Consider the following 72089-nt stretch of genomic DNA (forward strand, 5'->3'; position numbering starts at 1 on the left):
CTGCATAATGTGGGATTCCTCTAATGGGTAACCTTTCCCTGAGAACTCCCAATAGCTGTTGGCTGAGACCGACAGAGCTGTAGAGTAGGCTGGGACTTTCCCTGCTCAAACCTGCTGCTTCTCCCTTTTATCTTCCATGGGCCTTACCCTCCCAACAAACTTCTTGCCTTCCTAATACCATCTTACTGTTTTCCTGCAGGACCTGACACATAGCCAGAAGACAGAGCCCGTGGAGGTGGAGTCTCCAGAGCCAACAGTGGGAAACACTGATGGTGAGCACCAAACCCAGAGGTCCTGTTAGTAAACTCTCATGAGACCATAAAGCAGATTTTTTTGGATATACCGGAACTGTCAAGTGCATCTCCCATGGCCATTAAGGATCAGTTACCTTTTTTTTTAAATCCTGAGTATCTGGATTTCTACATTTCACGTGACCTTAATTTTCTACCGTGGAAGAATGTCTGAGGGGAATTTGCATAAATAAGGGAAAATAGGGTTTCCAAATTGGAGGTCCCCATCATTTCATTTTTTTAAAGGAAGCTCCTTAACTCCAGACATCATCCTACATCAGTCACATAAAATCATTTCCCTAACACCCAGTGAATGTTCCCAGTGCATAGTGTAAAACCCAGACCACCATCTCACAAGCATAACCTTTGCCATCTTTACAGCATCAAAGTTCTTTCCCTTTTGATGAAATTTCTTCAAAAATGCTGGGAGAATTAAAAGATTGTCCACTCATAATTTCAAATGTTCTCAAAACTACATTTGCTGATATCCTATAACCCATTGGTTGAAAAGTCCAAGGTGATATGTGAAGAAGGAAAGTAAAATGAGGAGGCTTATCTTGTAAGATCTCTCCCAAATATTTCTACAGCCTTGCCCACTAGCAGGCTGCCTTTGATGCCTGTGACACCAGAGGGATGGCAAACTTACATCAAACATATTCATATTTTCCCACCAATTCCAACCTCACAAGCCTGAATCACTTCAAGGTTCCAAGGAGAGAGAGAGATTCACCTCCAGTTGAGAAAATGTCTGGGTTGAATAGTTCATCTCACTGAAAGGCACTGCTCTCCAGGTATTAACTAAAAAGGGACCATTAAACACACAAACCAGCCATACTTCTTACTTTGTACATTTCCTTAGCCCACTATTTCTTACTGCAAATTAATTTTTAATGCAACTTCTTTAGCTAGCCCAAGTTCCAGGTGCATGCCTATGTTTAAATGCGTCTTTTCCGGTTTGCTAATGCCACTGTTTTGCAAAACACCAGAAATGGATTGGCTTTTATAAAGGGGGTTTATTTGGTTACACAATTACAGTCTTAAGCCATAAAGTGTCCAAGGTAAGGCATCAACAATTGGGTACCTTCACTGGAGGATGGCCAATGGTGTCCAGAAAACCTCTTAGCTGGGAAGGCATGGAGCTGGCATGCTCCAGATTCTGATTTCAAAATGGCTTTCTCCCAGGGTGTTCCTCTCTAGGCTTCAGCTCCTCAAAAATGTCACTCTTAGTTGCTCTTGGGGCATTTGTCCTCTCTTAGCTTCTCCAGAGGAAAAGTTCACTTTCAAAGGCCATCTCCAAAATGTCTCTGTAATTTGCAGCTCCTCTCTCAGCTCTTGTGTGTGCTTCAAAGTGTCCCTCCTGGCTGTAGCAAGTTCGTGCCTTCTGTCTGAGCTTATACAGTGCTCTAGTAAACTAATCAAGACCCAACCTGAATGGGCAGGGCCACACCTTCAAGGAAATTATCTAATCAGAGTTATCACTTACAGTTGGGTGGGTTGCATCTCTGTGGAAACACTCAAAGACTTACAATCTAATCAACACTAACAACGTCTGCCCCCGCAAGATTACATCAAAAAACATGGCATTTTGAGGGACATAATACTTCCGAACTGGCACAATGTCCTTCACCCAGCTACTCCCCCACCCCCGCACCATTAGTAGCATCTCAAAAAGAGCAGCCTAAGTATACTTTTAAAATACTGCCTTCCACCCAAGATCATTATTTGTTGCTCCATCTGGCTCTCAAAGAGACACTTCTTGGTCAGAATAGACACAGGCTTAGATAGTAACTGTATATTATCTCTTACTGTCAAAGACAATTTAGAATTAGGTCCATTTTCTTTGCCTCCAGGCTTCTATAGAACCTTGGGACCCAGAAAGTGGTTACGCAAGCTCCTGGTTCATTACAACCTATAATCAGGGCCACACTTAAACCTTCCTGACAGAAGAGAATCTATGCTTAAAAATAATTCTCAAGATACCAAATGTATAGAAAAGTTCATTTTGTTAATTATACGTTGAGTAATAGACATTTCTGCACATAAATGACATTGCTATTGGCTGTGACACCTGTAGAAATCTAGCCTGCCCAGAAGTGCTACATTTAGGAGCATAATCTTATCTGGGACACATTATCAGGAGATAAGAATATAACGGGGCAGAAATTACAGCACATCTTCCAGTTTAATAAATGAACCATATTGACATTCCAAAGTCCTCAGGGAACATGTGTAGAAACCTGGGAAAGGAACATCCTTCTCTGAGCAACTCTGATTAACTCTCAGGGTATTTCCTGGGTATTCACAGCCAGCCGCTCACTGACCCAATTGTGCATGTCATGCCATTAACCCAAAATTAGACACTCATTTCCAGGAAATCTATTGAGCTTCAATCACTGTCACTGAAATAAGCAGAAAAGAAATTGGTGTAAAAGTTTCTCTTGGGTGAAGCATTTTTGTCTAGTTCAAGAGAATTTTTTGCTGGGTATTAGCCTAGGATAATTTTTCCAGTTTCCAGGACTCTTCTCAAAAGAAGTTAAAGATTCATTACAGACTGCACTGGAGATAAACAGACAGTCTTGGAGGCTCTGTAAAAGACAGAAATCCAGGTCAATCATTTACTAAATGTGCATCTATGGGAAAGCCCTTTAACCTCTCTGAAACTTGTTTTTTTTTAATCTGGAAAATTAAAGAAATACTATCTGCTTTGTGTGTGGTTGTAAGGATTGAAGGAAATTCAGCACAGCAGTAGGATTAAAAGCCACTCTTGGGTACCAGACTCTCTCCATCCAGAATTGCTGCTTACCAGTGGTATGACTTTTAACATCTTACTTATCCTCTCTGTGCCTCAATTTCTTCACAATAATAATACCTCCTTAGGGTAGTACAATGAGAATGAAATAAGTTAGCACAGGTAAAACACTGAGAGCAGCACCTGACACATAGTAGGCCCTCAAAAAGTATTAGCTATTATTATTACTCTTGTTTGTAGCGAACCAAGCACAATGCCTGCACATTATAGACACTCAACATGAGTTCTCTCTCTCTCTCTCTGTTATTCTTTTGACCAATTTAGACTCCAGGGGAAACATAAGGTGTCATTATTCAGTACCTGTTATTTGCCAGGCCTCTATGTATGGTACTGGAATCCCCATAAATCAGGATCAGAGAGAAGGATTGTCTCCTTGTCTTCATGGCCACAGACCTTCTTTGCTTCATTTCAGGCAGACATGGTGCTGTCCCCAAGCCCAACAAAAGGGATCTATAAAGCCCTCCTTATTAAAAAAAAAAAAAAAAAAAAAAAAAAAAAATGCTTATCCCTCTAACCCATCTGGCCCCAACCAAAAATTGCATACATAACCACCTCACCTACCCACCCAGGTGCTTCAAATACCCATGATTCCATAATCCAGTATGCATTTGCAAAGTGCCTTCCATAGGTAAAACAATAAGTGCATGCAGTGGTTTGAAAATTATGTTCTTAAATTTAATCCATTCCTGAGGGTGTGAATCCATTCTAAGTAGGACCTTTTGATGAGGCTACTTCAGTTAAGGTATGACCTACCTCAATCAGGATGCATCTTAATCCTATTACTGGAATCATTTATAAGTGAGGTGAAATGCAGAGAGGGAGAAAAAGCCACAGGAAGCAAGAAGCTGAAATGGAATACAGAAGAGAAGGGAGAGACCAGGAGACACCACCATATGCCTTGCCATGTGACAGAGGAGCCAAGGATTGCCGGCAGCAAGCCCCAGAATGCCACAGTCTTCAGAAGAAAGCATCATCTTGATGATGCCTTGATTTGGACTTTCTTTTAGCCTCAAATCCATAAGCTAATAAATTCTGATTATTTAAGCCAACACATGTATTAGTATTGCTTGAGCAGCCTAGGGAACTAAAACTAAAAGATGAGTTCACGGACTCTGCCTCAAGGACCTGGTAACTAGTAGTGTCAAATGGTGATAACTACCATGAAAGAGAAACAAAGTGCTAAAAGAGAAATTCTGCCCAGTTAGGGAGTGAGAAAAGACTTCAGGAAGGAAGTGGAATTTGGACTTCATCTTAATTAATGTGTTCAATGTCAGAGATGTGAAGGGGGATTCCAAAAGGAAGGAAGATTGGGAGCAAAGGCTAGAAAACATGGAACAGATACCAGGAAAGGTATGTCATCCCCTCAGGCAGGAGCTTAGGATAAATAAAGGGTAAGTGATGGAGATAAAATTTTAAAGGTATATTTAGGGCAGAGCTTGGAGAGCTTGGGATATATGTAAAATGAGGAGCCCAGGGAGGTTTTTGAAAGGCAAGGAAGTAGCATGATCAAAGCTGGTTCTTAGACAATCAGTCTAACAATACTGTAGAGGATGAATTTGAAAAAAGAGAGATCAGAGTTAGGAGATCATTAAATACTTTGGTGAGATATTAGGCTATTAGTGGGGGGTGAGATGGAAAATGAGAAAGACTTGACATGTAGGGTCCATAGATCTTGACAAATGATTAGATATGGAGGCAAAAAGAGAAAGTGATCAGGGATGAGCCTCAGATCTTGAACGCAGCTGCCCAATGAAACAACGGAATCCTCCACAGAAGGAGGGGAAAAGAAGATCTTGGTTCTGGCAGGAAAAGATGACTTGGATTTATACCTCCAAGTAAGTTAGCACTGTCCTTTCTGGGCATCCTTTTATGAAACTGCAAATAACGGGGATTATTTTCTCATCTCTTTATTTGTAGGAGGGTTTCCTCTGAAAATCGTGGAACCCTGGAGCACATGAATAGAGAGGAAAGGATGAGAAAAGCAGAGGCAGAGATGAGAATAAATCTCTGTCTTTCTCAGGTCTCTCTGACAAGCTTGCGCCTTGCTCATAAGAGAGAAAGAAATGCACGACAGGAGGAACTTTCTCAACTAGAATATAAGTTCCATGAGGGGTAGGTTTTTTGTTCTCTTTTTTTCTGTTTTTCTCACTGATATATCTATAGGGCCCATAAGAGCCCTGGCATTAGTGAGAGCTCAATCAGCATTTGTTGAATGAATGAATGGTCCTTGTCTCTAGGCATAAGAAGAAATAAAGAATAAAAGGTCCTTTGCAGCTATCTCAGGATCTTCCTCCCACCCCAGTCATCCAACCTGTTCATTCTTTTATTTTTTTATCCTTGTCCAAGAAACACCTAGAAATAATTCTCTGCTTTGTATTCTCACCCCTTGCAAAGTCATCAGGAATTGACAGTTGGAGCCAGATATAACTAAGGAAGTGAGAGCTCTTTGATGAGCAGGAAGCTGGTTATTTACAATGTCAAGCAAACTTGGTCCCAGGCTGTGAAGGGAGGCTAACTTTGGAAATATGCAAGTATTGACTTCTTTCTTGACTTTATTTTCTATTGAAAGTCTCACTTGGCCTCTTAGAACATGATTGGGCAGAAATGTGCCATTTGGACACCAGAATGCCATCCGGAATGGTGTGAATCTCTTTCTGATGCTATGAGAGGGCATCTTACAACAAGTTTTGGGAAAATTGAGGAATAGAGTCTTCTATAGACCCTCACTAAACATCACAAGGTCCAGGAGTTTATGTGGGAGAAAGGACATCAAGGTAAAATAATTTTAAGCAGATAAAGATTGGGAAGTAAAAGGATGTTATTCAAAAGAGTAGTTTATGAGTCAGGTTGGTCTTGACATCAGAAGCTTTTTACGCCAGGTCCACCCATCCGGACTCATTAAGTCAAATTGTGTCTTATCTTCCTTTTCTGTTTCCTGAGACTTAATCATGGTTTCCCCAGTGAGTGTCATCAGCTGCCTAAAACTTTACAAGATAAAAGGTTGTTTTCTTTTTCAGAAGGTGCTGCTCAAGGGCTGAAACTGATTTCCAAAACTACAACTTTGAACTATGTAATGCTTGACATGAGCAACTCATCCTACTTTTTCAGCTTATACTCCAGAATCCTTTATTATATGCCTACCGTAGGAAAGGCATGCTGGGAATACAGATACAGAGATGAATAAGATTTAGTCTCTGCCCTTCAGTAAACCACATAGAGAAGGGCACACAACCAACTCTTCTAAAACAGATCATGACAAGTACTGGGACATGGAGACATTTGAAGGTTTTTGAGCAGCAAGTAGCATGGTCATTCAGGCTTAGTCTTTTTTAAATATATTTTACAATTATTTTAGATGTATTTTACTTCCAAGTAAGTGCATTTGTTCACGTTACAAATATTTATTGCTGAATTCACTCTGAGTGCACACAGGTGCACACTTGCAGTTAAAAACTAAAGCAGCTACTCATAGTTGAGAGCAGCACAACAGAGCTAGAGCCAAAGGTGAGAAAAGTGGTCATTTCAGGGGGAAAATGTTAACTGGGTGAAGAAAACAGGAAGGAAAGAAGAAAACAGGGCAGAGGGGATGTGGAAATGTGGAATCTAGGAGAAAGATAAGAGAATCTAACTTGGAAGCATGAAAACACTAAGACACATCAAGATACACGTGAGAAGTGTCATGTCTGAATTATCCCCAGGACTTAAGACAGTTTTTCACGTAGGGTATTGAGTAAACATTTGTTGATGAATGTACCAAGAAGCAATTAATTTGGTGCATTTCTTTAAAATCCTTATAATTATGAATCATACTTTCTCTCTTTGAAATGCAAAGCTTGAATTCTCTCTACCATCACTGTTTAATTTCTCAGGTCATTTTACTGTATAGTTTGTAACCATATCAAAATACCCTTAGGCACTCTTGTTGTAAATAACCTACATCTTAGGGGACTTGCAATATTAGATGTCAATATTTTAAATATCTATAGGAAAGGCAAGAAAATATCTCAGCACTGCATGAGGAAGCTCAAAAAAATAAATAAAGGTTGCTCACTGTTTTGGAATTCAAGAGCAATCCTGTGACCTGCTCACTGTTGGTTCCCCCTCTGGTGACCCCGCCATTTTCAACAGCAAGCTTCTCTCTCCCCCTGCTTCTTTTCCTCTGTTACTCCTGCTATATCTGTCGCTACCTTCTGTCTGACATCGGGATTTCCTCTTGGAAGAGAATACTGAATGGGTGGACAACTACCCAATGAGGGCTGCTCCCACTAGGCAGAGTTCTTGGACCCAGGAATCTCACAGATAAAAATTCACAGGATGCTGATGATTGAGAGGCCAATTCCCACTCCATTGTGTCCATGGCAACATGGCGGGGGGGGACTCCCCAAGGCTGCCTAAAGGGCTTGGGATGTGGCAAGCACTCAGAATTTCATGGATGGTCACCAAGTTTACATGAATATAGGATGACCAAGTAGTCATGGAGCTATCTAAACTTGGGAGAACATTGAACATTGAAAACATCCTATGTCCAAATCTAAATTCTTGAAATTTCAACCCACCTCCAGCAAACCTGCTCTTCCCACCATCTTCGCCATCTCGATTGAAGACAAGTCCATCCTCCCAGTTACTCAGTCCATGCAGTTGGATTCATCTTGATTCCTGTCTTTTTCTCAAATCTCATATCTGCTCTGACAGGAAATCCTATTGACTTCACCTATAAAATATACCCAGAAACTTCCAACTTCTCACAATCTCCACTGCCATTGCTGCCAGCTTGGATTTATTGCAGCAGCCTCCTAATTGGTCTCCATTGCATCCACTCTCCCACACTCACCCCACCGCCAGTCTATTCTCAACACAACAGCCAGGAATTTCCTTTTAAAACATCAGATCTGTCACCTGTGGGTTCAAAACTCTCCAGTAGTTCCCCATGCCTCTTAGAATAAACCCCAAATCCTCCCCACCTCCTGTCCTTCCACTCACTCTTGCTCACTCTGTGCCAGTCACATGATCTCTTTGATGCTTCTGGAACACACCAAAGATGTTCTCACCTCAACTGTTGCATTGGCTTTTCCCTCATTCTACAAGGCCCTTCCCCCAGATAACCACAGGGCTAATTCCCGAAGCTCCTTGGTCTGTGCTCCCATGTCATCTTCTCAATGATACCTAACAAACCACTCACTTAAAATCCTCCTAGCAATCCCAGTGGCTTACCTGCCCTAGGTGGTATTTCATAACAGACCATATAATTTACTTATTTGTTATGGGTTTGGGGTTTGGTTTTTGCATGTTTGTTTGGTTGGTTGGTTTGGGCATTTTATTTTTGGTTTTGGTCTCTTTTCTCCTGCTGTAATGAAAGCCCCATGAGGGAACATACAGAAGTCTCTAGAACTTAGTAGTTATTCCATAAATATTTATTGGTGAATGAAGGTAATACCTGATTTACATGACAATTGAAGCAGTATCCTGAACTTACTAATTTAGAAGAGATCAAGTATTGTGAAAATTCAACTGTGGTTTGGGGTTTGGCATGAAGGGCTTAAAAAAAAGTCCCCTACAATTAGAAAAGTGCACTCCTTTTTCCTACTATCTAACTTCTAATCACCAGTCTGCTCTGATGTGATCCATAAGGAATGCTGATATGCTAGCTCCCATAGATAGGTGTAAGGTAGGAAGTCAGTCCATCAGCTTACATGCAAATCACCATGGGCCAGGGAGAATAAAAAGGTATGTTTCTCACCCTTAAATAATTTACATGTAGCATGCATGGATTATTCCACTAGACTCCAATGCAAGAAATGTCACATTGCTGATGTTTTGTTTTGTTTTTTTCTATCTCTAAATCAAATTAAATCTGCTCTACCCCTCTGAACCAAGCATAAGTTGAGATCTTCTGCTGTGGACCCCAAGGTCACCATCTTAATTATTTGGCCACCAGTTGCTTCCACACCCTCCCATTGGCAGTTCTACTAACTTTTGAGGTGCTGTGTGTGAGGGACTTGCAACACAGGTCCATGACATTCTCAGACACACAAAAAATAAGAATTTAATTCATCTCTTTACCTGCTATAACATATCTGACAAGACAAAAGAGCTTCAGAACAATTACAACAAAAGAAATTGCAAAATAAAGCCTCTTAATTGAATGTATAAATTATCAAGAGAATGTAAAATTAAGAATTGATCCAATAAGCTAGAATTTATCAGAGAAGTGTTAAAAACAGAAAAAGAAGTCGATTTTGAAGCAAGACAGGGGTTGAGAAGTAGAAATTTTCCAATAAAGGAGGAATGATTTTCTTTTGGGTATATCATGGGGGAGTGGGATGAGGGGAGGACCAAGTTAGGAAATAGCAAGTCATATATTAGGGATAAGAGTTAGAGGGTCATGACATGGGACCCCGCAGTCACCAAGAGATTCTTCACCATGGCAGAAAGACAAGTCTATGGTGTACGAGACAGCTGGAAATCCAGTAACACACAACAGGCATGACTCAGAGCCAGTCTAGATTCTGGGAAGAAAAAATGGGGAATGAAATGCTTCCATGAAGCATTAGAAAAAGGAGACCCACAAAAACAGAAAAGAAGACCAAATACCACAAGGAAAAATCCCAAGTGTGGTGTTGGGTACTCCATTCCAACTGAAGCCTAAAATTTCAGCCGTATTGCATTTCCCAGAGCTGTTTCAATTGCTGAGTTCTTCAAAGCCAATTCCTCCTTTCGGTGGTCAAGAATTTGAAGCCACAGAGACTCTCTAGCATTCAGAAGCTTGAGGCCATCTGTGCTAATTTTCTGAGACGGTGCTAGACTTTGTAATGTTGTCTTCTACCTCGGGAGCTCAGAACCCTTTTAAAAAGACACAGATTATTGATAACACAGCGGGCGCACCTCTAGCAACAGAAGGGACTTTTTAACAAACACAGACAAATTCATCCAAGGCAGCTCTGCTGCCATCAAAGCAGTTTCACTGGGAGGTTATATACTTTGTTCCAGCCACCAGCACACAGACATCCATCTTTTTATTATGCCTAAAACTTGTCAAATCTTTATCCTTTGAGGCAGATGATTATATGAAACAGCTAAAAGTCTTTCACTTCTAGCTTTGGTGATTAAGATATGTGATCAGACAGAGTATAATGCCATTTTTGTTATAATAAAGTTACTGGATTGATTTTCTCCTGTGGTTCCTTATGGAAGTTCTTTATAGAGAGCTATTGATCCCTCACCCTGTGACAGGTACTGCAGAGGAAAATGGGTGGGTTCCATAGTCCCTGCCACCAAGGTTACATTTTAGGGCAGTACTTATCCAAACAAAGATGTTTAATGTCAGAAAAAGTGAAATACTACGATGTGTGAGGAGAGAGCAAGCCATCATTTTGATTTGGGGAACACTTGAGGAAAGCCTTCATAGAAAAAGTACATTTTTAGCTGGTCTTGGAGGAAAAATAGATTTTCACAAGCAAAGAAATGGATTTTTAAAAAAAGCATTCCAAATTGCATGAGAATAACGAAGGCACAGAGATGTGAAAGTGCAGGGTGAGTTCAAGACACAGCAAATATTTCTGTGGTTGGAGCAATAGGCATTTGGGAGATGGTGGTGGGAGATAAAGCCAGATCATGGAGGAGCGCAAATACCAGGCTCAGATTTCAGCAGATCCAGGAGAACGCTCCCAATCATGTTTTGAGCAATGAGGTCCTATTACAAGTGGGTAGACTCCCCAGATGACAATTTTGAAAGGCAGCACTCATTGGGATTCTTAGGTTCCAGGACTGCTTAAAACAAAATCAGTTCCCATTTCTTGAAAATGACATCTGATACTCTTGCTTCTAAGTTGAGGAAAATTCAGCACCAATTAGGTAAGAAATCAGGCTTCAGAGCACAAAAGAGTCATCAGCAGACCCACAAAGGAGGAAGGCAAAGTTCTGCTGGACTGCCTGTCATATGAAGTTACTGAGCATAGATATAAACTCTTCCTGGAAGCCCCCTTGGAAAAATCTGTTTCTGGCTCCAGGAATTGGAGAGACCTTCCTGGGGATAGGAGTCCCAAGGCACATGGGGACAGGAGTGAATGTGCATAGACTGAGTTTGGGAAGAACACAGCATAGTGGGGTACTAAGATACAAGAAGGGAGACCAGCTTAATCTCAAGCACCAAGATAGGATGGAAGTGATAGGGGTGTCAGGGGAAGGCTGCAGTTTGCTGGTCCTATGGGTGTCCAAGACACGTGCCAAGGGTTCAAGATAGAGCAACCATAGTGGCATAATTATTTCTGAATGCTCCCAGCTGGTGGTCCAAAGCTACCAATGTAATTCTCTGTCCTGGTCTGAGTTGGCCCTAAAACAGTGACTCTCAAGCTTTAGGATGCACCAGAATGATCTGGAGGGCTTGTTAAAACACAGATTTTTTTGGCCCCACTCCCACAGTTTCTGATTCAGTAGGTCTGGGGTGGGCTGAAGAATTCGTTCGTTTGTTTTCTTTTAAGGACTTCCCAGGTGATGCGGTGATGCTGGTCTGGGAATTACACTGTGCGAACCACTGGCCTTGTATTTGATGGGCCTAAGTGCTCAGGTGAAGTCTTCGGTAGCTGAATCCAAAAGGAACTAAAAATGATAAGAGTTATACTTTCTAGCCCAGATTACCCGAAGGGGGTTTTATATTCTTAGGAGTCAGGTAAGCATCAAAACAGGCCACAACCTGCTGGAGACAGTGATAACGCAATAGAAAGAGGGGAAGAGGAGAAGGCTGGATTAAAGGAAGGCATCAGGGAAGGAATCTGGCCATCAACCCAGAAGACAACTATCTGGTGGAGGAGGAAGGAACTGTATCACTGTCATCGAGAATCTACAGCCCTGTTCTCATCCAGTGGCCTTCTAGAATCATCTGGGGAACTTTCAGGCTGGGACCCCAGGAAAGAAAGGAGAAGATATCACCATATGATGGGAAAACCATGGAATCCTAAAGACTGCCAGCAGCCAGCATCAGGCTACAGATTTTCAGGAGAAAGGAAGCCTTGAGAGTATCTTGATTTTAGACTTCCTGCAGCCTCAAAAACATGAGCCAATATATTTCCATTGCTTAAGCCAACCCATTGTGTGATATGTGTCATAGCAGCCTGTCAAACTAAGATACTCTCCACACAAAGTGCTCTTTGGTTTTGTTTGTTTTTGACTTTCTTTAAAGTAGTATTTTTTAACAGTATTTAGTTACAAGACACTTGTTTTTTCACTCTGCATTATGCTTATGATTCATACTTGCTATTTCAGGTGACCAGTTCACTCATTTTCACTTTTGCATGTTCTGCCATTGTCTGATTATACTGCAGTTCATCATTTTTCTGACAATAGGCATTTGGATAATTTCCACATTTTTGTTATTATAAACAGCCTGGCTATGGGTGTTCTTAGGCATATCTCTCTGTTTATCCATCAATTTTTCTCCCAAGTATTTTCAAACCATATTTTTAGGTGCATGTAAGTTTAAAACAAGTTTAATACAAATTTTTTCTTTAAGTTGGTCAAGTTAGTACTTACTGGGTCTATTGTTTTTATCCTTTTATTTTCAACTTGTATAACTATGTTTGAAATATGTCTCTTTTAAACAGCAGAGAATTAGATTTTTAAAAAATCAATTCTGCAAATTTCTGTCTTTTTACCCAATAAACTTAATGCTTTAAAAAAAAATACTAGGCCCTGGATCCTACGCCCAGAAAAATTAAATCATAATCTTTGGAGATGGGACTCTGACATTAGTAGCCTCTGAAAGCTCCCAGATCATTCCATGTTGAAGCTCAGATTGAGAACCACTAGCCTAAGGGAAATCTAATCCTTTTACAATGAGGAAAATAAAATCTAAAAAGGATTTATATGTTACTACAATTAAAAAAAAATTAATAGGGGATCTATGGAATAAGAAATCCATCTCCAGTTAACTTAAAGCTTAACAAAGTTTCTAAAATGACCAATCTTCACCCTTTTGCTCTGCCTTCCCAGTCCTTCAAATTCATGTTTATGCTGGACCAATGGCTACCCAAAAAAGGAAAAATCCAAAGGAAACACTCATGGCTACCATCGATACATCCAGCATTGTGCCCAAGCAGATTATTTGCTGTGCTTTCCCCATGCTTTGCTAACTGTGGGTCACTGTCATAGCAGCCAAACAAGTGTGCTGAAAACTTGAAACAGGCCCTCTCCTGGACCTCAATTTCCTCCAATCTTTCATAGGCCTGACACCAAGGACAGGCTCAAACGATTTTTATATTTGCATAGCCACAAGTCTATGGATCACTCATTTAATATCAAATAAAAAATGTGGATTTAAGAGTCATCAAATGTCCTAGCAAAAAAGATTTCTAGATCAGCATATGTGTACATGTGCATACACATATGTATGGATATGTGTGTGTGTATAAAATCTCAGTATAAAACTTTTAAGTCCAACTTTAAATCCTATCTTTAAAACAAGTAAAAGAGAGAGGCGGGGCAAGATGGCAGACTGGTGAGCTGTATGTTTTAGTTACTCCTCCAGGAAAGTAGGTAGAAAGCCAGGAACTGCGTGGACTGGACACCACAGAGCAATCTGACTTTGGGCATACTTCATACAACACTCATGAAAACGTGGAACTGCTGAGATCAGCGAAATCTGTAAGTTTTTGCGGCCAGGGGACCTGCGCCCCTCCCTGCCAGGCTCAGTCCCGTGGGAGGAGGGGCTGTCAGCTCCGGGGAGGAGAAGGGAGAACTGCAGTGGCAGCCCTTATCGGAAACTCATTCTGCTGATCCAAACTCCAACCATAGATAGACAGAGACCAGACACCAGAGAATCTGAGAGCAGCCAGCCCAGCAGAGAGGAGACAAGCATAGAAAAAAAACAACACAAAAAACTCCAAAATAAAAGCGGAGGATTTTTGGAGTTCTGGTGAACATAGAAAGGGGAAGGGCAGAGCTCAGGCCCAAGCTCAGGCCCTGAGGTGCATATGCAAATCCCGAAGAAAAGCTGATCTCTCTGCCCTGTGGACCTTTCCTTAATGGCCCTGGTAGCTTTGTCTCTTAGCATTTCAATAACACATTAGACCTCTGAGGAGGGCCCTTTTTTTTTTTTTTTTTTAATCCTTTTTTCTTTTTCTAAAACAATTACTCTAAGAAGCCCAATACAGAAAGCTTCAAAGACTTGCAATTTGGGTAGGTCAAGTCAAGAGCAGAACTAGGAGAGCTCTGAGACAAAACACAATAATCCAGTGGCTGAGAAAATTCACTAAACACCACAACTTCCCAAGAAAAGGGGGGTGTCCGCTCACAGCCATCATCCTGGTGGACAGGAAACACTCCTGCCCATCGCCAGCCCCATAGCCCAGAACTGCCCCAGACAACCCAGTGTGACGGAAGTGCTTCAAATAACAGGCACACACCACAAAACTGGGCGTGGACATTAGCCTTCCCTGCAACCTCGGCTGATGGGATGGTAGAGCAGTGTGAATTAACAAAGCCCCATTCAGCCATCATTTGAGCAGACTGGGAGCCTCCCTACACAGCCCAGCAGCCCAGAACTGCCTTGGGGGGACGGCACTCACCTGTGACATAGCACAGTCATCCCTCAACAGAGGACCCAGGGTGCACGGCCTGGAAGAGGGGCCCACTTGCAAGTCTCAGGAGCCATACACCAATACCAAGGACTTGTGGGTCAGTGGCAGAGACAAACTGTGGCAGGACTGAACTGAAGGATTAGACTATTGCAGCAGCTTTAAAACTCTAGGATCACCAGGGAGATTTGATTGTTAGAGCCACTCCCCCCTCCCTGACTGCCCAGAAACACGCCCCATATACAGTGCAGGCAACACCAACTACACACGCAAGCTTGGTACAACAATTGGACCCCACAAGACTCACTCCGCCACTCACCAAAAAGGATAAGCAAGGGAGAACTGGCTTGTGGAGAACAGGTGGCTCGTGGACGCCACCTGCTGGTTAGTTAGAGAAAGTGTACTCCACAAAGCTGTAGATCTGATAAATTAGAGATAAGGACTTCAATAGGTCTACAAACCCTAAAAGAACCCTATCAAGTTCAGCAAATGCCACGAGGCCAAAAACAACAGAAAATTATAAAGCATATGAAAAAACCAGACGATATGGATAACCCAAGCCCAAGCACCCAAATCAAAAGATCAGAAGAGACACAGCACCTAGAGCAGCTACTCAAAGAACTAAAGATGAACAATGAGACCATAGTACGGGAGACAAAGGAAATCAAGAAGACCCTAGAAGAGCATAAAGAAGACATTGCAAGACTAAATAAAAAAATGGATGATCTTATGGAAATTAAAGAAACTGTTGACCAAATTAAACAGATTCTGGACACTCATAGTACAAGACTAGAGGAAGTTGAACAACGAATCAGTGACCTGGAAGATGACAGAATGGAAAATGAAAGCATAAAAGAAACAATGTGGAAAAAAATTGAAAAAATCGAAATGGACCTCAGGGATATGATAGATAATATGAAACGTCCAAATATAAGACTCATTGGTGTCCCAGAAGGGGAAGAAAAGGGTAAAGGTCTAGGAAGAGTATTCAAAGAAATTGTTGGGGAAAACTTCCCAAATCTTCTAAACAACATAAATACACAAATCATAAATGCTCAGCGAACCCCAAATAGAATAAATCCAAATAAACCCACTCCGAGACATATACTGATCACACTGTCAAACACAGAAGAGAAGGAGCAAGTTCTGAAAGCAGCAAGAGAAAAGCAATTCACCACATACAAAGGAAACAGCATAAGACTAAGTAGTGACTACTCAGCAGCCACCATGGAGGCGAGAAGGCAGTGGCATGATATATTTAAAATTCTGAGTGAGAAAAATTTCCAGCCAAGAATACTTTATCCAGCAAAGCTCTCCTTCAAATTTGAGGGAGAGCTCAAATTTTTCACAGACAAACAAATGCTGAGAGAATTTGCTAACAAGAGACCTGCCCTACTGGAGATACTAAAGGGAGCCCTACAGACAGAGAAACAAAGAAAGGATAGAGAGACTTGGAGAAAGGTTCAGTACTAAAGAGATTCGGTATGGGTACAATAAAGGATATTAATAGACAGAGGGGAAAAATATGACAAACATAAACCAAAGGATAAGATGGCTGATTCAAGAAATGCCTTCACGGTTATAACTTTGAATGTATATGGATTAAACTCCCCAATTAAAAGATATAGATTCGCAGAATGGATCAAAAAAAATGAACCATCAATATGTTGCATACAAGAGCCTCATCTTAGACACAGGGACACAAAGAAACTGAAAGTGAAGGGATGGAAAAAATATTTCATGCAAGCTACAGCCAAAAGAAAGCAGGTGTAGCAATATTAATCTCAGATAAAATAGACTTCAAATGCAGGGATGTTTTGAGAGACAAAGAAGGCCACTACATACTAATAAAAGGGGCAATTCAGCAAGAAGAAATAACAATCGTAAATGTCTATGCACCCAATCAAGGTGCCACAAAATACATGGGAGAAACACTGGCAAAACTACAGGAAGCAATTGATGTTTCCACAATAATTGTGGGAGACTTCAACACATCACTGTCTCCTATAGATAGATCAACCAGACAGAAGACCAATAAGGAAATTGAAAACCTAAACAATCTGATAAATGAATTAGATTTAACAGACATATACAGGACATTACATCCCAAATCACCAGGATACACATACTTTTCTAGTGCTCATGGAACTTTCTCCAGAATAGATCATATGCTGGGACATAAAACAAGCCTCAATAAATTTAAAAAGATTGAAATTATTCAAAGCACATTCTCTGACCACAATGGAATACAATTAGAAGTCAATAACCATCAGAGACTTAGAAAATTCACAAATACCTGGAGGTTAAACAACACACTCCTAAACAATCAGTGGGTGAAAGAAGAAATAGCAAGGGAAATTGCTAAATATATAGAGATGAATGAAAATGAGAACACAACATACCAAAACCTATGGGATGCAGCAAAAGCAGTGCTAAGGGGGAAATTTATAGCACTAAACGCATATATTAAAAAGGAAGAAAGAGCCAAAATCAAAGAACTAATGGATCAACTGAAGAAGCTAGAAAATGAACAGCAAGCCAATCCCAAACCAAGTACAAGAAAAGAAATAACAAGGATTAAAGCAGAAATAAATGACATAGAGAACAAAAAAACAATAGAGAGGATAAATATCACCAAAAGTTGGTTCTTTGAGAAGATCAACAAGATTGACAAGCCCCTAGCTAGACTGACAAAATCAAAAAGAGAGAAGACCCATATAAACAAAATAATGAATGAAAAAGGTGACATAACTGCAGATCCTGAAGAAATTAAAAAAATTATAAGAGGATACTATGAACAACTGTATGGCAACAAACTGGATAATGTAGAGGAAATGGACAATTTCCTGGAAACATATGAACAACCTAGACTGACCAGAGAAGAAATAGAAGAGCTCAACCAACCCATCGCAAGCAAAGAGATGCAATCAGTCATCAAAAATCTTCCCACAAATAAATGCCCAGGGCCAGATGGCTTCACAGGGGAATTCTACCAAACTTTCCAGAAAGAACTGACACCAATCTTACTCAAACTCTTTCAAAACATTGAAGAAAATGGAACACTACCTAACTCATTTTATGAAGCTAACATCAATCTAATACCAAAACCAGGCAAAGATGCTACAAAAAAGGAAAACTACCGGCCAATCTCCCTAATGAATATAGATGCAAAAATCCTCAACAAAATACTTGCAAATCGAATCCAAAGACACATTAAAAAAATCATACACCATGACCAAGTGGGGTTTATTCCAGGCATGCAAGGATGGTTCAACATAAGAAAATCAATCAATGTATTACAACACATTAACAAGTCAAAAGGGAAAAATCAATTGATCATCTCAATAGATGCTGAAAAAGCATTTGACAAAATCCAACATCCGTTTTTGATAAAAACACTTCAAAAGGTAGGAATTGAAGGAAACTTCCTCAACATGATAAAGAGCATCTATGAAAAACCCACAGCCAGCATAGTACTCAATGGTGAGAGACTGAAAGCCTTCCCTCTAAGATCAGGAACAAGACAAGGATGCCCGCTGTCACCACTGTTATTCAACATTGTGCTGGAAGTGCTAGCCAGGGCAATCCGGCAAGACAAAGAAATAAAAGGCATCCAAATTGGAAAAGAAGAAATAAAACTGTCATTGTTTGCAGATGATATGATCTTATATCTAGAAAACCCTGAGAAATCGACGATACAGCTACTAGAGCTAATAAACAAATTTAGCAAAGTAGCGGGATACAAGGTTAATGCACATAAGTCAGTAATGTTTCTATATGCTAGAAATGAACAAACTGAAGAGACACTCAAGAAAAAGATACCATTTTCAATAGCAACTAAAAAAATCAAGTACCTAGGAATCAACTTAACCAAAGATGTCAAAGACCTATACAAAGAAAACTACATAACTCTACTAAAAGAAATAGAAGGGGACCTTAAAAGATGGAAAAATATTCCATGTTCATGGATAGGAAGACTAAGTGTCATTAAGATGTCAATTCTACCCAAACTCATCTACAGATTCAATGCAATCCCAATCAAAATTCCAACAACCTACTTTGCAGACTTGGAAAAGCTAGTTCTCAAATTTATTTGGAAAGGGAAGATGCCTCGAATTGCTAAAGACACTGTAAAAAAGAAAAATGAAGTGGGAGGACTTACACTCCCTGACTTTGAAGCTTATTATAAAGCCACAGTTGCCAAAACAGCATGGTACTGGCACAAAGATAGACATATAGATCAATGGAATCGAATTGAGAATTCGGAGATAGACCCTCAGATCTATGGCCGACTGATCTTTGATAAGGCCCCCAAAGTCACTGAACTGAGTCATAATGGTCTTTTCAACAAATGGGGCTGGGAGAGTTGGATATCCATATCCAAAAGAATGAAAGAGGACCCCTACCTCACCCCCTACACAAAAATTAACTCAAAATGGACCAAAGATCTCAATATAAAAGAAAGTACCATAAAACTCCTAGAAGATAATGTAGGAAAACATCTTCAAGACCTTGTATTAGGCGGCCACTTCCTAGACTTTACACCCAAAGCACAAGCAACAAAAGAGAAAATAGATAAATGGGAACTCCTCAAGCTTAGAAGTTTCTGCACCTCAAAGGAATTTCTCAAAAAGGTAAAGAGGCAGCCAACTCAATGGGAAAAAATTTTTGGAAACCATGTATCTGACAAAAGACTGATATCTTGCATATATAAAGAAATCCTACAACTCAATGACAATAGTACAGTCGGCCCAATTATAAAATGGGCAAAAGATATGAAAAGACAGTTCTCTGAAGAGCAAATACAAATGGCCAAGAAACACATGAAAAAATGTTGAGCTTCATTAGCTATTAGAGAGATGCAAATTAAAACCACAATGAGATACCATCTAACACCGGTTAGAATGGCTGCCATTAAACAAACAGGAAACTACAAATGCTGGAGGGGATGTGGAGAAATTGGAACTCTTATTCATTGTTGGTGGGACTGTATAATGGTTCAGCCACTCTGGAAGACAGTCTGGCAGTTCCTTAGAAAACTAGATATAGAGATACCATTCGATCCAGCGATTGCACTTCTCGGTATATACCCGGAAGGTCGGAAAGCAGTGACACGAACAGATATCTGCACGCCAATGTTCATAGCAGCATTATTCACAATTGCCAAGAGATGGAAACAACCCAAATGTCCTTCAACAGATGAGTGGATAAATAAAATGTGGTATATACACACGATGGAATACTACGCGGCAGTAAGAAGGAACGATCTGGTGAAACATATGACAACATGGATGAACCTTGAAGACATAATGCTGAGCGAAATAAGCCAGGCACAAAAAGAGAAATATTATATGCTACCACTAATGTGAACTTTGAAAAACGTAAAACAAATGGTTTATAATGTAGAATGTAGGGGAACTAGCAATAGAGAGCAATTAAGGAAGGGGGAACAATAATCCAAGAAGAACAGATAAGCTATTTAACGTTCTGGGGATGCCCAGGAATGACTATGGTCTGTTAATTTCTGATGGATATAGTAGGAGCAAGTTCACAGAAATGTTGCTATATTAGGTAACTTTCTTGGGGTAAAGTAGGAACATGTTGGAAGTTAAGCAGTTATCTTAGGTTAGTTGTCTTTTTCTTACTCCCTTGTTATGGTCTCTTTGAAATGTTCTTTTATTGAATGTTTGTTTTCTTTTTAACTTTTTTTTTCATACAGTTGATTTAAAAAAGAATGGAAAGTTAGAAAAAAAAAAAAAAGAAAAAAGACAAACAAGGAAAAAAAAAAAAAAGATGTAGTGCCCCCTGGAGGAGCCTGTGGAGAATGCAGGGGTATTCGCCTACCCCACCTCCATGGTTGCTAACATGACCACAGACATAGGGGACTGGTGGTTTGATGGGTTGAGCCCTCTACCATAAGTTTTACCCTTGGGAAGACGGTTGCTGCAAAGGAGAGGCTAGGCCTCCCTATATTTGTGCCTAAGAGTCTCCTCCTGAATGCCTCTTTGTTGCTCAGATGTGGCCCTCTCTCTCTGGCTAAGCCAACTTGAAAGGTGAAATCTCTGCCCTCCCCCCTACGTGGGACCAGACTCCCAGGGGAGTGAATCTCCCTGGCAACGTGGAATATGACTCCCGGAGAGGAATGTAGACCCGGCATCGTGGGATGGAGAACATCTTCTTGACCAAAAGGGGGATGTGAAAGGAAATGAAATAAGCTTCAGTGGCAGAGAGATTCCAAAACGAGCCGAGAGATCACTCTGGTGGGCACTCTTACGCACACTTTAGACAACCTTTTTTAGGGTCTAAAGAATTGGGGTAGCTGGTGGTGGATACCTGAAACTATTAAACTACAACCCAGAACCCATGAATCTCGAAGACAGTTGTATAAAAATGTAGCTTATGAGGGGTGACAATGGGATTGGGAATGCCATAAGGACCAAACTCCACTTTGTCTAGTTTATGGATGGATGTGTAGAAAAGTAGGGGAAGGAAACAAACAGACAAAGGTACCCAGTGTTCTTTTTTACTTCAATTGCTCTTTTTCACTCTAATTATTATTCTTGTTATTTTTGTGTGTGTGCTAATGAAGGTGTCAGGGATTGATTTAGGTGATGAATGTACAACTATGTAATGGTACTGTAAACAATCGAAAGTACAATTTGTTTTGTATGACTGCGTGGTATGTGAATATATCTCAATAAAATGATGATAAAAAAAAAAAAAAAAAAAAGAAATCCTACAACTCAATGACAATAGTACAGTCGGCCCAATTATAAAATGGGCAAAAGATATGAAAAGACAGTTCTCTGAAGAGCAAATACAAATGGCCAAGAAACACATGAAAAAATGTTGAGCTTCATTAGCTATTAGAGAGATGCAAATTAAAACCACAATGAGATACCATCTAACACCGGTTAGAATGGCTGCCATTAAACAAACAGGAAACTACAAATGCTGGAGGGGATGTGGAGAAATTGGAACTCTTATTCATTGTTGGTGGGACTGTATAATGGTTCAGCCACTCTGGAAGACAGTCTGGCAGTTCCTTAGAAAACTAGATATAGAGATACCATTCGATCCAGCGATTGCACTTCTCGGTATATACCCGGAAGGTCGGAAAGCAGTGACACGAACAGATATCTGCACGCCAATGTTCATAGCAGCATTATTCACAATTGCCAAGAGATGGAAACAACCCAAATGTCCTTCAACAGATGAGTGGATAAATAAAATGTGGTATATACACACGATGGAATACTACGCGGCAGTAAGAAGGAACGATCTGGTGAAACATATGACAACATGGATGAACCTTGAAGACATAATGCTGAGCGAAATAAGCCAGGCACAAAAAGAGAAATATTATATGCTACCACTAATGTGAACTTTGAAAAACGTAAAACAAATGGTTTATAATGTAGAATGTAGGGGAACTAGCAATAGAGAGCAATTAAGGAAGGGGGAACAATAATCCAAGAAGAACAGATAAGCTATTTAACGTTCTGGGGATGCCCAGGAATGACTATGGTCTGTTAATTTCTGATGGATATAGTAGGAGCAAGTTCACAGAAATGTTGCTATATTAGGTAACTTTCTTGGGGTAAAGTAGGAACATGTTGGAAGTTAAGCAGTTATCTTAGGTTAGTTGTCTTTTTCTTACTCCCTTGTTATGGTCTCTTTGAAATGTTCTTTTATTGAATGTTTGTTTTCTTTTTAACTTTTTTTTTCATACAGTTGATTTAAAAAAGAAGGGAAAGTTATAAAAAAAAAAAAGAAAAACAAGGAAAAAAAAAAAAGATGTAGTGCCCCCTTGAGGAGCCTGTGGAGAATGCAGGGGTATTCGCCTACCCCACCTCCATGGTTGCTAACATGACCACAGACATAGGGGACTGGTGGTTTGATGGGTTGAGCCCTCTACCACAGGTTTTACCCTTGGGAAGACGGTTGCTGCAAAGGAGAGGCTAGGCCTCCCTATAATTGTGCCTAAGAGCCTCCTCCCGAATGCCTCTTTGTTGCTCAGATGTGGCCCTCTCTCTCTGGCTAAGCCAACTTGAAAGGTGAAATCACTGCCCTCCCCCCTACGTGGGATCAGACACCCAGGGGAGTGAATCTCCCTGGCAACGTGGAATATGACTCCTGGGGAGGAATGTAGACCCGGCATCGTGGGACGGAGAACATCTTCTTGACCAAAAGGGGGATGTGAAAGGAAATGAAATAAGCTTCAGTGGTAGAGAGATTCCAAAACGAGCCGAGAGGTCACTCTGGTGGGCACTCTTACGCACACTTTAGACAACCCTTTTTAGGTTCTAAAGAATTGGGGTAGCTGGTGGTGGATACCTGAAACTATCAACTACAACCCAGAACCCATGAATCTCGAAGACAGTTGTATAAAAATGTAGCTTATGAGGGGCGACAATGGGATTGGGAAAGCCATAAGGACCACACTCCACTTTGTCTAGTTTATGGATGGATGAGTAGAAAAATAGGGGAAGGAAACAAACAGACAAAGGTACCCAGTGTTCTTTTTTACTTCAATTGCTCTTTTTCACTCTAATTATTATTCTTGTTATTTTTGTGTGTGTGCTAAGGAAGGTGTCAGGGATTGATTTGGGTGATGAATGTACAACTATGTAATGGTACTGTAAACAATCGAAAGTATGATTTGTTTTGTATGACTGCGTGGTATGTGAATATATCTCAATAAAATGAAGATAAAAAAATAAAAAAATAAAACAAGTAAAAGAGGCAAACCAGAATAGTGTGTATGATATGTGGCTATCTGTGTTAAAAAGAAAAGGAGTGGGACAATGTGTTGAGGGGGGATATCTCCATAGAGATGCACAAGAGATTGTAGCATTGGTTTCCTCTAGGGTGGGGAACAGGTTAGTAAGGAGACTTTTTACTGTATATGCTTTTGAATTTTGAATCATGTGTATTTATCATATATTCAAAAATAAAGTTAAAAGTTATTATTTTTTTTTTTTGTAGTATTTCTGTTCTGGATGGAGTAGGCTAGTCCTTCCCCTGCCACCTCTCTCCCTCACCCCAACCTCCCTCCTTCTCATTTGTGACACATAAGGATTTCTAATCCCATGAGGATCCTCAGAGGAATCCTGGGATCCCCCTGGGATACAGGTGGACAACTACTGAATCTTTTCACCCCCCTCCTCCCCAGCCTTGTAGCAGCCAGAATTGATCCTAGAGACCGCAAGAGGCTGGGTCAAAGTCACACAGCTAACAAATAAACTTGATTCTCTATCCAGTGTTTTTTACCATGTCCCTTCAAAAATGTAATCCTTTCAACACAGCATCTCAGATAGTTGTTGAACTTCTATTCTACAGCTATGCCAAAGGGACTCCATTCATACAAACACACATCAGCAGCAGAGAAAATATATTGACCAAACCCCAATAAGCACAAGTCTCAATATAAGAGTAGGTATTATATGACAATAATATCCCTCCCGGTTTGTGAAGTTGTGTTATTAACAACTGCATTATATAAACTATCATGTAGCATATGCGAATATTTTGTAGCTTGAGTCACAAGACAAACATTTGGAGGAAGAAAGCACCATATATAGAAAGCAACATAGTGAGATATTTTGGGTGCCGCATAGCCCTCAATGACCACTAGATGGCAGTGGTATTCTAGTAACAATAAAGCAGCTGGGGCTTGGGCTCTTATAAAAAGGAATAATGAATTAATATGACAAAACTGGCCCACCTGGCTACACAACCTTGAGGCCTAAAGAGAATTATTATCACAAAGCTCCAAATAACTCTTCATTCTATTTATAGGCTGTGTCCTCTACTGTAACCGGCAGTCCTGGAGCAGAATCCAGTCAGCAGCGAAATGTCTGCCTAGAGTGGTGTTTGGTTTTGTTGTTGTTTTGTTTTAATCTAAAAATGCTTTTGAGACACTCCCTCTCCAGTTTGCCACAATTCCCACCACTCCTTAATGTCTTTTTCAAGAATCCTTCCTGCATTTGCATGGCCTCTGAAGTTGTCTGAGATTGGGATCCCTGCTAAAATCTCCTTTTCTTAAATTCACTCCCTAATTGAAATCTAACTGGTCAACTCAACAGCCTTGGGCTCTCCCACCTCCATCTATCTTTTTCCAGGTCATTCCTCTACCTATGTTGATTGCTTCTCTGACATTTTTCCCCCCAATCTTGTCCATTCTTGAAAGCCCAAATCAAATGTCACCTCCTCCCCTCTCAATTACACCAGCCTCATGTGCACTTGCTCTCTCCTCTGACCTATGGCATACAGAGTCTCGATTAATTAGTGGGTGCTTATTTGCTGCTATCTTTCATACATCTCAGCTTCTTGTAAATCCTCTGAGGGAAGAAAAGAAGGCTGCCACTGCTCTGCACGTGGATGATGGAATCCAGTACAGTGTCCTTCCTGTAAATTTGCTCCCTCTTCCTACTCAAAAAGCAAGCCAATGCCTCCTTCATGTGGACTAACCAGAGGCAGAAGCAATTAGGAAAAAAGCTTAAATATTGAACATCTTTAAAGAAATATAATTTGATGATACAAATATATGAAAAATAAAAACTTAGCTAACAGCTCCATTGTCTCCTAGATACCCAAAGGGGATATTTTGGGGTTCAGTATAAGTTCTAAAGTCAGACAGTTGGAGTCCACAGCATGGCCTCACCCTTTACAGCAACTTTCTTCACCCAGATGATCAAAAAACACTCAGTTTATGAGGGTTTATGTTTTAGTTTCCTAGGCTGCTAAAAGCAGGTACCATGAAATGGGTTGGCTTTTAACAATGGGAGTTTATTAGCTTACAGTTTTAAAGTTGAGAAAAATGTCTGGATTTCGGAAGGCGATGATTTCTTTCCAAAGACTATCTGCTGACTATCCTTGACTCCTCTGCCACATGGCGGCATCTGCTGGTCTCTCCCTTCTCTTCCAGGTTTCCTTGCTTATGGATTCTTGCTTCCATGGCTTTCCCTCTGTGTTCATCCCATTTATAAAGGACTCCAGTAATAGGATTAAGACCCCACCTGAATGAGGTGGGTCACACCTTAACTGAGGTAGCCTCATCAAAAGATCTGACTTAGAATGGGTCACACCCACGGGAACGGATTAAATTTAAGAACATGCTTTTCCGGGGTACATGCAGCTACAAACCACCATAGTCAATGAGGATTAAATGAGGTAAGATTTTTACAACAGTACCTGACATAAAGGAGACTCAATAACTTTCAACCATTTTAAATATTATTCTTATTATTAACGAGACAATACAAAAGTTTTGGAATGAGTACTTCTAAAATATTTAAGGAGGTCCCACATTAGTCAACCTACTTTCTTCGAAGAACTACCATGAGGAAATGATTGCATATGGGAAAGTGCCTTTAGAATTGTAAAGCACTGCATGACTATACAGCAATAGTATAAAAATCATTGCAATTCTTGGTAACCATTCACAAACTTCACACACAATTTGCTTAAGCATTCTCTTACAATGTTATTCACCACTATTAATTTGACTATCATTCCATGGCTGTCAGACAACTTTGAAAGGCAAGCTTCAACCCAGCGGCTGTCTACGTTATCACACATTCTCAGTGATTGGCACCCACAATCAGTGAGTTTTGCCGCCTGAGGCTCGGGGCCTCCAGCAGCTCTCCTCAGACTGTGCCAGCACCTCGTCAGAGGCCCATGGCATCTCCTTCCCTCAGAGAGGAGGCCTGCCCGTGAGCTGCCAGCGGAACCCTGATTTCTCCATTGACCGGCCGTGTAGCCTTGGGCTGGGCCCCTCAGTCCAGCACTTTGTCTCAACTCCACGGCTGAAAAATAAGGATAACAATCCTCACGAGGAGACAATGAGGATTAACGAGCTAATCTCTACAGAGCATCTGGATAACACAAAATGAGCAAACTCCTGTTCATCTCTTTCTAGAACTAGTAACCTGCTAGGAAACTAGGAACCGTCTATACAAAGTTTTCTTGAAAGAGGCAATTTGTAGACTTTAATAAATCGTCCTAGTCTCTGAGAAGTGGGAAAGGGTGTAAACTTCACCATGTCTGAGCAAGTAAATAAGTGGAATGATCTCTTCCCACTGAAGGCTTTGCTTATCAGACACTCACAGAGGCCAGGGAGAAACTGTAGCCCACGGTCTGCCCTTGCAGAGGGCCTGCCTGTCATGGATAAGGAAAAGCACCGGAGACTCTCCCCAGGGCTGCTGAATATTTCTTACGCCTCCATCCACAGCATCCACACTCCCAGTGTGTGAGAGGAGGAAGTGGATAACGCTTAGCGCTTCCTCCGCCAGCTTTCTGAGCCCAGCACCATTCCTCAGGGCTAGCAGTAGCTATTTCTTGCTTTATAATAGTGCTTTAAAGCCTTTCAAAGTTATCAGAACTTTGGCAGTCAAAGCTCAAAATTAATCTCTCCATCTGTGATTTATTGCCAGGGGACATCTATTCTGTTTTGTTGCAACCCCTCTCTTCATACCACTGCCTTCCTTTCCTTGCCCCACTCCCAGGCAAATATCACCTCGTGCCTGGCAACAGCTTTCTAGATCATCTCTCTAATTCTGCTCCCAAATTCATCCTGCCTGCTCCTGCCACAGCCCTCCCAGGTCCTGTCCACCTATTCAAAAACTAAATGTGAAACAACAAAATCTCCCAAAACCCACCTCTACTTCCACAACTTCTTGGAATCCTTACATTAAAGATCAGAAGATATTAGCCAGGCCAAGAGAGAAGGTGTGAGCATGTGGCAGGGCCAAGAAAGGGGAGGGGAGGGCACGAGGGACGACAGAGTAACATATAGAAAGCCCATGAAGTGAGAGCACGACCTATTTGAAGAACTACACATAATTCAGTAAAACCAGAACCTAAGGGGCAAGGGGGAGAGAGAAACAAAGCTGGCAAGGAAGCAGAGCCGGGTCTCAGAGAAAGAGTTTGGACTTTATCTAGGAGGCGACGGTTGCCGCTGAAGAGTTTTAAGTAGGAGAGAGTCACAACAGATTTGCATATTTGAAAGATTTTTCTGGCAGAAGAGTAAAGAATGCAATGCATTAGAGGAAAAGACCGGAAGCAGAGAGACCATCTGGGAGGTTGTTGCAACACTCCAAAGTAGACAGCAACGAGGGATATGGAGACGTGATGATAACTTAAGCAGAGTTACGCAAAGTGTTGTCCTGGGACCAGTGCCAATTTCTGGACCTATATCAGTCCTCGAACTGTTTTTACTGATTCATTGTGAGATATGGAACTTGTGCCAGAATGTAAATGAGAAAGACTTCATCCTTCATCCAGAAAGTATTGCCTTAAAAAAAAAGGTCAGTTAACTAAACAGTGCACTTAGTAAAGTAGTTGATTTATACTCTGGCCCAAGTTCCTTATCCTCATGAACCCACAACAGACAGTTCACAGATCAGCACTTTCTTCTGGACTGATTATGATTTAGTGTGGAGAGCCGTCTCCCGGGACGGGCATAGCGCATGCGCTGTAAACCTGCTCCAAAGTCCCCCCGCCCATCGAGTGGTGCCAAGATGGCGCCCACATCCTGCTTCCGGCTTCTGATGTATGTAACCACCCGCTGTATTCACCAATCATGCTTGTGTGCGTGGCGTTAGCCCATTGGATACACGCAAGGTTTATAAGAAAGTTCCCGGGCAAAGCTCGGGGAGACAGCCCACAAGGAGCCGCGCCTGACGGCCGCATCGAGGTTGTTCTCCCCCGAGGTGTCTCGCCCCGGGTGGAACCTGTAAAGATGATGATTGCCTAGTCCCATTAAAAGTTTATCTGCTTTACCACCGCGAGTCCTGAGTGATCACGAGTGCGTCGGGTAAGACATTGTCCGCACCCTCTCTCCCCTTATCTCTCTGGTCCCCATCGCCGGCCGACCGAGGACTCGAGGCGGGGCGGAGAGAGCGCCGGACAAGTGGTGGCCCGTACGGGGAACTCATTCGCGTTCCCCTCGACCCGACGGAGACGTGCTCCCGGGATTCGCGGCTTGACCTCCGCGACTGATCACCGCCAGAAGGTAAGCACCCCCTTTCCATACGAGGACTAGGGCCCGTGGGCGTTCAGGTAGCCCCGGGGACTCGGAAGAGCTCTCCGAGTGATTAAGAGATAGTGCCGACTGCAAGCATGGGGCAGTCTGGGAGTTCACCCCTATTAACCCCCTTAAAGACCCTTTTGAAACAGCGGGGTATCTCAATTAAGAGAAGTTCTCTCCAGCGATTTCTTGATGATGTGGCCACTTTTGCCCCCTGGTTTCCTTGTTCTGGCAGCCTTAATCTGCCCTCTTGGATGAAACTTGGTCGTGATATAGACCGAGCGCGCCAAACGGGTGTCTGTTTGGACCCGATTCTAGTCCTTATATGGGAGACTGTTAAGGGCCATATCGCTCCCTCCACGTCACAGTGGAAAGGCCCTGACCCGGTGCTCGGCTGGGCCGGAGGCTCTGTTTGTGTTTTTCCCCAGGAACCAGGACGTCAACCAGTGTGGGTTCCGGAAAGACTGGTGGGAACCGTGGCATCACCTGGGGAGGCCGGGGAGCAGCTGTCAGAAACGCCAACGAATATACGGCCTGGGCCATTGGACCAAGCCTCCGGCCTTCAGGGACTTGAGAACATTAGGGAATTGAAGCCTGTTAGTTTCGACCTTTCCACACTGGGCGAGACTGTAAAAAATCTGTGGGACCAAGTCACCTCTTGGTTCTCTTGGCCCAATTTGACTAATTGGATTCTCTTGATGGTGGGGACCATTGGTGGGATTAGTCATTGTTAAATCTTTGCTAGAACGCCTGTTTCAAGCGCGGCAGTACCGTGTTACCATTATGATGGCTATGTCCTCCACCTTTGATACCCCCAACAGCGACCATTCTGATGGCCATACCCCATCCTGGCCGCCTCGGGCGGGGCACTCGGGAGCGAGGTTTGTAGCTAAGCGCGCAGCTATGTCCCGGGTATAACGGGCGACGCCAGCAGTCATAATTTTTGTCTCAGGTAGGTCCCTAAGGCAGAGTCATAGTTGTGGCCAGACTTGACTCTAGCCAATGCATAGGGACGCCTAGTGACGCCTCCGACTCTGGTTAATGCTATCCCTGCCCCCGCCTTTGTCCCCCAGTTGCAAGGCAAAGCACTGCAGGGAGAGTCATGTTGTTTCCAGCTCACGGACTCTCCTGTCTCCATATGAGGTGAGCATTCTGGTCGGTGCTAGAGGCTCCGCCGCTAAATGGCTGAGACCTAGTCCAGACTCCCCAAAGCACCGGAACAAATTGTGAGCCATCTGGGTTCACGGGAGCACACTCATCACTGGGGACACTGGGTCGATATAAATAATAAAGGGGGAGATGTGGAGAGCCGTCTCCCGGGACGGGCATAGCGCATGCGCTGTAAACCTGCTCCAAAGTCCCCCCGCCCATCGAGTGGTGCCAAGATGGCGCCCACATCCTGCTTCCGGCTTCTGATGTATGTAACCACCCGCTGTATTCACCAATCATGCTTGTGTGCGTGGCGTTAGCCCATTGGATACACGCAAGGTTTATAAGAAAGTTCCCGGGCAAAGCTCGGAGAGACAGCCCACAAGGAGCCGCGCCTGACGGCCGCATCGAGGTTGTTCTCCCCCGAGGTGTCTCGCCCCGGGTGGAACCTGTAAAGATGATGATTGCCTAGTCCCATTAAAAGTTTATCTGCTTTACCACCGCGAGTCCTGAGTGATCACGAGTGCGTCGGGTAAGACATTGTCCGCACCCTCTCTCCCCTTATCTCTCTGGTCCCCATCGCCGGCCGACCGAGGACTCGAGGCGGGGCGGAGAGAGCGCCGGACAATTTAGATCAAAGTGAAAAGTTTACAGTCATGGTAGATTAAGAAAGGGAGGGAAACAATACATGCTTATAAGAAAAATAAGTAATATAAGGGAAGAAAGGGTGAGCACAGAAGAAGTGACACATGAACTAAATCTTCAAGAGCTCCAGTTGAGAAGTTCTGGATGGTAAAGTGGGATGACCATAGCCTTTTGAGTCAAGCAGAACTGAGTTCAAACCTCAACTTCCTGGCTTACTGTATAAATTTAGGTTAGCTAGCTAAACTAAACAATTCCATGATCTAGATCATGGCCAGTGCCCATTAAATGTTCCCAAGATCTGGCACATGGTAAGCATTTGAAATGTGTTGAATAACACCAAAAAAAAAAAATAATAATAATAATAATAGAAAGAAAGAAAGAAAGAAAAAAGAAAAAGAGCAGAAAGATGATGCGAAGACAGTAAAAAGGAGAGTAGCATGTAACTGTTAGCTCTTCTGTTAGCTTAATACTCTGTTAGAAGATAATAAAACCATGCAGTGATGATCTTACCTCAGCAGAGTCATAAAATCTACTCTTCTGACCCTGTCCCCCTTTCCCAGACCCCGCTCCCCACCTCCAGGCTCGGCCCCATATTCTGTGATGTGGCTTTGAGTCATCTTGGTGAAGGGTCCATCATGACCTTGTGTCCTGGACTGATAACAGTCTGCCTTGATGCCTGTTATGTTCCTGTTGACATTCTGCATTCCGACTTCCATACCTCGGGTGTCTCAACGAGACCACCGGGGCTATTCTTACCAATTCCCTTCCCCAGAGATTCCTAAACTCTCAACTCCCAGGCTGTTGCCCTGACACCTACTTACAGACAGATGTCCTTGAGACAAAAGGAGCTAATCCCCATTGTGTCTGGACCTCTTTACAATTTGCTTGCTAGACTCATGTAGTATCGCCTTCGCCTTGGACACAGAACTTTGTCATCAGATGGAAAGTCACTCCAATACCTGATGAGGCCAGAGCTTTCTCTCTCTCTAGGACCTGCCTTACCTCTAGTGTGTAAATCCAGTTCCAGATTCAAGTTCTTCACTGTGTATACCTGGGGTAAGAAAAAATAAACAGTACTTGGTGCTTATATGGCAATTTTACAGTTTACAAAGTTCTTTCAGATTATCTAATTTGACCCTCACACCAAAATCATGATAAAAAAAGGTTCAGATTCCCTAACTTACAGATCAGTGTGAGTGACTTAGCTGGGGTGATCAACTATCCCCTTTTGCCTGGGGTTGTAGGGTTTCAGGCATGTAGGACTTTCAGTGCTAAAACCAGGAAAGTCCAAGCAAACTGGGATTGTTGGCCACCCTAAACCAAACAACTAGTAAGTGGCTGAGCTGGAAGTTGAATCCAGGACACCTAACCTGCTACTATAGCAGTTGACACTCATTATTTGTTGAATGAACGACTTCCAGTTTGTCTTCTTTCCACTGCTCTGTGTTCCTCTCATAAACAGCATCCTCTTTTGACTAATATATAAAGTTCTTGTTTGCCTTCTCTCTCCCTAAAACGACAATCAGAGGAGAGGGTGGGAAGGGAACACTGCTTTGTGAGAAAAGCTTCCTTGTATTAATTCCCATGTAGGAATAAACACCAATGGTAATAATTTCGACAAAGAGATTAATTAAGCAGAGGCTGTGATTATCTTAATAAGAACTTGAAATTAAAAGTGATTGCGAACAGGCCACTAACCCAATCAATATACATACTCTGCCCTGGGATAATCAAAGGCTGATTGCATATATGAATATTCAGTACATGTAAATTTAAAATCCTACTATCAGATAATAGTAAAGAGTTGTAGGAGACATGAAATGGTCAGTATATCTCTTTAAATTCAGGCCGAGCCTCCCTGAAACTATCTCAGACAAGATAATATATGCTGCTTTTAAAGACCTCTGGATGAGAAAAGCCTGCGGTCTTCTTCAGGTGATGTTTTTAACATTTAACCATCAACAAAAGATAAGGAAATATATATGAAAGTATTCAGTGGTAAAAAAGCATAACGTATGTGACCTGTTCTCAAATGTTTAGAAAATAGCTGGATAGAGATACAGAGAGACAGAGATAGTATGATGTAACAAATGTGGCAAAATACTAAAAATTGGTAAATCCGAGTATTTGGGTAGGTGGTATATTGGAATTCTCTCTGCTATTTTTCTATTATTTTTTTCAGATTTCTTGTAAGTTGGAAATTATTTCAAAATAAAAAGTTTTTTTTTTAATAAGAAAGGATGAGAGAGAAGGTGATTTCTGGAAGGTGGAGGGTAGCTACCTAACAACACGGAAAATTTTTCCGTTTCCCTTCACCCACCAAGTAGGCTCCTGTCCCTCAATAAAAAAATGAGAAATATAAGCATAGTTGTTCCAAGACAAGGTCATGGTGACACTTATGTGGAAGAGGACAAGGTTTTCTTTATACCTTCAGCCTAAAAAGATCAAAATGTTGCCCCTCCAGGGCCAGTGATAGCCTGGGACTTTGGGCAAATAACAAAAACTCAGCCATTCTGGGGACCAGTTAGAACAAGCTGCCTCCCCCCACACACAGCCTCTCTCCAACGTGTGCAGCTTGACCCATTGACGAGTAGAGGGCAGACAGGCTAGACATCAGCCCCCACGAACTTCCCCCCAGCCAGGCTCTTTTGGGTAGGACACAACCTTCAGATTCGCTTCCCACCCCTGCCATCTCACACTCCCCTTTGATACCAAGGATGCAGCTATCATCCAAGACAATGTCCAGTCTCTCTTTCAATGTATTTCCTTTTTTTCTTTTTTAGCTTTTTGGGATAATTTATCCCAAAGACTCAACCCCATGGTAGCACTTCCTTTGCATGCACCCAGCATTTCCCATTTTCAGTTATTTACAATCTCCATATGCATCAAGGAGTTTCTGAATAGCCATCATTCATTCAATAAGCATTTATAAATGCCTATAATGTATCAGGCACTGTGTGGGATATAGAGCTTAGTGTAACATAGAGGTATATGTTATATAACTCTAGTACAATTATAGACAAGATGCTAGGAATGCAGAGTGGAAGTTAATAACTGTTACGGAGCGACGGCGGGTGATGGGAACATTACAGGGAGCAGGATTTTTCTTGGGGCAGCTGAGAAACAGGGAGATAGAAAAGCCATGCAGGGAAGAGAGGACAGCATCACATAGATAAGAAGATATGCTCAGAAAACTACAAGTTAGTCAAAGGGTTGGAGGCAGGAAGTCTTTGAAGGGTTGGCAGAACATAAGCCCAAAAAATTAGGTACTTTTCCAGGAAATCTCTTCTAATCCCTGAAGAAGCATTATCTTCTGCTGCTTGTCTTGAATGAAAGAAACATAAAACAATCAAAGCTTCTTATCCTTCCTTCCTTATTTTCCAATTTCCAATGCTTTTCCACTGATGAAAATATTTTAACCCCTATTTTCATTTTCTTTTCCATCTGTCTTCTGTATATACCCTACATTTGATCCACATTAATGTTTTGTGCCAGTAACCGCTGGCAAGGGTGGAGTAGCCAACGCTTCCTGTGACCCAGCAAGAAAAGAAAACATGAGGTTATCAGCTCTGTGCTATGATTAAGTTGACTAACCACTGAACACAGGTTGCAGTGCTTCCTTAGAAGTCTGTCTGTTCACCTGCCTTTATGCAACATCAAATACCTGTCTCTGCTAAGCATGCCCTGTTAACCGAGAAGAATCACTTTTACTCCCAAAGATGCCTTCCAGTGGGAGAAAGGGGGCTAAGCAAAGAACTGGCTTAATACAGTCAGTAGAAAGAGAGGGAAGAAGACTGGGGAAGAGGCTGAGAAAGAGAAAGGAAAGGAGAAAAGAGGCTCTGTGGGAAGTGTTCCTGCCTTTGAGCACTATTATGGACATGCCAATCACATGCCTGTCCCACCCAGAGGCTCAACTGGAAGATCTTCCCCCAGTACTACCTGCCAGGTCTGAGCTGATTGGGACAAGCATGGGATCTGACCCAAGGGCTGTCAACCCACAGGTGGATAGTGATGACTTGTTATGCAGCCAAGAATGATGACAATGATGATGGCAACAACGATAACAACTATGATTCATTGAGGGTTGTCGATGCGCCTGGTAAATAATCTATCTCATTTAATCGTCTCAACAATATACTGTTATTATCTCCCTTTTACAGATGATAAAACATGTCTCAAGAGGTTTTGCAAGTCTTTCAAGGCCAGAGGATTGAGCCAAACCCTGGTCTATCTGATTCTAGAACCAAGCTCTTCCTTACTTTTCAGTATTTCCTTTCATTCTCACCCCACACCCAAATGCTTTTGACTACTTGCAGGTATCCAAGCACAGTGCAAAGTACTGGAAATATAGTGGGGACTAAAACTAAAGATGTCCCTTTCCCCCTGGAGCTTATAGTCTACAGAGCAGAATAATAATAAACAGTAAACAATCACCTAAAATAAATACAGGTTGCATTACATGCTTGGAAAAAGATGAATGGTATATTGTGGTAGTAAAGGATAGGGATTTATTTAGGAGGTTGGGAAAAGTCCCTCAAAGAAGAAGGGACATCACACTGAGATCTGAAGGATGTGACAAAGCCTGTTCCTTTTGTTTCCTGGCTGCCAAAACAAATATCATGTAATAGGTTGGTTTAAGCAATGGAAATTTATTGGTTCATGGTTTTGAGGTTAGGAGAAGTCCAAAATTAAGGTGTCATCAAGGCGATGCTTTCTCCAGGAAGACTGTGGCATTCTGAGGCTGGCTGACAGCAATCCTTGGTCCTTGGCTGTTCTGTAACAAAGCAATGCACCTGGTGACTTCTACTGGCTTCACCCGTCTCTTCTGGGTTCTGTTGACTTTCAACTTCTGAGGCTTTTGCTCTGTCTGTGACCTTTCCTATAAGGCCTTCAGTAATAGGATTTAAACCCATCCTGATTTGGTCAGGACACACCCTAATTGAAGTAACGTCATCTCAAGGTCCTATTTCCAACGGGTTCACACCCACAGGAATAGATAAATATAAAAACACGTTTTTTGAGGGTCCATAGCACCAAGCCACCACAGCTATCATGAAGAAACCCAAGGAAGAAGTGGGGTAACAGCAAGATCAAGAACAGGCCTTATCAAAGAACAGACCATGAGTGAGTGTGACTAGCCCACGGTAGGCATCTACAGTATGGCAGGGGCTATAAGGCCTCCAAGGAGCTAGAATTGTCTTCTAAGCCATTGGAGGGTGTTAAACAGTAGAGTGGTGGCTGATTTTATTATTATTAAAAAGAGAGGGAGTATAAAGCAATAGTAAAGAGTATAAACTCTTTACTCTAATTGGCTAACTAGCTACGTAGCCATGGGCATTGTCTCTGTACCTCAATTTCCTTATCTGTAAAAAACAATAGGGTTGTTATATGGATTAAATGGGTTATTATTTGAAAGCACGTAGAATAATGCTTGGCTCATAGTAATATACATGCTTGTTAAATACATGAATAAACAACCTGGTTAATTAATAGATGCCTGTGGTGGTTTGAAGTTCTATGTACCCCAGAAAAACATGGTCTTAAACTTAATACATTCCTGTTGGTATGAACCCATTGTAAGTAGGACTTTCTGATGAGGTTACTTCAGCAAAGTTGTCAAGATGGGTCTTAATCCTAACACTGGAATCATTTGTAAGCAAAAAGAAATTCAGACAGAGGGAAGCAAAAAGCTGAAATTCAACTAAACTGGGAAGATAACTGAGAGGCCAGGAGAGGCTGCCATGTGCATTTCCATTGACAGAGGAGCCAAGGACCAAGGATCGCCAGCAGCCAGCCATAGAACTCCAGTCTTCAGAGAGAAAGCATTGCCTTGAAGACGTCTTGATTTGGACTTATTACTAGCCTCAAAACTGGGAGCTAAGAAATTCCCATTGTTTAAGCCAAACCATTGCATGGTATTTGCTTGAGCAACCAAGGAAACTTAAACAATGTCTTTACTCATATATTTATGCAAAAATATATTCTTGCATAAATACAGAAATGTAACATCAAAAGCAAGCTCTTTTTTTAGTGAAGTCTTTTTGCTTTGTTCTTGACTCCTTCTTTCTCTTTCTCTCCCTCCACTCACATTATTAACTGTTCCTTCCCAATGTAACTCACATCAACAACCCAGTGTTTCCTACCAGATAGTCCTGAAGAGGCATAGATAAGGTTTACATTATATATATGTACATAAATGTGGCACATTTTTGGTTTTGATTTGCAAAAATTAAATCATAGTATACATGCATTTTTCTCACTCAACACTAACTTGTGGAAATCCCTTCAAGATAACTGATAAGGCTTTAATTCATCATTTTATTGGATATATCATACTCCAAGGGGCAAATGTGCCATAATTGACTCAGCTGTTCCCTGTTGATGGGCATTCATTTGTTCCCAGTTCCTTTGCTGATATTAACTGCCTCAGTAAGCATTTCACCTCTATGGGGTAGACTCCTAGGAGTGGGTTTGCTGGATTAGAGGATGTCAGCGTTTTATTTCTTTAATAGATGTAGATGACAGATTGCTTCTTTAAAAGAATGAAACTGAGGCGGGGCAAGACAGCAGATTGGTGAGGTGTATGTTTTAGTTACTCTTCCAGGAAAGTAGGTAGAAAGCCAGGAACTGCATGGACTGGACACCGCAGAGCAATTTGACTTTGGGCATACTTCACACAACACTCATGAACACGTCGAACTGCTGAGATCAGCGAAATTTGTAAGTTTTTGTGGCCAGGGGACCTGCGCCCCTCCCTGCCAGGCTCAGTCCTGTGGGAGGAGGGGCCATCAGCACGGGGAACGAGAAGGGAGAACTGCAGTGGCAGCTCTTATCGGAAACTGATCCAAACTCCAATCATAGATAGACTGAGACCTGACACCAGAGAATCTGAGAGCAGCCAGCCCAGCAGAGAGGAGATAGGGATAGCAAGAAACAGCAAGAAAAGCCCAAAAAGAAAAGCAGAGACTTTTTGGAGTTCTGGTAAACATAGAAAGGGGAAGGGCAGAGCTCAGGCCCTGAGGCTCATATGCAAATCCCGAAGAAAAACTGATCTCTCTGCCCTTTGGACTTTTCCTTAATGGTCCTAATTGCTTTGTCCCTTAGCATTTCAATAACCCATTAGATCTGCGAGGAGGGCCCCCCACCCTTTTTTTAATCTTTTTTTTCTTTTTCTAAAACAATTACTCTAAGAAGCCCAATACAGAAAGCCTCAAAGACTTGCAATTTGGGCAGGTCAAGACAAGAGCAGAACTAAGAGAGCTCTGAGACAAAAGGCAATAATCCAGTGGCTGAGAAAATTCACTAAACACCACAACTTCCCAAGAAAAGGGGGGCGTCCGCTCAGCAGACTGGGAGCCTCCCTACACAGCCCAGCAGCCCAGAACCACCCTGGGGGGACAGCACTCACCTGTGACATAGCATAGTCATCCCTCAACAGAGGACCAGGGGATACACGGCCTGGAAGAGGGACCCACTCGCAAGTCTCAGGGGCCATACCAAGGACTTGTGGGTCAGTGGCAGAGACAAACTGTGGCAGGACTGACTGAAAGATTAGACTATTGCAGCAGCTTTAAAACTCCAGGAACACCAGGGAGATTTGATTGTTAGAGCCCCCCTCCCGACCACCCAGACGCACGCCCCATATACAGGGCAGGCAATACCAACTACACACGCAAGCTTGGTGCACCAATTGGACCCCATAAGACTCACTCCCCAACTCACCACAAAGGCAAAGTGGGGGAGAACTGGCTAGAGGGGAACAGGTGGCTCATGGACACCACCTGCTGGTTAGTTAGAGAAAGTGTACTCCACGAAGCTGTAGATCGGACAAATTAGAGATAAGGATTTCAATTGGTCTACAAATCCTAAAAGAACCCTATCAAGTTAAGCAAATGCCAAGAGGCCAAAAAACAACAGAAAATTTTAAAGCATATGAAAAAACCAGATGATATGGATAACCCAAGCCCAAGCACCCAAATCAAAAGATCAGAAGAGACACAGTACCTACAGCAACTAATCAAAGAACTAAAGATGAATGACAAGACCATGGCACGGGATATAAAGGACATCAAGAAGACCCTAGAAGAGCATAAAGAAGACACTGCAAGACTAAATAAAAAAATAGATGATCTTATGGAAATTAAAGATACTGTTGACCAAATTAAAAAGATTCTGGATACTCATAGTACAAGACTAGAGGAAGTTGAACAACGAATCAGTGATCTGGAAGATGACAGAATGGAAAATGAAAGCACGAAAGAAAGAATGGGGAAAAAAATCAAAAAAATCGAAATGGACCTCAGGGATATGATAGATAATATAAAACATCCAAATATAAGACTCATTGGTGTTCCAGAAGGGGAAGAAAAGGGTAAAGGTCTAGGACGAGTATTCAAAGAAATTGTTGGGGAAAACTTTGCAAATCTTCTAAACACCATAAATACACAAATCATAAATGCCCAGCTAACTTCAAGTAGAATAAATCCAAATAAACCCACTGCAAGACATTCTGATCACACTGTCAACTATGGAAGAGAAGGAGCAAGTTCTGAAAGAAGCAAGAGAAAAGCAATTCACCACATACAAAGGAAAGAGCATAAGACTAAGTAGTGACTACTCAGCAGCCACCATGGAGGCGAGAAGGCAGTGGCACGACATATTTAAAATTCTGAGTGAGAAAAGTTTCCAACCAAGAATACTTTATCCAGCAAAGCTCTCCTTCAAATTTGAGAGAGAGCTTAAATTTTTCACAGACAAACAAATGCTGAGAGAATTTGCTAACAAGAGACCTGCCCTACTTCAGAAACTAAAGGGAGCCCTACAGACAGAGAAACAAAGAAAGGAGAGAGAGACATGGAGAAAGGTTCAGTACTAAAGAGATTCGGTATGGGTACATTAAAGGATATTAATAGAGAGAGGGAAAGATATATATGACAAATATAAACCAAAGGATAAGATGGCTGATTCAAGAAATACCTTCATGGTTATAACGTTGAATGTAAATGGATTGAACTCCCCAATTAAAAGATATAGATTCACAGAATGGATCAAAAAAAAAAAAAAGAAACATCAATATGTTGCATACAAGAGACTCATCTTAGACAGAGAGGCACAAAGAAATTGAAAGTGAAAGGATGGAAAAAAATATTTCATGCAAGCTACAGCCAAAAGAAAGCAGGTGTAGCAATATTAATCTCAGATAAAATAGACTTCAAATGCAGGGATGTTTTGAGAGACAAAGAAGGCCATTACATACTAATAAAAGGGGCAATTCAACAAGAAGAAATAACAATCATAAATGTTTATGCACCCAATCAAGGTGCCACAAAATACATGAGAGAAACACTGGCTAAACTAAAGGAAGCAATTCATGTTTCCACAATAATTGTGGGAGACTTCAGCACATCACTCTCTCCTATAGATAGATCAACCAGACAGAAGGCCAATAAGGAAATTGAAAACCTAAACAATCTGATAAATGAATTGAACAGACATATATAGAACATTACATCCCAAATCACCAGGATACACATTCTTCTCTAGTTCTCACGGAACTTTCTCCAGAATAGATCATATGCTGGGACATAAAACAAGCCCCAATAAATTTAAAAAGATCAAAATTATTCAAAGCACATTCTCCGACCACAATGGAATACAATTAGAAGTCAATAACCATCAGAGACTTAGAAAATTCACAAATACCTGGAGGTTAAACAACACACTCCTAAACAATCAGTGGGTTAAAGAAGAAATAGCAAGAGAAATTGCTAAATATATAGAGACGAATGAAAATGAGAACACAACATACCAAAACCTATGGGATGCAGCAAAAGCGGTACTGAGGGGGAAATTTATAGCACTAAACGCATATATTAAAAAGGAAGAAAGAGTCAAAATCAAAGAACTGAGAGATAATGGATCAACTGAAGAAGCTAGAAAATGAACAGCAAACCAATCCTAAACCAAGTAGAAGAAAAGAAATAACAAGGATTAAAGCAGGAATAAATGACATAGAGAACAAAAAAAAACAATAGAGAAGATAAATAACACCAAAAGTTGGTTCTTTGAGAAGATCAATGAGATTGACAAGCCCCTAGCTAGACTGACAAAATCAAAAAGAGAAGACCCATATAAACAAAATAATGAATGAGAAAGGTGAAATTACTGCAGATCCCGAAGAAATTTAAAAGATTATAAGAGGATACTATGAACAACTGTATGGCAACAAACTGGATAATGTAGAGGAAATGGACAATTTCCTGGAAACATATGAACAACCTAGACTGACCAGAGAAGAAACAGAAGACCTCAACCAACCAATCACAATCAAAGAGATCCAATCAGTCATCAAAAATCTTCCCACAAATAAATGCCCAGGGCCAGATGGCTTCACAGGAGAATTCTACCAAACTTTCCAAAAAGAACTGACACAAATCTTACTTAAACTCTTTCAAAACATCAAAGAAAATGGAACACTACCTAACTCATATTATGAAGCTAACATCAATCTAATACCAAAACCAGGCAAAGATGCTACAAAAAAGGAAAACTACCAGCCAATCTCCCTAATGAATATAGATGCAAAAATCCTCAACAAAATACTTGCAAACCAAATCCAAAGACACATTAAAAAAACATCATACACCATGACCAAGTGGGGTTCATTCCAGGTATGCAAGGATGGTTCAACATAGGAAAATCGATCAATGTATTGCAACACATTAACAAATCAAAAGGGAAAAATCAAATGATCATCTCAATAGATGATGAAAAAGCATTTAACAAAATCCAACATCCCTTTTTGATAAAAACACTTCAAAAGGTAGGAATTGAAGGAAACTTCCTCAATATAATTAAGAGCATATATGAAAAACCCACAGCCAGCATAGTACTCAATGGTGAGAGACTGAAAGCCTTCCCTCTAAGATCAGGAACAAGACAAGGATGCTCGCCATCACCACTGTTATTCAACATTGTGCTGGAAGTGCTAGCCAGGGCAATCCGGCAAGACAAGAAATAAAAGGCATCCAAATTGGAAAGGAAGAAGTAAAGCTGTCATTGTTTGCCAATGATATGATCTTATGTCTGGAAAACCCTGAGAAATCAACGATACAGCTACTAGAGGTAAAAAATTTAGCAAAGTAGCGGGATACAAGATTAATTCACATAAGTCAGTAATGTTTCTATGTGCTAGAAATGAACAAACTGAAGAGACACTCACGAAAAAGATACCATTTTCAATAGCAACTAACAAAATCAAGTACCTAGGAATAAACTTAACCAAAGATATAAAAGACCTATACAAACAAAACTACATAACTCTACTAAAAGAAATAGAAAAGGACCTTAAAAGATGGAAAAATATTCCATGTTCATGGATAGGAAGGCTAAATGTCATTAAGATGTCAATTCTATCCAAACTCATCTACAGATTCAATGCAATCCCAATCAAAATTCCAACAACCTACTTTGCAGACTTGGAAAAGCTAGTTATCAAATTTATTTGGAAAGAGAAGATGCCTCGAATTGCTAAAGACACTCTAAAAAAGAAAAACCAAGTGGGAGGACTTACACTCCCTGACTTTGAAGCTTATTATAAAGCCACAGTTGTCAAAACAGCATGGTAATGGCACAAAGATAGACATATAGATCAATGAAATCAAATTGAAAATTTGGAGATAGACCCCCAGATCTATGGCTGACTGATCTTTGATAAGGCCCCCAAAGTCACTGAACTGGGTCATAAAGGTCTTTTCAACAAATGGGGCTGGGAGAGTTGGATATCCATATCCAAAAGAATGAAAGAGGACCCCTACCTCACACCCTACACAAAAATTAACTCCAAATGGATGAAAGTTCTCATTATAAAAGAAAGTACCATAAAACTCTTAGAAGATAATGTGGGAAAACATCTTCAAGACCTTGTATTAGGCAGCCACTTCCTAGACTTTACACCCAAAGCATAAGCAACAAAAGAAAAAATAGATAAATGGGAACTCCTCAAGCTTAGAAGTTTCTGCACCTCAAAGAAATTTCTCAAAAAGGTAAAGAGGCAGCCAACTCAATGGGAAAAAATTTTTGGAAACCATGTATCTGACAAAAGACTGATATCTTGCATATATAAAGAAATTCTACAACTCAATGATGATAGATCAGACAGCCCAATTATAAAATGGGCAAAAGATATGGAAAGACACTTCTCTGAAGAGGAAATACAAATGGCCAAGAAACACATGAAAAAATGTTCAGCTTCACTAGCTATTAGAGAGATGCAAATTAAGACCACAATGAAATATCATCTCACACCAATTAGAATGGCTGCCATTAAACAAACAGGAAACTACAAATGCTGGAGGGGATGTGGACAAATTGGAACTCTTATTCATTGTTGGTGGGACTGTATAATGGTTCAGCCACTCTGGAAGACAGTCTGGCAGTTCCTTAGAAAACTAGATATAGAGTTACCCTTCGATCCAGTGATTGCACTTCTCGGTATATACCCGAAAGATCGGAAAGCAGTGACACAAACAGATATCTGCACACCAATGTTCATAGCAGCATTATTCACAATTGCCAAGAGATGGAAACAACCCAAATGTCCTTCAACAGATGAATGGATAAATAAAATGTGATATATTCACACGATGGAATACTACACGGCAGTAAGAAGGAACGATGTCGTGAAACATATGACAACATGAATGAACCTTGAAGACATAATGCTTAGTGAAATAAGCCAGGCACAAAAAGACAAATATTTTATGCTACCACTAATGTGAACTTTGAAAAATGTAAAACAAATGGTTTATAATGTAGAATGTAGGGGAACTAGCAATAGAGAGTAATTAAGGAAGGGGGAATAATCCAATAAGAACAGATAAGCTATCGTGGGTAAATTTAACATTCTGGGAATGCCCAGGAATGACTATGGTCTGTTAATTTCTGATGTGTATAGTAGGAACAAGTTCACAGAAATGTTGTTATATTAGGTTACTTTCTTGGGGTAGAGTAGGAACATGTTGGAAGTAAAGTAGTTATCTTAGGTTAGTTGTCTTTTTCTTACTCCCTTATTATGGTCTCTTTGAAATGTTCTTTTGTTGTATGTTTTTTTTTAATTTTTTTAATTTTGTTTTATTTGTTTTATTTTTCATACAGTTGATTTAAAAAAAGTTAAAAAAAAAAAAACAAGGAAAAAAAAGAAAAAAAAAAAGACTGAAACTGTTTACATTTCCTGCAGGAAGGGATGTGAGTACTCATTTGCCCACATCCTTGACAGCAAGAGGTAATTTTTGCCAGTTCAGATGGGTGTGAACTGATATCAGTTTTTTCATTTAAAAAGTTTGTATTTAGTGAAAATTTACCTATAGTAAAATACACAGATCATAAGTGCACAATCTGACGAGTTTTGATAACTCTATATACCATGTAACCAAAACCACAATCAAGACACAGAAAATTTCCCTCACCCCAGAAAGTTTCCTCCTGTCCTTTCCAGTGAAATTCACAACCCATAGACATCCACTGCTTTGATTTCTATCACCATAGATTAGTTTTGTGTATAATTAAACTTCATATATTTTGATAACCATTTATTACTTTTGCCTATTCTAGTGGTTCATACAAATGGAGTCTTAGGGTATGAATTCTTTATATCTGGTTTCTATCACTCAACATAATACTTTTCTGATTCATTCACATTGTTTCATGCAGCAGTAGTTTTTTCCTTTTCATTACTGATTAGTGTTCCATACATCACAATCTGATTATCCATTTCCCTCTTGTTTGCCATTTGCTTTGATTCTAGTTTTTTGGTATTATGTATAAGACTGCTAAAACTTCTTGTAAAAGTTTTTTTGTGGATATGTGTTGTTGTTGTTTAATTTTGGGGGGTAAATGCTTAGGATGGTGTTCTGGTTTGCTAAAGCTGAGATGCAAAATACCGAGAAATGGATTGGCTTTTATAAAGGGTATTCATTAAGTTACAAATTTCCAGTTCTAAGGCCATAAAAGTGTCAAAACTAAGTCATCAGCAAGAGGATACCTCCACTGAAGGAAGGCCGATGGTATCTGGAAAACCTTTGTCAACTGCGAAGGCACAAGGCTGGTGTCTGCTGGCCCTTTGCTCCTGGGTTGTGTTTCAAATGACTTTCTCCAAAATGTCTCTGGGCTCCTGTATCTCCTAGCTTCTCTCAGATGTCTGCTTGGTTCTCCTGGGGCATTTCTCTCTAAGCATCTAGGAGTCCTCTCTTAGTTTTTTTAGGGCAAACTCTGGGCTTCATCTCTTAGCTTAGTATCTTCAAATGTCCTTCTGTCTGCATCTACCAGGGTCTCCAAGCATCCAGGTCTCTGGGGGCTCTCAGCTCTCTTAAGGACTCCAGTGATCTAATTAAGACCCACCCTCTGTGGGCGGGGGCCACATCTGCATGGAAACCACCTTATCAAAAGGTCCCACCCTAATCAAAAGATTAATGTCTGCCCCCACAAGCTTGCATTAAAGAACATGGGTTTTGTAGGGACCATAACAGATTCAAACAAGTACAGATGGTAATTGCTAGGTCATAGGGTAGATGTATGTTTAACTTTATAAGAGATTGTCAACAGTTTTCCAAAATGATTGTAACATTTTGTACTCCTACGACAAACATAGGAGAGTTCCAGTTGCTCCACAAACTCATCAATATTTAGTATTGGTATTTTTTTTTCTTCAGTCATTATAGGATGTGAAATATTATGTGTGGTGGTTTGGAACTGTATGTACCCCAGAAAAACATGTTCTTAAACTTAATCCATTCCTGTGAGTGTGAACCCATTGTAAGTAGGACCTGTTGTCGAGGTTACTTCAGTTAAGGTGTGACCCACCCCAATCAATGAGTCTTAATCCTTTTACTGGAGTCCTTTACAAGCAGAAAGTTCAGACAGAGAGAGAAAGCCACAGGAAGCAAGAAGTTGAAGGTCAACAGAACTCAAAAAAGGGAGCGATCAGGAGACATCTTCTATGTGACATAGGAGCTAAGGACCAAGGATCACCAGCAGCCAGCCTCAGAATGCCAGTCCTTGAGAAGAAAGTATCACGTTAAATCTTCCTCATTTTTATCTTGCATGAGTCTTACCAAGGCTTCCAGAATTCTGTCCAATCAACATGATGTTATTGATGGAATGAATCAATGTGATTTTCAGTGGCATGTCAAGGTGATCCAAATCTCTTTAGACTATATTATGAGAGAGAGAAGAGACATAGCCCTCAGGCAAAACTGATATTGAATATTTTTTGACTCATTTGAGTGTGAACAGTTTCTGATCCTCTTTAGAACTGTAGTAGGAAAGAATGCATTTGCCAACTCAGTGGCTACATACAGTGTCCCTGGGCCTTATTAATCTATTTTATCTTATTTCTCTAGCAATGAAACCATATCTCACACAGTAGCTGCAGTCAGGGCTACTACTTGGTCATGCCTGTGTCTGTCTGCAGTGATTCCCCAGGACCATCCAGTTTCTGTAGGGGCCAGACTAGTGAACTCAATGGCAATATGACAGTGATCACCACTCCTGTATCCTTTAGGACTTTCATAGTGGAATTACTCTCTGCCATCCCATCACCTCCAGGATGCAATATTGTTGTTGATTTTATGTTTTGGTTTGGGGGGATGGTGGCAGGTAGGATCTGTTTCAGAGGTTTCCACTTGGTCTTTTCCAATGTGATAGCAATTTCCTCACAGGCCAACAACCTAATGTGGAGGTTGCTCCAACTTCCAGTATGTTGACCCCAGTTATGAACTCAGAGATGTGAGAAGTGATCACTGGGTGAATCTGTGGACACAGTGGACCTACAATAGCTGGGATTTCAATAGAAATTTGTTTATTTCCTGGTGCCTGTGAATCTCCACTCTAATGGGGAGAGGGGGGACATAATGACACTGGGTCTCTGGGTATCAGTATCTCCCCAGGGGGGATTCTGAAGTTATTATGTCCCATCAGTGCCATCACAAGTTGGGGCAACAGCCAACATGCCACCATGTTGCTCAGTCTTTGGATGCAAGCTCCCTGAGGGCAACCTTATCTGAGTATGTTTGCTGCATTCCAGGCAGCTAAGAAAATTGGGTATGTCACAGTATCAACCACAGGAAGGCTCTTGGACACAATATCTGTAAGGGAAGCACAGTTGAGCAGAGGGAAAAGTTGAACTGCGACTGTAACAGAGACCTCAGCCAATCCTACAGCGAGCTCTGGAGCTGGCATGTTCCTTCAGAATTGCTCTTAATTGAGTCAAGGGGCCAGACCTTACTTCAACAAGCCTTGGAATACAGGTGGCTCTTGGGGGAGGGATGAAATCTTGGGCTGAAGATAGTACTCAGAGAAGACATCAGCTACGAGCTGCCAAGAGCCAACACTCCTAGCTGGGGAAATGAGTGCCTTAGCCTTGAAGGAGTGTCTGAGTGGTGTACCACAGTATCCACAAGGGGAGTCAGCAGCATATAAATGGTATTTCAAGTCTTTGATATGGATAAGATCACAAGAGAGCAAATGCAGAGAGAAAAGAAAAGGGGGACCAGGATCTAGACCTAAGTCAAACTATTAGAAGCTAGACCTAAGTCAAACTATTAGGCAGAAAAAGATGGAGAAAGATTAGTGAGTATGGTAGAAAAGAGCCCAGATTAGCAAGATGTCACTGAAGTAGGGGAAGAAGGGTGGAATGTCCCACCATGTGGAATGCTGCTGGGAGAATGGCAAATACAAGATAAAACATCTCAATTGTTTTGTCAACATGGAGGGCATTGGTAACTTCGACCAAAGTTCAGTAAATAGTGGAGACAAAAGGCAAGTTAGAGTTTGCTGAAGAATAAAATGGAGTTGAGGCAGCAGAAAGAGCATTAATAAAACTTTTGGTTTTACTTTAAAAAAAAAAAAAGCATAAAAATGGGGGGGGGAATGGTAGCTGGAGGTAGCTATGAGCTCACCATAGGATTTCTGTTTGTTCGTGCTTGTTTTTTAATTTGATAGCTAATAGAATAAGATTATGTTGGAGAATGAGATGGATGATGCTGGAGAAAGGTAAGAGAAGAAACATGGTTAATGTTCAGTAGGAGGAAGAACTGGGCCCCAGAACAGAATTAGAGAGAAGGCTTTTGGTAGGAACAGGACCATGAGAGAAGTTGGGAAAAGATGCAGATTGGCCTACTAATGTGATGGTGAGAAAATGAAGTTCCCATCAGTGGCGGTTTGGAGCTATATGTACCCCAGAAAAACATGTTCTTAAACTTGATCCATTCCTGTGGGTGTGAACCCACTGTAAGTAGGACCTTCTGATGAGGTTACTTCAATTAAGGTGTGGCCCACCTCAATCAGGGCTTTATAAGCAGAATGAAATTGAGACACAAGAGAGAGAAAGCCACAGAGGGAGCAGTCAGAAGCTGAACATCAATAGAACCCAGAAGAGAAGGGAGAGACCAGGAGATGTCGCCATGTGCCTTGCCCTCTGACAAGCTAAGGACAGAGGATCAAGGGCAGTGCAAGCCCCAGAATGCCACAATGTTCAGGGAGAAAACATCGCCTTAATGATGACTTGATTTGGACTTATTCCTAACCTCAAAACCATGAGCAAATACATTCCCATTGTTTAAGCCAACGCACTGCATGATATTTGGTTGGGCAGCCAAGGGAAGTAAAACACCATGTGGTGCCTTTTACTCTCTCAATGTAATATAATTGCCTCGGGTAGGTAAGTATCTGCTTGTGCACTGCGTATCTGTTCCTACCCTAAAGTAAAGCTGCCCAAGCCTCTGGTTCTTGTCATGACACAGGAAGAGAGAAACAAGGTGTGGCTCTGCAGAGCCAGCAGCCGCTTGGCACATGTTGCTTTGCTTCTTTGACTTCTTTCTTTTTCTTCTATTTACAGTCATGTGTGCCAGTTTGCAGACTGGTAAACAGAGGTGGGGCTAAAGGTCAAAAGGTGAGGAGGTCTGGATCTGAACTCACTGGAGTGATCAGCTGTGCTTCCTCATTATAATCAGGAAATCCTGGAGTGACCAAGCCAACAAGAGCACATCTGGGGAGTGGGCAAGGGGAGGGAGAGGGAAAGAAGAAATGGGAGGGGTCATATAGCAAGGAAGGGAGGGGCTCATCTCACTCTTCTGGGCTCAGATTGGATCTTCCTTTCTTTAGTTCATAGTTTTACATAATTAAAATAAATATGTGCAAATTCAATCTCTGCCTTATTGTTCCTCCGTTGGGGGCTCTGTTTTTTTCATAATCTCTTTCCTGACTGGAGGGGATTTCATTGCCCTTACAGACAAGGTCTGTTGATTTGCAGATAGAGCCAAAGATGGTCAACATTCAATTTTGTTATGTTTAAAAGCACATAGATATTGTGGTGAAATATAGAAAAGTAAAGGAAACAACAAAATATATTTAGTGACATGGAAAAATATTTCTAATATATGGCTTAGCACTAAAAGTATACTTTTTTTTTTTAAGTATACTTTTTAAAATGAGTTTAATGGGTAGATATGTCTGGGAAAATATGTATATAAACATGCACAGATACACTTTAAAATGACTAATATTAATTTAGTGAATATTATGTGCTAGCTACAATGTTAACTGTAGGTAACTTAAAATAACCATGATTTTTAATTTTGAAATTGTGTGTCATTAACTTTTCCAGATGCATTATTTTTGAAAATAAAAAATGAGTTAATTTTAGAGCCACTATCAGGTCCCTGGTATGCCTTACCACTTGCAGTCTATAATTGTATCAGACAAGAGGTTCTGGAATTCTTTCCTTTCTTTTGCTCTAGCCTGACTCAAAGCTTTTCTCTGCTCTTTGTAACATTTGTCATCATTTTAGGTGTGAGTTTGAAGGACCCTGTATAGAAGCTGATTATTTCTTGGGCTCTGTGACTTGCTTTCAACAAATTTCATGTGTTAAGCAACATTAGCTTAATCTAATTCCTATTCTTTTCTAAAAGAAGCCCTCTGATTTTTGAAAAGCTTAGACATGGCTTCCCATTACTTCAAGGCTTATAGCTTTGACCTCAAAAGTCTCTTAACTGCTCCAGTGCCAGAAGCAGTTCTAGCATTTGACTGCCTGTTGACAGTTTATCAGAAAGAAGGTATTAAGTGCCTCCCCAACACTCTGAATCATCTCATTTCCCACTCTACCTCCATTGCATCTCTTTGTTTAATGAGAAGGAAAACTCTGCCCTTTCTCTCTTACAAAGTTTGGGCACAAGAATAGAGATGGTAAATGTGTGCTCAGAGGAACCAAGTGTATTTTTGCATCACATGTCTGTCTTATTCCAATCAGGAAAAGTTACCCTGGCAACCAAGTAACTGGTTTGTTTGTTTTTTAAACTATACTCTGTCTTCTATAAATTTAGTTTCCTTTTATCAGGTTAGCCTGCTTCCTAAATTCTGAAAGCCATATGATTCAGTTAAGCCTTCTGATAATGACAGGCATATCTTTAAAATTGTTGGATATCTTTGTTCCAATTTCCCTCTCTTGAAGTTGAAAATTATCTGCATGTTAGTATCCCACAGTTCCTCTTAAATCTCCCATTGACTGTTCTCTCTGGAGGTTACAACTGAAAGGGGCTGGCAATGTATCCCTTAAGGTGCTATGTTAAAGAGTGTGGGAGGATTCCTAACTCCTGCAGGAAAAGAAAGGGCTACAGACCCGCTGGAATCACGTTTCCTGATTTGGTTGATCGTCCTGATGTTGGGCTGTTTGGCCATAGTTTCCAGGGAGTGTTTTCCTGAACCAATTACTTATTTTACTCACTAGGAAAAGAATACTCTTCTATAATTCTAAACTTTTCTTTTCGAAAGCTACTCCTTTGACACTTAAACCCTCTGAATAAGACCCTGATTTGCATTTAAAGGGAAAAAAAAAGTAAAAGTGCAAGAAAACATGTTCAGATGCTAAATCATTGTCTTTTGTTTCCTACTAATTATCTGCTGTGGACTGCTGTTTGTTCCTGATTACAGATTTCCCCTGCAGTTATTTGGATCTGATTCCCCTTACAAGTCAATTAGTGTTCTTGAACTTCAATCCAAACGCCCTTTATTGGTTAGGAGCAGGGCTGGGGGTGGGGAAGAGGAACCTGAATGGTTAAAGCTGGACCTTGGTCACAACTAGAAAAATGACTTGGGAAGCATGCCCTATTCTGAGAGAGTTGGTGACAGCTTCTTTGTCTGTGAAGGTCAGTATATTCACTACATTCCTTTTTTTTTTTTTCCAGCGAACTCTGGCAGGGTGAAGTGGCATTGTTCCCAAAGAAAGTAAAGCAGCATGCTTAGGGAAGTAAGCAAAAGCAGATCAGCTTGGACATCCCACCCCCCTGCTCAATGCTTAGGAGGAATCTGAGAGCATAAATAGTCTCAGCCAGATGTAAGAGCCACTGTCTGGCACCTCAAGCTGGATATCATGGATTTTTCTAAATGCTTAAGCCCAACTGTACATATTGCTCTTCAGGAAACCATGGTTTAAATTACATGTACATCAATAAAACAAGCTCAGGAATACAGATGTTATGTGATGTGATGTTTTTACAAATAATTTCTTAAAATTTAACAATTAATAAATAGTACACTTTGAAATCAGTTCTTACTAATATGTCTGTCCATCAATTACTGTAGTATTGCACACAGGTCAAAATGGTTTTGCAGGGTTCATTTCTTCCAAGTGCCTCTGATATCATAGCTGTGAAAAGTTTCCTGAAAGGCCACAGCACCTTCAGGGCCAAAAATCTTGTATCTCAAAATAACAGAGAAGCTTGAGGAACTAATCTTGCTTCCTCCAAGTCACAAAAGACCTGTTCCCCTTCCTCTGACACAGGAACCTGTGAAGATCTTTCTTTGTTCTGAGATGGGAATCCCTATAGGAATCCTCCTCATTCTCTTCCCCACCCCCTTTTATTTAAATGGAATTTTATTGAGATATATTCACACACCACACAAACCATCTGAAGTACACAATCAACAGCTCACAGTATCATAATATAGTTGGGCATACATCCCCATGATCAATTTTAGAACATTTTTGTTATTCCAGAAAAGAGATAAAAAGATAAAAGAAAGCCCAAATCTTCCCATACCCTTTATACCCCACTATTATTGACCCATAGTATTGGTGTGGTGCATTTGTTACTGTTCATGAACGATATTAACATATTACTGTTAACCATAATCCATAGCTTTCAATAGGTATATTTTCCCCATATATCTCTCTATTATGAACTACATGTAATAGTGCCATATATTTGTTCTAGTTCATGAAAGAACTTTTTAAATATTTATACAGTTAATCACGGACATTGTCCACCACAGGATTCACTGTGTTATGCATTCTTATGTTTCAACCTCTAACTTTCCTTCTGGTGACATACATGACTCTAAACTTCCCCTTCCCACCACATTCACCCACCATTCAGTACTGTTAATTATTCTGACAATAACAGGCTACCTTCACCTCTGTCCATTTACAAACATTTAAGTTCAACCTAGTTAAACATTCTGCACATGTTAAGTAACCGCTCCCCATTCTTTAGCCTCATTGTATATCCTAGTTACCTATGTTCCATATTTTACATCTATGAGCTTACACATTATAATTAGTTCATATCACCCATTCTCTTTTGAGGACAACCCAGTCAAGGAAATCAGAGGGAAAAGGGGGATGTCAGTGGGAGAGGAAGGAGGTTAAATATGCTTTAGTTTAGATTATGCAGTCTCTTCAGAAACTCTCCTTCTTTTATTACTTTCTTTCCCCTAATCCTTAAAAGGTCATTCACTTAGCTGCTCTGGATCATCATTTTAATTTGGTAGTAGAGTCCTTCTTGGTTCAAGAGTGTGCTGAGACTTAACTCATGTCAAATAGCTACCTCTTCTTCAAGTAGAGTTCATTCCCCTTCTCATTCCCAAATATACACACACATGCACACATGCCCACACATTCACTTACCCACTGATTTCTTTTTCTAGAGACAATGCTCAGTCAAGTTTTTCATTCACCCACCCATTATCTTTTAGTAAACCTTACAGAATAAACAATATACCAGTGGGGCCCTACACTTGACATCTGCTACAATGGTACAATTGTGATTGATGAACAAGTTGGCCAGTCATGAACAGAAGTTGAAAATAGGACCCTACCTGTGATGATCAGGATTTTAGAGATTAAAATTCCAGTATACTTTATTTTCAGAATACAAGAACCAAAACAAGAGAAAGAGGGACAAAATTTAAACAAGAAAGGGGAGAAAATAAGGATAGATGCTAAAAGATGCTTAAAAAAAAAAATAAGAAGTTAAATGTGATTTTTAAAATTAAAAACAACCTAAACAGAAAAGGGAGAAATAACTCGGCCTGCCAGAACAAAACAAAAATGGAAGAGGAAGTGGTTAAATTAGCCCAGAAAAAAAGTTGGAACCAACATAATATGGAGACCTCCACTGTTAGCAATTTTGAATGGCTAAAATCTGTAAGCTTCTTTCCATTTCCTGGCTTGTAGTGCCCTCTTTACCAACACTAAGATCAAAATAAGCAGTCATCAGACCATTAGTCAGCACTTCTAATAGAATTGCATCAAGGATTAATCATCTTTGAAAAGGAGTTCCCCATTCTTCCCTTAGAAATAATGGTTTTAAGACCATTCTCAGATAATGTTTGAGTTCCATATTCAGGGTTACTGTGGACAGATAATTCAACTCTCATAAACTCTTTACCCAAAAGTTTACATTTTTGTTCAGAACAGCGTGCCTTAATGGAATAGGCGTTGAAGACAATGAAACCTGGGTTCATGTACTCATTCTGCAGCCTTGGACAAATTTTTATCTTCTCTCTGGGCCTCAGTTTCTTCTTACATACAATGAGGATTATCAGGATTAAATGAGAGAACCAATATAAAAGGACCTTGCAATGTTTAGCATGCAATAGCTGTTCAATAAATTATAGCAACAATTATCATTATATTAAGAGATTAATGCTCATATACATAGAAGGGCAAAAGAGAAAGCTCTGTACAAAAAGCTAGAGCAACAGAGGACTGTAAATGTGTATATATGGGCAAATAAAAATGTGTGATGAAAATGTTCATGTTTATGCAAATGCCTGTATGTGTGCTCAGGCTGGTGCAAATATTGGAGGAAGGAGAAAAAGAGAAGGAAAAGAAAGAAATCCAACATCAAGGATGGAGACAGGATAATAAAGAGTAAGAGGAATAATAATATTCCTCCATAATAATATACCTCCATAATAAGGTAAGTGAGGCACATTGGTAAAGGAGGAGAAGCTTAACTTAAAAGCATGCAAACTGCCACTGACTCCATATCAATGGACAGTAGGTCAAGTTTCCAGGGCCATTCTCATCTGGGTGCAGTTCAGTCACCTGGATAAGCAGGGTACCATCAAGCTAATAAACAAGGAGCTCCTTGAAGGCCAGAACCATGGTTTTATAACAGGGGTAAAATCTTAAACTTTTAACATACTTTTCCCTTTTTACCTTACTGAATAGAAATCTTCACACTAGTCTGCCTTAGGCAACCAATTGCCCAGAAGGTTTGTGTGTGTGCATGTGTGGTGTTTTTTTTTTTTTTTTTTTAAGGAAGTTTTGAATTTTTATAGAAAGAAGACAAGAGAAAGAATAATGTTCTGTTTCTGTCATTCCAATTTCAAAAAAAAAAAAAAAAAGGCATTTAAAATCCCCTTGAAAAGGGATTTACTGATCTCTTTTATGAAGCCTTTAGAATTTTAACAACCAAGAATGGAAGCTTCAGATTATAGAGTTCTACCACAATGATGTAAAAAAAAAAAAAAAAAGAAAAAATAGTAAAATGCTTGTTGCTGAGATTTTGCTAGGAGGCTAGAATCAGGAAAAAGATATGATGAAAAGAAAACCCTGCCCTTTGTTACTGTGAGGAATTGTGAGAATGGAAGGGAGAGAGAGCAAAATAGAGAGACGAGGAGAGAGAAAGAGAGAGAGAGACAGAGAGAGACAGAGAGAGAAGGATTGAAGGAGAAAGTGAAATGAAGGCTGTTCTAACCTCTCCTCCCCCACCCTTCTGAATTTGGCCCAGGTAGGAGACTGTGATTTAGGAAAGGCAGAGCACGGATCACTCTTGAAGGGATTCCTCCTGGACTCTGGAAGGATGTAGCCTCGTGTGCAGCATGCTGTCATACAAATCTGGGGACCAAGCCTCATCCTAGGCAGTGTAGCATGGTCAAACATGGACATGTAGAGAAGACCCAAAAAGGGCAATTCTCGCTGCTTGCCAGAGGCAGGTGAGGCCAGGGCTGGGTGAAGCCAGCAGACTTCAAAGGGATCTCAGCACCAGGGGAAACTGAAATGAGGGCAGGTCTGCCAGAGCACGCAGCTGGACTTTGACCTGGCCCATAGAGACCAACCACAAGCGCACTTGCCTGGGCTTCAGCCACAAACACCCACTGGACAAGCAGTACAATGTGGAAAAGGGGCAACAGCCTGGGGGTCAGGCAGGGAACTGTGGCTGAGAACACCAACTGCCCTCCACCACCATGAGGTTGCATAAGCCTCGGCCCTTTCCCCATGTGCCAGGCAAGCAGAGGAGGAAGAGGCTGAGAGTCTGAGTATTTTTACCCAAAAGAAGCAGAACATTATCCAAGTGGATTCTTGAATCAAACTACATTTTAGGCCACGCATTTCGCTTACATTATTCATCCTCCATCCCCGACACCCAACCGGAAGGCGAGGGCTTAGGAGGGAAGCCAAAAATAGTTATAGACTAAATAGAGTTCGTTTTTCTGCACATGCAGTTGGTAGTGTAGGTTAAATTTTGCAATTCCATCACACATTCTTTGGCTTTGTGCAAAAAAGGAAGTCTAAGCACAAAATATAATTGTTGACTAGCAGAAATTCCAAAGGAATGAATTCTTTGGAAGAGCAGGAATATGCATTCTAGGTGGTCTGGCTTTAGTGGTGAGGATCAAGTGCCTGAGAGAGAGGAAAAGAGAAGAAAGGAAACCAGTTGTGGGCAGGAATTTTGTCTATTTTGTTCACTTCTGGGTCTTCATTGTAGATGTTCCATAAACAAGTGTTAAATGAATGAATGAGTGAACAATTTATTATTTATCTTGTGCCAGGCACTGTTCAATATGGTATATTTAATTATCACAACAGCCTTTGAAGTTGGTGTTATTATCACCATTTGAGAGATAACAAATGAGGTCAGATAGGTTAGATAACTTCTCCAGGGTCACATACCTGGCAAGTAGGTGATGGGGACAGAATTCAAACACAGGCCATATTGACTACTCTGACTTAATGTATTTCTTACTGTGAAGGGAAATATCTTCATATAGAAGAAATTCCAATGCTATTTCTGTCCTCCATTTTATATTACAAGAAAGGTCCCAATGTGTTCTGGGGTGACCATCTCCCACTGCAAAAATTGTTCTGCAATATGATCACCCTATGAAGCTAACACTAATATTGTGGCAATTGCCCTATCTAAGTTATCTGGATAAAAAGAAATCACAGGACAAGAAAAAGATCTCTGTGGGTAACCAAAATGCAATCCCAGAAAAAGGAAGGGAAAGAAAAAAAAAAGGTAAATTATAACCATATTCAGTTATATGTCTATTTAACTGAAATAGACATTTTTAAAGTAAAAAGAACCCTTGAGCTTTGTGTAATCAAAATAAACAACAAAATAGGCAAAACTGCATGAAGTAAGTCCTTTCTTGGGTTTCCAGCGACATTACAACCACAAAAGCCTTCAGCATCTATTTAAATTATAGTATGGTCTTTTACCCTCTTGTGGGTTTTGGGGTCAAACACCATCTGCATCTGCGTTAACATTTGATACACCCTTCTGCTTTGATCTGCAGCTCCCTCTAAATTCAACAGACATTCACACCACTGTAGGAGCAAAATCACTGTAATTTCAAAGACTTGAATTCCATTTATCTCAGTTATGAAAATTAGCAAGAGCCTAAGGATCTAAAGAAAATCTAGCTGGATCTAAAAGAAATGAAATGAAGGCATAAAAATGGAAATATGACCAGCAATGCAAACGTTTTACTTTTCACCATTGTTTTGGGTAATGTGACTATGATTCCAAAATAGTACAGGGAAAGGAGAAATTATTAGGAGTCAGGAGATACGGATTTCTCTCGTCTCTATGATTCTGAGCAAGTCACTTACCTCTTAAATGAAGCAGTTAGACATGTTAATCTCTGAAGTCCCTTCTAATCCATTGGCTCTATGGTTGTAAGTCTGGGAAAGCCTGAGGAAGTTTTCCTGGCTCCCCTGTGTAATGGAAAAGCAAAGTCCAGCTTCACTAGTCACTCCCTATGTGGCTTAGGAAAAATTATTTAACTTCGTTAGCTTCAGTCTCTTCATCTGCAATGGACAGATAAGTAATTCACAATGCACAGGATTGCGTGTACAGCTAGTTAAAAAATGGGAAAGTCAGACTTGCTAATACAATTTTTAAAGCTTTTAATTTTTAAAGACATTTTAGAAAGGGAAGATATAGGAAGGAACCAGCATTTGGAAAGTGCCTAGTATGAAGCATACAATGTACATGGCTGAGTTTCCTATTATGCTACATTGTACAATATGGCACCTTTTAGAAAGGCTGAAGTGTCACTGTTTTTGTACCCAGCATCACGCAGTGGAAATCTAAGAAAGCAGTTTTCCATCCATATATGTAATAGCTCCCTATGATCAGATATGCCAACCAAAAAGTCTTCCAAGCGCATGGTCCCCAAACATAAGCTGGCTTGCTCCCCCACTCCACCCAAGTCCATCATATCCCATGTCCTCGAGAAGGAAACTGCTCCAATGTGGGACTGACTTAGCAGCCATGGTGGACCTCCAGGTAAGTAGCTCAGCCCCTGAGAGCTCAGTTGCTCAATTTAAATCAGGTGGTAAAAGGGGCATCCTGGTGTCCACATATAGCTCTTGCCATGCTGTATTTGGCCTGAATAGGTGTTTGTTTATTAAATTGAATTAGCTGCCAGCATTTAAAAGTCAGATTTTCAGCTCTCCTCTGATAACACTGGGCCTGCATTCTCAGCTGGCAACAAAGAGTAGGGTAGAGGCTTTCCCTAGAGCCTCTGTTGAGACGGATATTTATTCTTAAGTTCATCACAGTCCCTAACTGCCCTGGTTCCTAGAGGCATTTAAGTGCGATCATTGATTCAGAACATCTAAGGAGACTAGAAAAAACTATATCAAAGTTGGCTAGAAAAATGTCTGAAAGCCCTCAACTGCAGGGATATGGCTGCCTGAGAATCTAAGTAGCCACTTCAGCATCTAGTCATGGAGATGATCTGACAAGAGACCTATCCTAGGGACCCCTGAAAGCCAAATGGTGGAAGAACAGAGCTTGCTCAGTGATGGGGCAAACAGGCTAGAAGTCCTTACAACACTCCGCTAAGGATTCAGGGCCAGGCCAGAAGCACTGTTTTGATACTGCAATTGTTTTTCAACTGCTCTGACGCTCCTAGTACATAAAATGTTGCTTATTAAGGCACTTATACTAATCAGATTAATTAATCAACAAATATATATGTATATAATTTCCACAATATAAAGGGATATTTCAGCCTAATTAAAGCAGTATTCAAACAGTGCTGCACTAAAAATAACTGCTTTCTAGATCCTGTAATTCTCTAGATCCTATAATCTTCTTCAATAAAAATATACCCGGTTCCATGGAAAATGCTGTAAATCATGGAGATCCTGAACTTCGCAAAATTGAACAGATAGATTCTTTTTTTTCCCAAAGCCTGCAATTTGGCTCATTTCGGTGGAATTGCTCTTATTTCTCCACAGCATTGCTTCCTGGTAAATGGTGGTTGTCAGCTTGGATGCCAGTCCGTGGATCAGGACCTGCTTGCGAGAAAGGTCTCGGTATACTTAGACTTTCATATTAGCTCGTCTTATTAAAAGGCTTATGCTTTGTTATCCTTTTCTGAACATTAGCAGGGCCTCTTCATTCTCTTACAAGTTAAGTGAAAAGCAAAACTCTGCTCTGGGCTGTTAATGATTCCTAGTGAAAGCCATGAAATGTGAATCCTGTTGGTCCTAAGAGATTCTTCAAGTACACAGCTACAACCCCCAGGATACCCTGCCAGTTAGAAAATGTGGGGAACCAAGTTGCACTCATCATGTGTATTCCTCCTTAAATTTGCCAAAAAAGGAATCTGGGAAGAGGAAATGACACTACAGACTGTATTTGCTTTAGCTGGGATGTTACGACCTCTGAAATAAGAGTTGATGCTATGGATTTTCTCCAAAATACAGAAAAGTTCAGGGAGTGACATATAAAGAATGTGGATAGTTTATAACACAAAGAAGTAATAGTAATCCCTGATATCTAAGGTTTCTTTTATGTGGAGTACAAACCGTTCTTTTTCCTTCAAATAACTTGAAAGTAGAGAAGTAAAAGTAGTTTCAACAATATGAAAATGTTCCAATTTCCTTGCTCCAAATGGAATTTTCCTGCCAGTTACCAGAGAATTCTTATTTGCTAATGAACCACAAAACCTAAAGTTAAAATTACTGTGGTAACACAGACAGACAATTCCGTATGAGTCAAAATTTTGCAAACCACATAATAACATCACCATAACTTGACACTGACATGATGAAGGGCAGTTGTGGTGCCCTGAAAACTGCCCTAACCAGAGGACAAATCATAACATTTGATCACTGTGTGGTTTTTCACTAAAACTCATTTTTGCAAGCTTTTTCCCTTCGTTGTTTATTTAATTCCTCCAAGTTCTCCACGTGTTTATTCAAACCATTGGGCAAAAATTGTGTATAGAAAGTGTTTCTTATAAGAGACTCTGGCCATTAGGGATTAAGAAAACCTCATATTACTTCCAAAAAAGCCACCTATTCAATTATCAAGAAACTATTTTTTTAAAAAAAACATGAATGTCTTATTTTGCTGGGGCTCCTATAACAAATACCACAGTCTGGTTGACTTAAACAATAGGAATTTATTGTCTCACAGTTTTGGAGGCTAAAAGTCCAAAATCAAGGTATTGGTAAGGCCATGCCTTCTCCAAAGTCTGCAGCATCCTGGTGCTGGCTTGCTGGTAGCCCTGTCACCTGGAGATCTGTTTCCTCCTGTCCCTTCCTCACTCATACTACCACAGCCACATTTCCTTTGCTGATAAGGACTACAATCCTATCAGATTAAGGCACACCCTGATTCAGTTTGGCCACATCTTAGTAGGATCTTTGAAGATCCCACTTATAAATGAATCTACACCCACAGGACCAGAGGTTAGGACTTGAACTTATCTTTGTGGGGGACATGATCCAATCCACAACAACAAAGAAAAAACTTGTGCTTAACTTAAAATTACTGTATTTTATCAAACAATGTTGAGCATTGCATTGAATTAATACATTTATTCTAAATATTCGCTTTATAAGAAACAAGTTAGTTAATTTATTCCTTTTTTTTTCCCCTAAGGCAAGTGAAAAATGGTGCAATTTCTTTTCTGTTGGGAAACTTGATGTGTTTTTAGGCATCCAGGATCCCACATTACCAAGCCTTCATTTGTTAGCTGCTATGAACATTTAAGTATTAATGCATAGATTCTGGATATATACCCAAATGCTTTGAATAGCATTCAACCTAGACTGTGAGAATGCTCAACATTGGCCTTTTGATAAATCAAATGGAAAACCTAGATAAGTGTAGAAAGATACCAAATAAGCAACCTTAAAAATCAAAATCTCCCCCTCATCTGCAGACTGCATAAACTTCAGCACATCTCCTGTCCCTGCAGTACCCCTTGAAGGATAGGACAGTACAATCCAGATATCTCTTTTACCTTTACTCTGGCAACAAGCTCAGACTTTTATTGAATTCCTTAGAAAAGGGACAGAGAGGAGAAATCTATTTGACCCAAATCACCTAAGATGTTTAAGTTACTAAAATACATTTCAAATGCTGCTAATCAGGGCAACACTGATTATAAAAAAGAAACAATATAAAATACTGAATGAACATATTAAAAATACTTAATGAAATGAATATATAAAGTGAGATGTATGTAAAATTGCTTTTCAAACTATAAGTTATTATATGGGTTTTAAATTAGAAGGTGCTTGTGTTTATCTTCTAAATTCCTTGTAATTCTGAAACTCCTTCTAATACTCCAGCTAAAAAAAAAATATTGACAGAAAAATTCAAATAATTGAGGCAAGGGCTGTTATACATTGAATAATCTAGGTAATTATTTGATACTCTAATTCATTTATACATGTGAATGGGAATATGAAAATCTGTGTTTTTCTAAATACTGCCCTGACTAGCATTTAGACAAGGAAGAGAAACCAAGAACTATTTCTGCAGGTGGCCACACAAAGCTAGCTGAAGCAGAACAGCATGTGAGAACTAACCACTATTTCTGGGGCCACAAAAGCTCTGCAGAAGCTTGTGTTGAGTGAAGACTCTCCAGGCATATAATAGTGTTTTTACGAGTGATTTAGCACACGCCTTCTCTTATTTTAGAGTATAATTTTACCTATGATCTAAATTTGCTTTTCCCTAAAGTGTCTAGACAGGCACAAGAGAAACACTGAAATTAGGAGTAAATATGCTTCCTTTTGTACAAAAGAATGAGGTCACTGATCCTCCAACCAGTAGACCTTATGCTTTGAGGGGTAGATCCGGTAATGGTGAGAGAGTGTTTGAGCTATTAGCATCCTCAAAGGTCTTCCTCATAAAACAGCATGTGACTGTGAGAGGACCAACTCAGGTTCAGTAGGGTTGGTATGTAAGGTGGGCACAGAGCTCTTGGGCTGCTCGGGGAGTTAGCCCCAGCTAACTGAGGTAGTGACTGGACATGCAATGCTCAAAAGACTGACCTAGGCTCCTCTCTCTAGTCCTGTAGATGACTTGAAACTGATCACTAATCAACTTTTCTTCTTCCATTATATTAAGCACATGGAATTTGCTCAGAATGATATTAATAATTAAAGATATGTGTCAAGATCCCCCTTGAGTCATGCATTTTTGTCTCCTTTCCCTTTCATCCCCGTTGAATAACGACAATATCAAAGACTTATCCAAATATAACCTCATTTGCATATCTTAACCCAAGGGACTCAACCCAGAACGGTTCACAGTTCTCCTGAAAGAAAGGCATAAACCAAGGTGAGATAGAAACTAATAACAGTGTTGAGTGCTTTGATTTCAGAATCAATTCTTTAGAACAACCTGAAAAATAGAATACAGATTCTGATATTTACAACATCCAATAAACTAAATAACTTCTCTTCATCACAAATCTAAGAGGTGATTCACCATTACTTAACTTTATTGGTTACATAAAAGCCAGAGACTTAAAAACTGCCTACATTAATTACATTATGAAATATAATTATTTTCCACTGTCTAAGAACTCATTAGAGGAAATGTACAACACGTGAAAAAAAAAAAAAAAAAAACAACTGTTTCTTGCCATGTCAGGCTCCCTGGACCCCAAATTGAGGGAGTCATTGAAACACCAGAACAGGAAGAAAGAATCTTCTAAGCAACATGAGGGCAGAAAACCTGTTTACCTTTCACCACAGGACACATAACACCCAGCATGGGGCGGCCATTCTTACTGAATGGATGGGCAAATGGGTGGATGAATCCATTGGTAGGGGTCCACTGGAGCAAGAAGGATGAGCTACACCAGTGCTTCCTCTTTGCTCTGCCCTGGTGCCAAGAAAGCAGCAGAAAAGAGGAGCAATCATAGGTGCAGAGCTCTAGGGAAGCAAATAAGCAACAACCCACCCACCCCCAATCACTGCTGGTAGCACTGCCCTTTCTTTCCTCTGTTCCCATCCCTCCTTTCGTTCTAATCAGTGTCTTCCAGGACCACTCCAGCACCTGAGGCATTTCACCTCTGCCCAGCAACTCCCAGAGCTGGCTAAAGGAAGGAATCCTTAGACAGGACTCTATGCAAATAAAGAATATATTTAGCCACAAAAGCTTATAAAACCCTCAGGAGCATGAGCCTGCCTTCCATTTCCTTTGTCTTTCTGCTTATTACTTCTAACAATGCAGTGCTTGCACTTAGGGCATATGTCATCACCTAACTGAGTGAGTGCCTTTTATAGGTTTGGCCAGAGGGACACAGCAAGAACTGATTTGACGTGCTCCAGTATTTGTGTCTCCAATATTAATATGTTTCAGCATCCTTGCCAGTGTGTAAAAGTTCATTCTTCGTAAGATTATTTACAACCCACAACATATTCCTAAGATTGAAATATGAATGTCATTAAACTTTTATTTTGACAGTTTCATTACATCCCTAGATGCCTCCATGTCACAGCAATTCTTTGGGAATTGTAAATACTAATACTAAGCCAAATTCTTGTCCTATGGAAGCAAAGAGAGTATCATTGGGTCATAATTATTTAGCATTTTAGTGTTCTGGTTCTAGGACACAGGAAAAAGAGCATGTGTTCCTTCTATGGAACACTTTGGAACTTTTGCCAGATTCTGTAACAGTGATTTTTTTTTTAATTCAGTTTTATTGAGATATATTCACGTACCATACAATCATTCATGGTGTACAATCAGCTGTTCACAGTACTATCAAATAGTTGTACATCCATCAAATTTTTGAACATTTTCCTTATACCAGAAAGAATCAGAATAAGAATAAAAAATAAAAATAAAAAAAGGACACCCAAATCATCACTCCCATCCCACCCTATTTTTCACTTAATTTTTGTCCACATTTATCTACTCATCTATCCATAAACTGATAAAGGGAGTGCAATCCACAAGGTTTTCACAATCATGCTGTTACCCCTTGTAATCTACATTGTTATTCAATTGTCTTCAAGAGTCAAGGCTACTGGGTTGGAGTTTGGTAATTTCAGGTATTTACTTCTAGCTATTCCAATACATTAAAACCTAAAAGGTATTATCTATATAGTGCGTAAGAATGTCCACCAGAGTGACCTCTTGACTCCATTTGAAATCTCTCAGCCACTGAAGCTTTATTTTGTTTCATTTAGCATCCCTCTTTTGGTCAAGAAGACGTTCTCAACCCCACGACGCCGGGTCCAGATTCATCCCCAGGAGTCATATCCTGTGTTGCTAGGGAGATTTACACCCTTAGGAGTCAAGTCCCACAGGGAGGAGGGCAGTGAGATCACCTGCCAAGGTGGCTTACCTAGAGACAGAGGGCCACATCCGAGCAACAAAGAGTCACTCAGGGGTAGACTCCTAGGCACAATTATAAGTAAGTTTAGCCTCTCCTTTGCAGTAACAAGCTTCGTAGGGGCAAGCCCCAAGACAGAGGGCTCAGCATGTCAAGCTATGTAACAGTGACTTTTTAAATATAATCTTAAAACTGTAAGCAAGCGGGAAAATATAAAGTAGCCTTAAAATGTAACCTTCAAAGCTGGAAACAGGCTATAATGGAAGCTCTTATTCTCACAAAGGAGCAATATGTAAATGTAAAGTCTGAAGCAGTATGTAAATGTAAAGTTTGCACATTTCACAGGTGTCACCTAGTTCCTGAAAAAAAAACAAAAAAAACAGGAAAACAGGAAATAACTAAACTGATTAATTCGCTTTTTCTCTAGTGGGTTTAGCCAATTAAAGAATCACTGGGAGACTGCCCCTAACCTCCCAGATATAGATAAGCTTTTTGTCTACCACTCTTGCTGCATGTTAATTGCATTATTATCTCTCTTTGTCTCTGAACCTGGGTATAAAACCAGACGAAGAAACACTTTGGGGAAGCAGATTTGGGAAAGCTTCCTCTGTTTTCTGCTGACGTAAATAACAAACCATCTTTTCCTCTTCGACCTGGTTTGGTGTGACTTCTATTGGCTGCACCACCGAGCAATGAACACAGATTTGGAAAGTGCCCCTTTTACAGTTCTATTGAGCTCCTTGGATGCTTGTGCCATAATTTCACAGAGAAAGTCCTATATAGCCTGCATACTCAGGAATGGAAGTCAATGATACTGATTTTTAATTTCACAGACCTTAAGAATACAGTTGGATGAATTTTGAAAAATACGTAGACCCAAGTAACTAGCATCTTAATAAAGATACACAGCATTGCCAACAACTTAGAAAATTTCCTCATTTTCTTTCCATTTTATGCTCCTGCCTGAGGCAAACCACATTCTTCTTTTAGCCTCAGAGATTCATTTTGCCTTTTCTTGAACTTTATATAAATGGAATCCCCTACAGTAAGTTTTCCTTTTTGTGATTGGCTTCTTTCACTCTGCCTCATGATTTTTAAATTCAAGCAAGTTGTCTCAAGTATCAGTAGTCATTCCTTTTCATTGCTGAGTAATATTTCACTGTATGAATTTACCATAATGTGCTTATCCATTTGTAATAAAGAAGCTGGTTGCATACATAAAGATCTCCAACAAAACATAACATAGCAATTCCTATTCAATCAAATTTGCCGTGCACACTTGGCCTTTGCTAATGGCTATACCCGGAGCTAAATCTAATTTTCAATCCTTTGAACCTCAAAGAGATGAAAAAGAGAGCATGAGAAAAATAGGAATTGTTTTGAGACTCTAGATTTTGAGAAGAAAGCATAGGGAGTAAAAGATAGTATGTATTAGAGGAAATATCTTCAACATGAACCAAATTTGCTCTTGGTCCCTGTTCCTGGCCAAGACTGTCAAAAGACTGAACTAAATGCACATCTAACTCTCCCTTACTATTATTATCTTCCTCTTATCTCTCCTAGCTCTTTTGACTACTGGGTAAAATCCTTTCTCTGTTTGTAGATAATCTAAAGATTTAAAGCTATTCAATTAAACCTTGCTTGCTTGGTTTCAATTAACCTTGGCTATTCTGAAAGATATGTCCAGTCACAATTGGTGTAGCAGTGAAGGCAATGGTGTATATAAAAAAAGCATTGTGAGTCCCTTCACTTGAACCATGTAAATCACACATCAAAAAACCCGGAAAGATGGTCGGAGGAAATGATGTGATCTATTATGATTTCTCGTCATCAAGAATTTATTATGTATACAGGGAGAAAATACTCTATTAGATCCTAGGAGAACCTTTCTGTTATTTGTGATTCCTCCCTCAAGATGTTTATAACCTATTCTAGTTTGATCTAATTAGTAAGGTGTCCTTAGGAAACAAAGAACACCCTCTCAATTAAGGAGTATAGACTAAGCAATATTAAAAAAAGAATAACAGTACGTTACAGAGATTGTAGAAACAACTTATTACAAATACTGTGGGTTGATAATAGTTCCTAGTTAGAGATAAGTTTTGAACCAGTGGCTATTCACAGGATCACATATTTAACAGTTTTGAGTTAGCATATTTTTTAATGGCTCATTCCAGTGCTATCCTCTACTTCTCATTGGGAAATGCAGTTGCTAGAGTTTAGAATAACTGGAACTTCAAATCTTCACTTTGTAGGATTTCCCCTGTAGTGTCAGGGATGTTGCTTTTTCAGAGTAGTAGCTCCCAAGCAATTTGTAGTTACCTAGAAAAAGTGATAGATCTCAGCAATATCCTGAATGGAGGCATGAAGAGTCAAAATCATCCAGAAAGTGCAGTCTAGATTGAAAGTACTACAATGATGTTGCATTGGCTATTTTCTTAATTTAAAATCTTGTTAAATGAGACTTCTGTTTCAGTTCTACAAGGCTTTTCTATTTTTCTATCATGATGGAGGAAAAAAGTAAAGTTTGGAGAACATAGGCAATGTCCATAGCAAAAATTAGTATGTTTTGAAAAAAGGTAAAATTTAAATCTTTACAGTAAATCTCTTCACATTAATGGGGGTAGGTGACTAAAAATCCCATAATTCACACCTGAAGTGCTGGTACATCTAAAATAGAATCAAGTATCTAATTAACATGAATGAGAAAGTCCCATTACGATGCATTTTGAAATTCTAATATTATCACTAAATCTTTTATTAAAGAACCAGATTTTTCTAGTTATGAGACTGAAAAGTAAGTACAAGCACTTGTTTTATATAAAATTTCTACTTGATTGTTCTGTAAAATTATAACCATACTTAATTTTGTTGTGGATAAAGTATTATTTGATATAATTTTGCAACTTTCCTGAATATTTATCAGCTAACTGTACTGTGTACAAGAATATGTCAAATTTTGCTCAGGTTATCTGTTTTAATCCTCTTGAAAAATGCTGCATATGTTTTTTAATCAAAACTTTATATGTGTATATTTTAATAGAAAATGTAATTACTGAGATTCCTTTTCCATTCTCAACTCTCAGAATATGCTGAATTAAAACCAGATAGTCGTGTTGGGACACGACCAAGGATTCCTTCATCCTAGCCTTTGCTTTTTGGCAAGAACCAGGCCATGCCACACATCTGCCCAGGAAAACCACAGTCCATGACTGTCCAGCTTTCTTGAAATGAAATGCACGTCTGGAGTTTCCAGGAAAAAACACATGTAATCAGAGGTAACGCACTCACAGATGGCAACTGAGGTTGTTCTCCCTGTGACCAACAAGCTCCACACTCCCCAACAAAACTATTCTCATTTTTTTCCATCTCGTGTGAGGCACTGCTTTGCTTATGAAGATAAGTCTAATAGTATGGACATTTTATCTTCCATAGAAACACACAATGAACACACTTTTTTCCATTATGCTTGACTCTGTAATGAAAGCTCTAGGAAGTGAGTGTTGCATGAAATCATTCCTTCCGCCTCACCAGACAGATGGATAGAGACATTCCAATTTGTTTCCAGTCTTTTGTCTTTGGGAGCATTTTTGGCATTTCCTTCAGGAAACTGGAGGTTGTGACCTAAGATTTCCTTAGTGAACACACTCCTGTTTCCCACAGTTAACTTTACCCAGAAATGACATCCACCCTATTAGGTCAGGTTTATCTTCACGTCCCAACTGTGTCCTGTGCATATTCAATGACACTTGAAAGCACAACCTCTGAAAATAACAACAATGGAACTGAAGAGCCAAATGCTCCAACCTAAATGCTTGGATTTCATACCCAATAAAGTCGACAATAATATCAAAACAAGAATTAACTATTACCATCATTTTGTAATGCTTGCAAAGTGCCATGGCTCTCATTTTGTAGTCGGAGAAACTGAGGACTAAAGATGTGAAAGCTTCCAAAAACTAAGAATTGAAAGCTTTCATATGAAAGATGCTGTACTACCCAACTCATATTCTACAACTTGCTACTTCACTGATACTCCCAATTTACTTCAAAGGCTAGACTGGAAGTAGCCAAGATAGTGCCCTGAAAAACAAAAAGTGATTTAATACTCTCTCTCATGTTTGAGTCCCCACTCCCCCAGCCTGTTTGTGGAAGTCATGTGGAAGAATGTCAACTTTTGTTGATGGGTATGATCATTGGGTCTCATGGTTTAAGTTAGATCTACAACCACACTGTTGTATAGTATTTCTTTTAAAAACCATGTTTTAGGACAGTCACTGTACTTAATTTAGCTTGGCCTGAATGCAATCAATTTACAACACAAGCAATTATGTTTACATGTCAATGTGGTATTTAGAAGGTTGGTGGTTTTTATCTCATTCTTTACTACTCTTCAATGTTACCTAATTGAAGTTCCTCTTCCTGAAGAAGACAGTGGTTTCTAAACTAACCACATTTTTTTTTCCACACCCTAGTTTACCGAGGTAAATTCCTTTCAAGAATAACAGAATTCTGCTCTACTTTGATTCTAAAAGGCCACCTAGCCAAATGAAATGTCTCAATAATCATTTTTAAAAATACTCTTCACAAAGGGATCTTTAAAAAAATTGGTTTATTAATGTTTAAAAGTTGATAAGGCTATGTGCAAAATAATCCATAAAAGTCAGAAACCTATTAAATACTATTTAAAAAAAAAAGACTTTTCTCAGTTTAATTGCACTGAAAACAATACTAAACACACAGCAATATATTTTTATTCTTCATAATATTTATAATACCTCTTCAGTTAACTATCCTAATGAACAGAACTGAAAATGAACTGAATGACCTAACGAACTGAAAAACTCCTGGTGTTCCCTATCAGTTAAAGTAATGCTTTAAGGGCACAAGAGGGTGGTAAATTCCTGGGAAATACACATTCAGTGGTGTTAACACAGGTTAGAAAAATCCAATGAATGGTTTGAAACAAATACATTCAAAAATTATGAAAAGTATTTTTAATACAACAAAATACAACCATCCTGTTGGTTGAAATGAATCATATAACACTCTGAAATAAACATTGAGAAAAGTGCCAAAGACATGTTGTATTTGTTAGACAAATTCATTAAGAAATCTCTCTGGGTTGACAAAAGTCAACCCCCAGTCAGTTTTCACCTTGTTTTGTTTCTTTCTCCTAAGGATCCTGGCTGACATCATTTATAAAGCGAGCTTCCTTATGCAGATTTCATCCACAATAGATATGATATTGTAACACATTTCATTGTAAAGAAGTAATGTAAAAGTTAAAAAAAAAAAAAAGTGACTTCAACCAAATTCCTAAAAACTGATCCAGCTTACATAGAAACTTTGGCCTCAGCAAATAAAATTGCTTTACATCTCCAAACCATCTCTATCTCCTTAGGGTCTACCTACTCAGCATGGCTTACCTGCTACAGATGATCATGAAATGGTCCATGCCATGACCCCAGCTCTTATGAATGCCAGGAAGTTAACATATAAAGTAGAAGAAGTTTGAGGAGAGGTGTGAAGGAGAAGGGAGAGTAGGATATGCAGAGCATACCTAGAGAAGCAAAAATGCACACTCATTTGGGTTTGAAACTAAAGTGAAAGAAAACATCTTTTTCTCAAAGTTCCAGACAAAGAGATGCTTTCACATGGGAATTTAGTCTTTGAGGAGGGGCCAAATGAACCCTTCAGGAGCCCGACAATGCTAGACCTTTGGCTCAGTGCAAAATCAAAGCTCCAGGGGGGAGGAAATATATTTCAGGCCATGACCTGATCTCCACCCTTCCCAGTGCATTGTTCACAGGAACTAACTCTACCCACCAAAACATAGCACCACCAGGCTTCTTTTATTCTCCCCCTCTGTCCCTCTGGCTTGCGGCAGTGCCTCTCTGGCAACAGTCGCAGCCCAGCGAATTTTTCCAAACACTGGAGTGGTGACCACATAAGAGCATTCCCCATAGGGCGGCAGCTTTTCAGCTTTAGGAAGAAGAGTTGACATTTCCAGAAGACATAATTGTCTCTGGGTTGTCCCCATCATCCTTCTGGGGGTGGGAGGAGTTGTCTGACTTACTCCGGCTGAATTCCACACCGGCGATGATGGGTCTCTTGAATTTGCCAGTGGAATCTCCGCTGGGGCATTTGCAACAGGACATGATCCGAATGAAGGCCCGGCGCATCTCCTTGTTGGTCAGAGTGTAAATGATGGGGTTGGTGCCGGAGTTGAGCACAGCCAACACCAGGAAGTACTCTGCTCTGAAGAGGATGTCGCAGCTCTTCACCTTGCAGCCCACGTCCAGCAGGAGCAGGATGAAGAGGGGTGCCCAGCAGGCGATGAAGACGCTCAGGACAATAATCACGGTCTTGAGCAGCGCCAGCGACTTCTCGGAGCTGCGGCTGGCCTTGGAAATGTTCTTGCGGAAAGTCAGACGGCGGCTTCGAGTCCTGACCAAGGAATAGATCCTGCAGTATAGGATGACGATGGAGAGGAGGAGCAGAGTGAAGACCGTGGTGCAGAAGAGGATATAGTGCTTGTGGTAGAGCGGCAGCACTGTGGAGCAGCTGGGCAGCAAGCCAATGCAGTTCCAGCCCATGATGGGCAGGCCACCCAGGATGAGGGAGATAACCCAACAGGCACTGATAAGCAGGAAGGAGCGGAAGCTGTTGCTGCCATTGTGGAGTTTCATCTTCAGCATGGTGATGTAGCGCTCAATGGCGATGGCTAGGAGGCTGAACACGGACGCAGACAGGGCCACAAACATACTCCCTTCCCGCAGAAACCACTGGGCGGGGGTGAGCTTGTAGGTGGTTGCCCCAGACAAGAGCAGGTTGGCTGTGTAGGCCACTCCCGCCAACAGGTCTGAGAGGGCCAGGTTGCCAATAAAATAGTACATGGGTCGGTGGAACTTCTTGGTTTTCCAAATAGTCAGCAAGACAAAGATGTTCTCCAGGATGATAAAGCAGCAGATGAGGATGAACACAACCGAGGTCAATTTAATGCCGTTCTCCTTGTCTGCGCTCATATTCAGCTTTCCCGTATAGTTGTAATGCCGGACGATAATGTCATAGTTGACGTAGTCAGAGACTGAAGCTCGGAGGGCTTGGACCAGTGGCACGCTGGTGGGTCCCATGATGCCACACGGTGTCCCCAGGTGCCCGGGTTTCCAGACGGACGCTAGAGGGCGAAGTCGAGAGAGCTTTCACTCGCTGCCCGGGTTATTTAGTGAGAAAGATCCAGGCTTTTTGTGTTGCTTTTCCTTGGCTGGAGGGGGCCTCGGAAACCGCAGCCTTAAACAAGTCACAAAGAGGAGAGGGTCAGGAAAAAATCCATCTCACACTGCATAATTCACTCTAGCTAAGGCATTGCCTCAATTTTGTTATTTTTGTTTTAAGGAAACTTGGGAAAAGCGCAGGAAGAGGGATAAAAAAAATCAAATCCTCATCTTTTGCAAAAAAGGAAAAGGCGAAAGACAGAGGCGGAGAAAAAAAAAAAAACAAAATTTACCGAAACTGAAAACTTCAGCGGGAAAAGAGGAAAACTCTAAGGTTGCATCCATTCAAAAAGAAATGGGAAACCTGGAGAAGCACGCTTATTCTAACTTCACCACCACTACCACCACCACCCCGATTTCCAAAATTTCCAAGCCCGGGGATTCTCTAAAGCATTCACTGGTTCAGTCACTCACCGCCTGCTCATGATCTCTCTTCAAAGAGACCCAACTGCCGATCTGAAGGCGGAGACGCACAACTCTGCCTCTCCACTCCCTCAGCTAAAAGAGTTGAGCACCACCTCCTAACTGCCGTACAAGAAATTGATTTGCACGAAAATGATTTGACAGCGTAAGTCATTCTTTGGGCTCTATTAATAACTCTCTAGGAGCAGGTGTGCAGGGCCTGCTTCGCCACCCTGGTCCGAGGGCGCAGTGAGGTGTGGGCAGCTAAGCCCTCCCTGCTCTTCGGTAAACAGGAAAGTGCCTCAGTGAAGCAACTGCCTTTTCTTTATTCTTCTTTTTTGTCGTAATCCAGTGCAAGTGAATTTAAAGGAACTCGGTAAAAACCATTCATAAGAAAGAGATTGCAACAAATCCCCGAAGTTTCGAACATTAATTGATTGCACAAAGAGTATTTTTAATTACTGTGGGTTTATCCAAAACAAGAACACACAAAAGAGAGAAATTATACTACTGATTACAACAATATATACATACCACCACAACCCTAATTTCGAGTGCAAAACCACTCTCCAGAAATACACATAAACGGACGCCTGGTGCATTGCTAAGCAAGCTGGGACAGTTTTATCTACGCCCTCCCCCAACACGTTGCCTCCTCTCGTAGAACTAGAAAGTGTGGAGGGAACGAAACGCAGCACTGGTTAGCAGAACTCTACTTTTAAGTTGCTCAAATGTTTCAAGGTAACGCAG

General features: G+C 40.5%; 1 protein-coding gene and 1 long non-coding RNA gene across 4 annotated transcripts in view; both read right to left on the bottom strand.

Moving 5' to 3' along the window:
• Window positions 1-3225: 3225 nt before the first annotated feature.
• Window positions 3226-57241, bottom strand: LOC119526950. Its single transcript, XR_005215290.1, has 3 exons — window positions 56669-57241; window positions 31495-31543; window positions 3226-3562 (listed from the first exon to the last, which is right to left on the bottom strand). It is a non-coding gene; the product is annotated as an uncharacterized LOC119526950 (long non-coding RNA).
• An 11014-nt stretch (window positions 57242-68255) lies between these two features.
• S1PR1 (sphingosine-1-phosphate receptor 1) overlaps window positions 68256-72089 on the bottom strand; it is a 4645-nt gene continuing 811 nt past the window's right edge. For 2 of the 3 annotated variants that reach the window (XM_037826521.1, XM_037826518.1), the window contains exon 2: window positions 68256-70953. In XM_037826521.1, the coding sequence (XP_037682449.1) occupies window positions 69648-70796 (1149 nt within the window). In that variant the 5' untranslated portion in view covers window positions 70797-70953 and the 3' untranslated portion in view covers window positions 68256-69647. Of the gene's footprint in view, window positions 70954-71351 lie in introns of all 3 variants that reach the window. The other variant, XM_037826520.1, reaches the window with a different exon arrangement.

The sequence above is a fragment of the Choloepus didactylus genome, chromosome 2 (assembly GCF_015220235.1).
Source record: "Choloepus didactylus isolate mChoDid1 chromosome 2, mChoDid1.pri, whole genome shotgun sequence".
Taxonomy (NCBI): Eukaryota; Metazoa; Chordata; class Mammalia; order Pilosa; family Megalonychidae; genus Choloepus; species Choloepus didactylus.